The sequence below is a fragment of the Sprattus sprattus genome (assembly GCF_963457725.1).
Source record: "Sprattus sprattus genome assembly, chromosome: 17".
In the NCBI taxonomy this organism is placed as follows: domain Eukaryota; kingdom Metazoa; phylum Chordata; class Actinopteri; order Clupeiformes; family Clupeidae; genus Sprattus; species Sprattus sprattus.
The window spans coordinates 11,056,567-11,128,330 of NC_137915.1; the positions used below are offsets into that span (position 1 = coordinate 11,056,567).

At 44.4% G+C, this 71,764-nt stretch overlaps 3 protein-coding genes across 7 annotated transcripts; 2 read left to right on the forward strand and 1 right to left on the reverse strand.

Moving 5' to 3' along the window:
* Positions 1-209: 209 nt before the first annotated feature.
* smarcd3b (SWI/SNF related BAF chromatin remodeling complex subunit D3b) lies at positions 210-28,019 on the forward strand. Of its 5 annotated transcripts, XM_080855245.1 has the most exons (16): positions 210-473; positions 8,552-8,742; positions 11,189-11,278; positions 13,779-13,821; positions 15,228-15,350; positions 16,143-16,265; positions 17,613-17,708; positions 17,853-17,897; positions 21,485-21,586; positions 22,221-22,382; positions 22,836-22,933; positions 23,074-23,178; positions 23,957-24,092; positions 24,390-24,512; positions 25,222-25,323; positions 25,682-28,019. In XM_080855245.1, the coding sequence occupies exons 1-16, from the start codon at positions 396-398 to the stop codon at positions 25,733-25,735; spliced, it is 1,671 nt and encodes a 556-aa protein (XP_080711371.1). In that variant the 5' UTR covers positions 210-395; the 3' UTR covers positions 25,736-28,019. The 5 variants fall into 5 exon arrangements, 4 of the variants coding, with proteins under 4 accessions (XP_080711371.1, XP_080711373.1, XP_080711372.1 ...); XM_080855247.1 differs by lacking the exon at positions 23,074-23,178; XM_080855246.1 differs by lacking the exon at positions 17,853-17,897.
* A 3,918-nt stretch (positions 28,020-31,937) lies between these two features.
* Positions 31,938-42,986, reverse strand: chpf2 (chondroitin polymerizing factor 2; the record flags this gene model as incomplete). Its single annotated transcript, XM_080855553.1, has 4 exons — positions 42,486-42,986; positions 39,987-40,551; positions 35,692-35,874; positions 31,938-33,218 (listed from the first exon to the last, which is right to left on the reverse strand). The coding sequence occupies exons 1-4, from the start codon at positions 42,761-42,763 to the stop codon at positions 31,938-31,940; spliced, it is 2,307 nt and encodes a 768-aa protein (XP_080711679.1). The 5' UTR covers positions 42,764-42,986.
* A 2,797-nt stretch (positions 42,987-45,783) lies between these two features.
* On the forward strand, positions 45,784-56,764 carry abcf2b (ATP-binding cassette, sub-family F (GCN20), member 2b). The gene is made up of 15 exons (XM_080854677.1): positions 45,784-45,870; positions 47,062-47,222; positions 47,490-47,702; positions 48,152-48,334; positions 48,645-48,816; positions 49,641-49,736; positions 49,936-50,038; positions 50,676-50,771; positions 51,105-51,224; positions 51,717-51,806; positions 51,914-52,024; positions 55,362-55,424; positions 55,537-55,665; positions 55,975-56,178; positions 56,428-56,764. Exons 2-15 carry the CDS (start codon positions 47,084-47,086, stop codon positions 56,542-56,544), a joined length of 1,836 nt encoding a protein of 611 aa, XP_080710803.1. The 5' UTR covers positions 45,784-45,870; positions 47,062-47,083; the 3' UTR covers positions 56,545-56,764.
* The last annotated feature ends 15,000 nt before the right edge of the window (positions 56,765-71,764 follow it).

Consider the following 71,764-nt stretch of genomic DNA (forward strand, 5'->3'; position numbering starts at 1 on the left):
CTCTCTCGCTCTCGTCCCCTCTGCCGGCTGCTTGAAAGCCAGCTCAACTACACGAGAGTGCGAGACTGAGTGAGGGACACAGCAGGGCAGCACGCTGAAAACAGAGAGAGGGGGAGAGAGAGAGAGAGAGAGAACAGGGAAGGGAGAAGGAGAGAGAGAAGGAGAGGCAGAGAGAGGGAAGGGGAGAGAAAGCGGGGACAACAGTCAGAGGAAAACACAAAGGGAAGGGAAGTGGAACAGGGGAGGGGGGCTGGGGAGTTGAACAGAGGGTGAAAAGGAGAGAGAGAGAGACAGAGAGAGAGAGGCGAGGAAGAGGGAAAGACAAAAGAGAGAGGGAGAGAGGGAGAGAGAGAGAGAGGACAGCGAGAGCGGGGCGTGCAGGGGGGACAAGGGAAATGGCCACTGAGGAGTCGGCTGGAGGAGCTCGCAAAGCCACCAAGAGCAAACTGTTTGAGTTCCTCGTCCATGGAGTGGTGAGTGTGTGTGTGTGTGTGTGTGTGTGTGTGTGTGTGTGTGTGTGTGTGAATTTGAATGTGAGAGAGAGAGAGACTGTGTGTATTAGAGAGAGAGAGGGAGCATTGCCGCCGCCACTGCCGTCTGTGTGCACGCGATAGCAGGCAGAGCTGTCCATGTGAAGGTTATTTCCAGTCTCCCGCACGCTGCCTTTCTTTTTAAAGCGACGCGAGAGAAAAGGACGAAGGGGTAGTGGTGGTGGTAGTGATGTGGGGCGGGGGGGGGGCGGGGAGAGAGGGAGCCAGTCAGGCAGGCGTGCGTTTGTGTATGACAGAGAGCGATAGAAAAAGAGGGAGAGAGATAGAGAGAGAAAAGAAAGACAGCAGACAAACCTCCTGGCTACAGGATCTCTCTAGGAGCATGGATAGGCAAAGCCGGACAATTCTGTTCCATTCAGAGCACCGGTGTCACTAGCAGAGGAGAGCGCACTGGCAGCTAAGAAGCAGCACAAGTGAATGAGATATGGAGCACCACTGCGTTAATGTTGTGACAGACTTTGTGCAAATGTTGACGGTTCCTCAGACATATTCCTTTTTTGCGCTGAGGACGCAACTCACCAAAATAGCTTCAAAAGAGTGAATGCACGTCTTCACAGGTAGTGATAGAATGAGTGCGAGAGGAACGGAGAGCTGAGGAGAGTGTGCTTACAGCAGCAGCATTGTTTTTGCAATCTCGAATCAGGGAGAATATGATCTTTTATTAATGATCACCACTGCTTTGTCAAGCAGGAACAGCTGCAAGCGTTTTTATAATCTCTCTCTTCATTTCAGGTCTATGTGGTATCTCCAGAAAAAAGTGCAACTTTGTAATTTTGTGTTGTCCGTAAAAGGTCAGGTGCCTTTTCTTGGCACTGATTGTAGCGCTCTGCAATGCTCTGCTTCGAGATCCATTTGTGTTTACAGTGTTGTTAACTGAAGACTAAAGAGATTCTGTGGTCATTCACTTCAAAACTAATCAGCCCAGTTTAGAGGTTCTTAAAGGGCCACCACATCAGGAGCCTCAGCCACAGAGCAGACTCGGTGTCTCGTCTCATTTGTTCACTGTGTTTCGTGGCTGGAGTTTGAGCCAACACCGTAATGCCTTTTTTGGTTTGATTGGGAGAAAGGTTCGTGCCAGTATTATGACTTAATTGGCTGAGTGGAGTGAGTTATTTTCTATGCTTCGCTGACACAGTTATGTGGCCCCCACAGTAGATGGCCACTTTACAAGAAAACGACAAAAACAGAAGTTGTTTAATGCGGCATTTCTGCGGGCTTCCGCATTGACATGCTGCAGACATTTGGAATTGCAAACATCTGACATCTCTTTTAGAAGGCTGCTGTCTGTGTATAAATCACGCCGTGCTAGGTTTGAGCGCTACGCGTCCCCCCCCCCCCCCCCCCCCCCCCCCCCACCGCCGCTTGGTTGGGTTGGGTGGGGAGTCAAGCTGTGGCGGCACGCATCAGTGATGAACGAGTCAAGTGAGCGGCATGCGTCCCAGCGGTCTAATTAACCTTGACGAAGCTCCCTGTATTCCTAGCTAAATGTTTCCCACCGTTTGATTTGAGACTCCCCTCGCCACCACAGCCAGCAACAGGATGTGACAGAGACCTGAACGGGCCCTTCAGACGATGCTCTCCTGCACTGCGTGTGTGTTTACAGAGCTCAGACTAAAGTAGGCTGTGTATGGTATGAAGATATTTTTCTTTTTGTAGGAAATACAGATTTATTTGTGTGAGAGAGAGGGATGGTGACACACTTTTGTTTCAATTGGGTTTTTTTTAGGTGAGAAATAGTGACTTAGACCATGCATTGTTACAGTGTTGAGATAAGTGATTTTGGCATCTATGGGGTGACGTGGGTGGATTGAACTGAATGTTTCAATCATTTTTTTCCTCTCATGTAGTTCTCTTGGCAGAGTGTTTTTCCCATAATTGGTGGTGAGCGCCGTATGTAAGGTTAGGAGAGCACAGAGTTATTGTGTGTGTTTTTGAATGTTCTTTGAATGTTTTCAGTTTCCCTCACAGAAAAACTCTCTCTCTCTCTCTCTCTCTCTCTCTCCCTCTTTCTCTCTCTGTCTTCCCATTCTCTCTCGCTCTTTAATCACATACTCGCACACACATACCCCCTCCCCACCCACACTCCACTCCTCTACTTGCATTGTACTGGTTAATGAGAGACAGATCCTTTTCGTTTTTTTTCTACACTGCGTACGTCTGTGTATAAATAATGCTGACCTTGGGGTCAGGTGGTTTGATGACTGCTGGTTTGTGGTATTTTTACTGGGTTGAAAGACCTTAGGTCCCATTCAGTGGCTAACTACACACAGCACTTTTCACCGACTTAGACTACTAAAAGCTGTACATCTTTTTTGCCTCATGCAGTTGCTTTTAGAAAAGACCATGAAAGATGCTTTAATATATTGATTCATCCATATGTTTGTAATATGATATGTAAACCATTCATGTTAAACATCAAGATGATCGTGCTGATTGTTGGTGACATAAGAAATGTTTTATACACAGGAAAAGATGTTGAACAATTGTGCTATTGGTTGGGCACTTTCCACAGCAGCCAATCATCACACTGTCACATGCAAGTTCTCCTAGTCAGCAACCCAACTTAACCAATATAACAACTGCCCCTCCTGTGCAGCAGGATACAACAACGCACAACTGGCTGGAGACAGCTGCAACACGCGCCTGTTGTACCCAGGATCTGTAAAGGCCCTCCCACACAGTACAACACGTGCTGTCTGTAACCCACAAGTGTTTAACACAGCAACATTACTATTTACCAGAGTTTCACTCCGGCGATATGAAGTTTTGTCAAATAACCAGAGAAAGATAACCTCTCTGCACCCAAAGGCCTGATCTCACAACTGTTTCCTCCTCTGCTGTTAAAAAAAGCAACATGATGCCAAACGCAAGACAAAGTCAACTTTGACCCTTGTGAAACATCAGGGGTGTTCTTCTGAGAGCACTTCCACAAAGACCCCTCTCTCCCCACACTGCTTTTTCAGCTGCCCTCAGACGTTAGCGCTGCGGCGGACGAGTCGTGTTTACAATTCATAACACAGCCCAGTCCGTCCGACTGGCAAGCTTCCTCCCCTCCGCAGTCGCTGAACCATCATAAGGCTGGACAGAAAAGGAGGGTGACCTCATCTCGCGTCCTCCTTTTGGCATTATTCGAATGTCTCCCAAGATTTATGCGAACTTGATTTCAGTCGTCCCAGCAGCGCCCCTTTAATACGGTGGCTCAGTAATGATTTCTCTTGTGCAATCGGCCGGCGCCTTTCGGCCTCGTTGATGCTCCCGCCGGCGCCACGCACTCTTTCTTCTCCTTGACCTTCCCTGAAAGGCCCGGCTGTCTGCCACCTCTGCCAAGAGCCATCTGCATGTTAACGCTCTCAGTCGTTGTGCCACTGTTCCCTCCAGACCAGCTCGTCTCTGCTCGGAAGGTAGCATTTGTTTGTGACATCACATGCTATTTCATTGCACAGTGTTGTGAGTGTGCTTATGTTCCGGAGCCCTTTAAAAGGACAAGTGGTTAGCATTAAGCGAGTTCACAGGTTGAGGAAAGCCATTACAGGTAGACTTGGCTTATAATGGGTGTCAGTTATGAGTGAGCCAGCAGGTCCTGTTGTGTTAAAGCTAGTTCTTGATCGATTTCGTGTTTCCCTTGTGGCGGTTCGACCAAGCATGAGTGTTGAGCAGGAGGGATTGAGAAATCCCTGTTTTTATCCAGTTGAAGGTTCAGCATTGCTTTCCAAAGACTCATCATATCTTAAGAATAAGAGAGATGACCTGGAACTCTACGCACATGCATTCACACACACACACACACACACACACACACAGGCACACACACACGCACACACTCACACTCACACACACACCTTCAAACACACACTTAGCCATGCTGTGTGCTGTGAAGGTCATGATGTTCCTCGCCTACCTACCACAGAGCTCTCTCCCTCTCCCTCTCCCCTCTCTCTTTAATCTGTTCTGTCTTTGTCTCGTTCCATCTGTCTGTATGGCTGTCTGACCTGGGAGATGGGGAATGTCAAATGAACACCTAAAGCAAACTCAAGGTGGGCAGTAGCACAAGTATCAGAAAGATCAGGTTTTATTAACAGGCATAAGTGATGCAATGGATTCTGTTCTGTGTGAGTGTGTGTGTGTGTGTGTGTGTGTGTGTGTGTGTGTGGTAGTGCACAAAGGCACTTGGATGTGTGCACTTCTACCCCGACAGTGTTGTTATGCCTTTAAATATGCCCATCAGTATGTTCCCGTTCTGGTTCACCCAAAGCGTTTGACCCCTCACACCACACACACACACACACACACACACACACACACACACACACACACACACACACACACCGCACACATTCACTCACACAGAGCGTTTGTGCTTCTTCTCACTCCCTCTTTTTCATGCCAGAAGACCTCCAACACACTCGCCAGAGAGGTCTGGCCCCACGCCTACATATGTGTACATGTAATGCCCTCCTGTATGTATGTGTGTAGTGTGTGAGGGAGAGAAAGAAAGAAACACAAAAAGAAAGAGAGAGAGGGAGCAGTAGAGGCTGAGGGAGGTGGGTGTCCTCTTGTTCTGATAGTGGAGTGAAACCAGAGGAAGAGACAGGGAGAGCGGCTCAAGGAGAGGTGAATAAGGTGCTGGCCAGCAGCCCAGAAAGCCTGCAGCCACACGCAGACAGAGTTGATGTGTGTGTGTATGTGTGTGTGTGTGTGTGTGTGTGTGTGTGTGTGTGTGTGTGTGTGTGTGTGTGTGTGTGTGTGTGTGTGTGTGTGTGTGTGTGTGTGTGTGTGTGTGTGTGTGTGTGTAAGACAAAGTGACTGTGTTTGTGGGTATGGGGGTGAGACCACGAGTGTAGGTATGTTTGTGCATATGTGTGTGTGTTCATACGTGTATGTATATGGAGAGTCTGTGTATTTGTGTGTATGAGTCTCTCTTTTAAAGACATTCTGTGTGTGTGTGTGTGTGTGTGTGTGTGTGTGCGTGCTAAAAACACGATGCCCAGATTGGAGCGATCACACAGCTGCTAGAGCCCCCCACCCCACCCCTCCAGAGTGACAGCACCACCTGTACCCGCCGGCAGCCTTGCGCCAGAACCCCGCCCCCAGGACAGGCTCCATTTTAACCTCCGGCACCCCTCACACCGGTGCTACAGGCAGCGCTCCAAACGGCCCAGACAAAGCCACTCTCTGTGTCCTCAGTTTGACAGTTGGACTTTAATGAATATTTACACACATAAGTTAGACACCGTCCAGGGCATCTGATATCCAGTGGGCCGCCTCATGCGTGTCTGTGGTGCAGTCGGTGGTGAAGTAATCCGTCTGGGCAGCTCAGGAAAGTGGCACAGAGTTTACATGCCAGGTTGCCAGCAGACTGAAATTACGTGTCAGGTTTCGGAAAACAGACAAGGCAATGTATCGCCTGGAAGTGGACACTTCTGGCTGTGTTGGGTCTATTTCACAAAAATATTCACACCTCGTCATTTAAAGAATGTTCTTATTGAGTACATTTAGAGGCCTGTCCGACTTTATTAGGTTCTGGAGCTTGAATCAGGAAATGAAAACTTAACTAAGCTCCTATCACAGTTAGTTACAGTAGTGATTTGAAATTCCTCTGTGAGGATATGGTCATCTTTTTTTGCATGGTCACTGTTTGCTCAACTAAGCCCTTCCTTTTTACTCTTTTAACATTTTGCCCATCTTGATAATTCACCTCAGCCCCCACACACAAACACGTCTCTGCCAGGACCTCTGGAGTTTGTTTTCAATTCGCTCCCTGTGTGTGTCCGTGCCGAGCTGCGTGGCACAGAGGTGCACTGATGGCCGACGTGCCGCGGGTGTGTTTGACTGGGAGGGCCGGTGGCCCCCCGGCGGGTCACTGGGTTCAGAGGCGCTGCCGGAGCGGAGAGGTTGACAGAGATCTGCCTGAGATCTGAGCCCCGGTTATCTGCCTCCATACCGCCTAGATCCAGGCCTGGGGAGATAAGATTATAACAACCCCATACCAGCCAGTGACTGTCTGTGTGAGTGTGTGCGTGTGTGTGTGTGTATTTCACGTGAGAGTGTATTGGTATTTGTGTGTGTGTGTGTGTGTGTGTGTGTGTGTGTGTTTGTGTGTGTGTGTGTGTGTATTCATGTGAAGGCATATAAGGGGCATATAAGGGTTGAGTGTATGTTTGAAAAGAACAAACTGACTGTGTGTGTGTGTGTGTGTTTGAGTGGGGCGAGTATCGATATAATGCTTGTGTGTCTAACCTAGAGGGCAGGTCTGGCCCTTGCCCATGTATTGGTGTGTTACTGTGGCTGATCTTGTGATCGTGCTACACTGAGCAGTTGCTACAAATTTTGCAACATGACTAAATGCCTCCAGCAGAGTCTCATTTCACAAGAGTGTAGAGTCCAGACAGTAGTGTGTGTGTGTGTGTGTCTCCCATCCCCACCCCACCCCCAATGAGCACAGTTGCTAAGGGGAATATCGGTCATTACCCTCGGAACAGGGGTGTGTTTACACACTCCTCTTCACCTCCTAGTCGCCACAGGAAGCAGACAGTGATTGAAATCCTCCCGTCCAGGTGCTACATCTCACAGCCACGAGGATGCCATGGTAACACTTTCTTAGTGGTTAAAAGAAACCCATTTTTCAACAGTCCCCGTATCAAGACTGCCTCATTACGGCTAACGGCGTATTACCTCATAAAAGAGATTGCCTGCAGAAGCGTAGAAAAAAAGTGAGACAAGGGTTTCGGGGGAGTTGAATTTGATACTTTTAACTGCAAAAGTTCCTCTGTTTCTGAGAAGGTGGAGATTCTAATTAAAGGCAGTCGACTCATGTGGAGTGCCAAAGACAGAGACACCTCTGCCGCGCTCCCCAGGGAAATTTTCCCCACAGTGGGTTGAAGAGTGTACTGGAGTCTCTGATCAGTTCAGGCCAGGCCTGTGTACAGACTTCCTCGTGCTCAGAGACTTCCTCATGTTCTGACAGCGCTCAGCATGCCATCTGCGCTCCTGTTCGTTTTCTCCTCAGGAAGTTTGTTCCCGATTGGTTAAAAGTCCCGCTGCAGAAACAAACGCGACGGGTTGCATAAGCCGTCATATCCTGCCAGTGATGGAAGCACAAAGTAATCAGGACAGATATCTGTCATGGAACAGCTTGGGCATTCATTTCTGTGTGACTGCAGACAGTTGATACTGAAATAGGCTACTTCATGATCACCCCAGTTTTTCAGAGCCGAGAGAAAACCCCAGAGACAAAGCTGTACAGTACAACACTGCACTCATATACTACACAGGAATTGGTTACAGACAGTGTCTTCCTGTCTTGATTGTGTGCATTACACAATACAATCTGCACATTATTGAGTTGATTTTGGGGTGTCAGCAGTGTGTGAGGTTAGGTGATGGAGGAGCTCTGTACAGCTGTTACTGAGTACTGACCACACCAGGTGTGTGTATGGAGGGGGGTGGTTCCTAGTGCTTGGGAGCTGAAGTGTGATTGGTCAGAGGGGTTCCAGTGCCTGCAAACAAACTGCTCCTTTGTTTTGGAAAGCATGACTTAATACTGATCTTGCTTGTGTGTCTGAGTGGTTCCACATATGTCTTGGTGTGCGTGGTGAATTTACATGGCACTTAGTGTTTTAGATACCTTACTGCTACTCGTTTGTACATATTCGTTTGCTGATGTCTGTAATTGGCAAAGGGTCGTTGTTTGCAGTATCGGCGTGTCTTAAGCTAAAGGCATTCAAGAGGAAATGTCCAGTCTCAGGGCTGGTCCTGGCCTCGGATTGATTTTATATAATTAGTCAAAACCATTGACTTCTTGGGTGTGACCAGGTTTTGTCATCAATAAGACAGTGATAATACAGTAAAACAGTAAAATGCAGTAAAGCATCAAACCACCCATAGTGCAAACCATGGAAATATATCTGTAGTAATGGAGTGGATGAGGAAGAGACTGCATCCTTGCCAAACATGACCTTTCATAGATTTGAACCCTGATTCCCTGTTCCTTTTATCTACAGCGTCCTGGAATGCCGTCTGGAGCACGGATGCCCCACCAGGGGGCACCGATGGGGCCTCCAGGCCCTCCGTATGGGGGCAGCCCTACGGTGCGACCCGGTCTGCCCAGCCCGGGGATGGAACCCAGCCGTAAGCGGCCTGCCGCATCTCAGCAGGTCTCACAGCAACCTGCTGTCCAGAACAGAGCCAGGAAGTGAGTGAAGATCACTATGTCACCTGTGTGCATGTGTGTGTGTGTGTGTGTGTGTGTGTTTGTGTGTGTGTGTGTGTGTGTGTGTGTGTGTGTGTGTGTGTGTGTGTGTGTGTGTGTGTGTGTGTGTATGTGTGTGTGTGTGTGTGTGTGTGTGAGAGAGAGAGTGAATGTTTTTCTTTGAATGTACTGTATGTCTGTGGTCACATGTACACTTGTGGATCTATTATTCTCATTAGTCTTGATGTTCTTTTGCCTTTCACATGCTCACACACTCACACACACACACACAAACTACACCTCAGTTCTTTATTTGTCCTATTTATCAACGGCATGTACAGTGTTTTACTGACGTCAGTCGTCTGTTTGGTGTGTGTGTGTGTGTGTGTGTCTGTGTGTGTGTGTGACTGTATACTGTTAGACTCTGGTATCTCTGATGAATACTGCCTCTCTGTCTGCTTTTTATTTGCTTATTGTGGGTGGCCTGTCCACGGTCCAGCCAGGAGAGAAACCCGTCTCTCTGTCTTTATACACCCCTGTCCAGCCCCTAAATTCAGCGCTGACAAAAACATTCCAGAAATCTGCGAGAGCCACGCACTCACCAGGGCTGCTCCATATCGTCACACTTAACTAAATGTGGTCGAATGCTTCCACGCTTATCTGGCATATTTTTTTACACGCCGTAATGTGAGTCTGTGCACTTAACCTAGTATCCCAGGCGATCTAAGCTACAGAGAGAGCATTGTGCCTTGGTATGCTGGAGGAAACAGGACCCAACTGCTCCCTAACTAAGAGCATAAATCTGCACGTCAGGTACACAAGTTAGATTTAGTGTTGATAATGTGACAGACCCACTCTCTTTAATAATTTGTGTTTATTAAGCCTTAGTATGCGTCATCTCTCAGCTTGGTCACTAAACATATAGCAGCACCACTGCCGTACACGGCCAATGTGTAGTGGCTTTATCTCGCCACTCTGTAGAGCCGTCTGCATCTGTGCGTATCCTTGTGTGAACTCCTCTCAGGAGTGCCGTCTCTGCCGCCCGTAACAGCGTAACTAAATGTCCCTCATTTGCCGCTCCCCGGCAGCCGGTGACCCCTTCGGCCCCCGAGACGGCGCGTTAATAGACTGCAGAGTGACTCGCTGAGCGCGCAGTCTCTCACTCTCATCCGCTCCGCTCCGCTCCCCGCTGAGACGGGCAAGGAGCGCAATTAAAACCTGCTGATCAATGGAGCAGCCAGCCGAGGGAGACGGGACATGTGCTCGCTCTGTCGCTTTTTTCCCCCTACGACTCCCACGCTAACACTTACTCTGCTGTGCACTGTGTAGACACACACACACACACACACACACACACATGCAAACGCACACACTCACACATACACACACTCATACATTCTCTCACCCTTCCTCTCCCTTGCTTTAATTTTCCCTCTCTTGCTGAGACTCACCCCTTTATACATACATCTTTTTTTCTGTCCTCTCTCTTTTTTTTCTGTCCCTCTCTCTCATTTTCTCATTATTCCTGTCCCTCTCTCTCATTCTCTCTTTTTTGTATGTCCCTCTCTCGTTCTCTCATTATTTCTGTCCCTCTCTCTCATTCTCTCTTTTTTGTATGTCCCTCTCTCTCTCATCCTCTCATTATTTCTGTCCGACTCTCATTCTCTCTTTGTGCCTCTCCCTCTCCCCACAACCTCCATCCTCACAACCGTGCAGCTGATCCATGCGCGGGCGCCCGACCTTGTCAGACATGGCAGGGAAATGTTCTCCCTCGTGCCCCCCCCCCCCCCCCCCCCCCTCTCCCAGCCCCACCACCGCCTCCCCCCATGGGCACCTCTGTCAGCAGCTGATCGATGGCGCCGGTGAGCCAGGTGCTCCCAGCGTGAGGGAGCGGAGCAGACCAGCTGTCCTCCATCAGAGCGAACATCACCTCCCGACCCACACTAACTGGGGCTGCACCACCCCTTAACTCCCCCTGCCAAATACGGGCTACTGGGCCACTGAACACAGTCACTGAACAGAGCTCGTTTGACATAGAAAGAACTAGAGGAAATGTGAAATTATATATTAAATGTTTTTATTCCCTGGTTTATTTCCCAAAGGTATCAATTTGTGTTGTTTGTCTGTGTCACAGTGGACTCTTTTGTCTGGATGTGACCGTGTTGTTGTCAGACTTCAGTGCGGTCAGACCAGAACACCAGAAGGCCTCTGAGCTACTCTAACAACCAGCTGCCGGTTCATCTATGTGTGCATGCGTGGACAAACGAATGACGAAACTATCCTTCTCACATTTCTCACACACACTCACACACAGTCATACACACACACACACACACACACACACACACACGCAGATACATGCACAATCAGTCTGGCTGTCTTCAGACCTCATGCTCTCTGTCACAAACACCCTCTAATCAGAGAACCTTCAAATCCCGTCAACTCCTAGGAAGCCAGTGGGATTCCCCGGAGCCAATGAGATGCCAGCGAGGCAGATGGACATGAGAGATGCCCAATCAGATCCCACGCTCGGATCAAAGTAGGAGTTCATTCTGCTGCATGATGAGTTTTTTTCTCCTCCCCCCAAGCGTTTTCCCTTCTCCTCACCTTTTTCCCAGCACTCCAAACCAGTATCATTAAGAGATTCTGAACCCCCCCACAACAATGCTTGCCTTTTGCCAGGAGAGTCTTAGTAGTATTACACCCCCATGCCTCTGAAGCACTGAAAAAAACACTTTTTTCTCAGTTTTTTGTCATTGTATAACCAGCCATCAATCTAGATTTGCGTGAGATAATTGATATTTGTTTTTCATATTTAAGTTTAGTTTTGTCTAAGGGCATTTATTTCACTGCACTGTCAGATTAGCGTTAGATTAGCGTTGTTCAATTGCAAATGCAAATTTGGCGTTTATTTTTTTGTGGCCATTTTCGCCACGAGCTAAATAAAAAAAAACAATCACAAATCATATTCATACAAATACAAACGATTTGTACATAGTTTTTTGCCTGACTTACACAAAAGTGCAGTATTTTCTCTGAATTTGTAACATCAGACGCCCCCGTTTTTTCTTGAGCTTTTTGGACCATATTGGTCCCAGAGAATCATGTCCCCCGAGAGGTTGACCTTCACTCTAACCCTCCCCTCCTCCCCAGAGAAGCTACGTGCGGCTGCATGCTTTAAGCCGCTTGCATGGCATGATGGGATATGCCGTTTGAGGACACACTCTCCACCGTGAGCGTCTGGCTTGATTTTTGTCTGTCTGTTGAATGTCTGACTGCTTCACCGTGCATAACACACAGTGTCATCCCCAGGATTCTCCATTTGGTCCACAAAATGCTGTAACTGATAGGAACTAGCCACAGCATGCTACCCAGGTCACTAATGGGACCCTGCTAAGTTTCCTCTCGGTGCCAGAAGGTCTTTTTAAAAAGTGGAATGTTATTCAGGCTCCAACTGTCAAAAAGCAGTTGACAAAACGGCAGGAACCAATAGCTGTTGGTGTCCCTTTGTGCGGGACGGGTTGGACACCATAGCCTCAAAGACCATTGGAGAGGTCATCCAGCTCAGTTGGTGCTGCAAGCAGTACGGCAAATCGTTATGGCCCGATCATCAATCAGCAGCCTCATTTGGGCAACAGTCTCCTATTCCTCTATTCCTTGCCTTTAAGAGCACTGATCCACAAGGAAACATTTATCAGTGGACAAAGAGCCATTTGTTGCTTCCGCATTCAAGCAGGTGTTTATTAAACAAATGTTCATGTCAGGAGACCACAGAAGTATGAGAACAAGAACAGCCCCTAGTTCACACCTTGCCATTTTCTACAGCTGTCAGTTCCTGTAGAGCAGATGCTCCTGGCCGAGGCTTTGATTTGGCTTTGATCTGTAGGTAGTTTGTGTGGCATTCTTCACACCATCTGCACTCGGCGAGAGGTCTGTTCAAACAGTCAGCATGACCATGTGAAAAAACATAGACCTCAGACGCAAACTCTGTAGACGTGTGCAGGAATGGAGGTGTCTCTCTGACCCCAACACACTTATATCCCCATACCCCTCAAAAGCATGTCTTTCCCATGATGCACTCTGGGATGTTACGGTGACAAAAACATAAAAAGTGCATGAGTGTCACAGTTCTGTCTGGAGTATGCTGTTTGTCCTGGGTCAAGCCAAGTCCACTGCAGGGACATTGTGCATTAGATCATCCAGAGGATTAAACATGTTTTGTCATCTCTGTGAGTAACCAGTCTGTGTATCAGCAGTGTTTGAAGAATAGTGCCCACAGGTTCATCATGTGAACACAATATAAACACAGTTCCTGTTGTTACTGCTCTTAGAAATAACTCCATTATTATAACCCTTCTAAGGGAATCTCAATATCACCACCCATGATTTTGCCAACAAATTAAGAGTTTGTGCTTTTCAGTGTCACTACGGTTAAATTCTCCAAGTGTCTGGTCATGATTGAAGTGCAAACAGAGATTAAAATAATCAGTGTTTATTTGGGTCCCCAGTAGAGATGCTAATATGGTTAAAGCATGTAGAGTGTGCATGTGGAAATGTCTGAGTGTGAAATTGATAGCAATTGGTCCTGGAAATACATACACACACACACACAACACACACACACACACACAGACACACACATACTGTAAACACACTCATAAAAAGACCACATCCAAGTCAGTGATCTGTTGAGTTGAGAGAGTCCCATGCCAAATCTTATCATGTTGCAGTGCCATGGGTGCCTGAGCTCACAATCCCTGTGCCCGTCTGGACTGGCGCACACACGCACGCCCACACACACCCACACACACACACACACACACACACACCACTGGGATGCCAGGGTGCTGGATGGCTCCCAGATTTTTAGCAGATGTCCCGTATACTACGCTGCTATCAGTCACCATAGTAACACCTCTTTTCTCCCTCTTTCTGTCTGTTTTTTTTCTATCTTTCTCTCTCTCTCTCTCCCCTCTCTCTGTCTCTGTCTTTCTCTCTTTCCCTCTCCCCCCTCTCTCTCTGGCTCTCCATCTTTGCAGCGCCAAGAGGAGGAAAATGGCTGACAAGATTCTTCCACAAAGGGTAAGCAGGACCAAGCATCCATCTCTTATTTCCCGTCGCTGAATGTTATTCTATCCCAATGTGCATGTTTCAGTGGGGGAAGATGGATGTGTTGTGCTCTAGTGGTGAGGGTTTTTCCTTGAGTGTTGCCTCTCAAAGCAACCAGGTTTAGCCAAGGGTTATTCACAGAGCGGTTTGTACAGACAGACAGAGGTAGAGGGGCTAGAGTGTGTTTTCTGAGGGTGACCGTTAGATGAGTCAGCCTCTCCTCACGAAGGGCACGATCGGGGACGATTTGGGGTTTGAATTGGCTCCTTTAAAATCAGGGTGGGGGGAGGGGGGGTACACCTCTTAGAATGAGATTTCCTTTTTGTATTCACGCCAGGGCACCATGCAGCCACAGGTGGGTGCGGAGGCGTCGGCTGAAAGGCTCAGGGTGATGGAGCCGTTGCCGGGAGGCAGCTAACAGCGCTAGCGTCAGCGTTCGGGGACGTTTGCCACGGGTGTCTTTGGCACGTGTCGGAGATCCCATCTTTTCATTTAGCTCCAGGACAGCCGTTCACAGTGCTCAAAGTTCAACCGTTCTGTATTTTGTGTGTATGTGTGTGTGTGTGTGTGAAACAAAGAAAGGACGAAAGCCAGTGCGAGAAACGAAGCAGACGGTACACAGCGTTTTATCTGAGTGGCGAGAGCCAGACACCGTGATAGGAGCGGGGCCCTGGCGCCAAACCGGTTACTCAGCGGTGGAACTCGCGCTCGTCTGTGTCGCATCTGAGTCCGCGTCTGCTCCGCACCCCGCCCCGCCCCGCCGAAGGCTAAAGCAGATATAGAAGCAAGAGGACTGGCACGAAAAGAAGGATAGAGAGAGTAAAAGAAAGAGAGAAAGAGATCAAATGAGTTGTAGGAATTGAATGAGAGGGAGATATGGAGGTATGAGCAGACTGGGGGCAGGTGTAGTGTAGGAATCTGTGGGCGAGTGCTGGGTTTGGATAGCGTCCTGTTGGCACGCCAGATGGAACCGAAGTGTGGCCCTGGGAATGGCATGAGATGGTGCCACTGCGGAACACTGCAGAGGTAGCCATGTTGTTTCTTCGGTATTGCCATTTTGGATGCTTTTGGTTGTTGTCACCTAATCTAGCCGCCAGAGGAGAGCGGGTGGGGAGTTTATGGGGCGAGGTGTCGGCCAAACAAGTCTGGTTAAATGGACTTGTGGACTACTGGACTAAATTGGACAAAATTAATTAAAATGACAATAAGTGTCAGATCAATAAGTTGCAAACGTTTTTGTATTGTCGTTTTATTTTCATATTGTTTGATGTTTCAAGTGTTGATATTATCCAGGTTTAGTCCACTGATATTGGATGTGAGGTAAATATCCCCCTCGTGACTTTCCTGCTGTTGCGCCTTGTATGGTTGTTATTTACCAGATCCGGGAGCTGGTTCCTGAGTCCCAGGCTTATATGGATCTGTTGGCCTTTGAACGCAAACTGGATCAAACCATTATGCGCAAACGGGTGGATATCCAGGAGGCCCTGAAAAGACCCATGAAGGTAACCTTAATGATGTCTGATCTGAATTAGCCTTTTTATAATAATAATAATACCTTTATTTTATAATGCGCTTTTCAAGGACCCAAAGTCGCAAATGAGGCCAGTACATTCTGGTCAGTCCAGCAGCCTCCAAGGCACCATTGTGTAACTGGACTACTGTGGGGCAGCATCACTCAGGGAGCAATTGTGTGACACCTATACCATGAGTCCCTGAGATAAATCCATCCTGTCTAAATGCGCAGCTTAGATTTCTGCAGGCTACAAGCCCAGGTAAATGAGGCTAACTAAAAATAAAGAGATGCCGAACAGGGTCAGCACTTGGTGGGGTTTTGAGTTTCAGTGGAAGAGCCAAATAGAAGAAAAAACTCCAAATCCTCGTCTCTGTACGAATGTGCATTTACACTTACTGCACATCAACTCATGCGGCAGACATTTCTGTCGGTGCGACTCACAAGGCTGAGGTGAGGCTCCATATAACTCAAACGTAAGGACATTTGTAGAGACTTTGTTATGCAACTGCCGGGAAGTCATCGCCATTCGTTTTGACAGGATTGAGGAGTAATGCAGAAAGTAATGAGATTAATCCATGATCCAGAGCTGAAGCAGTTGCCATTATGCTACAATCTAAACAGTAACTGGACTGTGTAAGTGCTTCATTAGGAGGGAGTTCCCCCTCTAGGCCTTCTATAGCATATGAGAGCAAATCCAAGGCTGTTCATTAGTGTTTGCAATATGGAATGATGGAAGGTGCTCGAATGTGCTTTGACAACTTTGATTTGCTTTCCCTCGCAGCAAAAGAGGAAACTGCGACTTTATATCTCGAACACCTTCAACCCCGCCAAGCCTGATGCCGAAGATTCTGACGGGAGTATTGCATCATGGGAGCTGAGGGTGGAGGGCAAGCTGCTAGATGACGTAAGTATCTCAACCTCTGAATATTTCTACAAACACTGTGGAATCCAAAAACTCTGAGTGACAGCATAGTATGACCCTTTTAAGATAGTTTCCTTTGATCGGGTGGGGATGTTTTGGACTCTTGCTAAAGTGCAGAATTGAGATGCAGCATGCGCATACAAGTCATATTTCATCGCTGGTTAATGGCAGTGTGCTGCACAGACGGCCACTCGTTCTCTGTGGCGTTTAAGATTTGTGGACGTTGTCCTTTCTTGTAATTTACGAACAAATCGATCCTCCCGCGTCCAACTCGTCAGACTGCCATCGTAAAAAATGCCTTACCTTGAACTCTCCTAGTGGAGGGAGACTTCACTGAAGCACTCTTGTGTTGATATAAGGCTCATATAAGTCTCTGTGTGCATGTCTCCTGTTGCAGACACACATACACTCCACTCACACATATGATCTCATATCCTGCCAATGGCAAGTATCTGGCACCCCATTTAAATGTACCCCTTTTGACTCTCGCCCACAACCCTTTTGCATCCCCCCTCCCTCCCTCTGTGGAGGCGGTGATTATATTCCCCCTGCCGTTCAAATATGAAAATTGGTAGCTCTTTGAACAGTGCAGTCGGAACCATGCTGAGCCACGCTCCCTGTTTCTCTCATTTCGTATGAGAGGCATAAACACTGGTAATGATTAGTTCTAGTGTGTGTTTATACTCGGCCCGCAGTTTCTTGGCCAGCGCCGAGGAAGAAGGGGAGGTGGGTGATAGATTGTTTTAATAGACCCATGCAGCTCGAGAGCACTTCAAAAAGAGGCAGCGGCGTAATGTCACTCCCTGTCACGCCCGACTTGACTCTGCGGACGGATTCAGCCGCCACCACAGAGCCTGTGCACGTCGGCCGGTTGAGGTTTCCATAATAGTTGAGGCTGTTTGAAGATGCCTCTGGAGGAAGTGGACCCTGCGAGGGAGCACTGTTAGTGTCTCATGTGGTTTCCTCTGGCCAGACCCAAGTGAAGGCTGTGGTTCCTGGTGGCACTTTTGTAGTGATGGAGAGAATCGTCCTAGCAACAGAGCAACAGAGTTTTGTGATTTTTTTTTTGTCCTTTTTTGCTTTTCATATATTTTCTCAAATTAGTGTTTTTACAGTAGTGCTGGAGGTTTCAGAATGTTTGTTAAGTCTGGAATGGAGTTATGTGGACTTTATGTGGTCAGTTGTGTAAGAAAACCTGCACATAAATGAATATGCAATAACACTGAACATCTTTGCTTAGGTATTGAACTTATTTATTTATATAAGTTCAAATTGGTGTATAGTTTGGCATGGCTTGTTTAACCATCCTTATCTCTTTTCAAACCATAGCCTGGGAAACAGAAGAGGAAGTTCTCGTCGTTCTTTAAAAGCCTGGTCATTGAGCTGGACAAAGACCTGTATGGTCCAGACAACCACCTGGTGGAGGTGAGTCAAGGTTCTTCTTCATGTCTTAAAAAAAAACTGTCTACGTCTCCCATTCCCCCTATTCTTCCCTAGGAAAATTGGCCTCTGTAGTGATCAGTCTATTCCCATTCTCACCCATGCTGCTCTGTAACACCCTGAGGCCAGGCAGCCTTCAGCAAATCAGCTATCCAGTCCCTGCAGGATCTCCAGGTTTGTTGTGATTATTGCAGCCAAAAGTGACTGAATTTGCTGTGGGAATTCTCAAAAATTGCTGTTCAAATTGCAGTGATTGTGAGTTTTTCTGTTCAATTTCCTGCGGGAATTCCTAAAAAAATTGTGATCCCACCAGGATCTTGCAGGGGGTTTGTTGTGATTGTTGCGGCCAAAAGTAACTGATGTTGCTGCGGGGATTCTCAAACATTGCAGTTGAAATTACAGTTATTCTAAGTTAAATAAAATTAATCGCAAGTAATGCAGAAATTCCATGACTTTGCGTTGTTTTGAGGAAGTATTGCGGTAATAAGAGAAAATTGCAATTCGCAATTGCGTAAAATCCTTGAATTTGCATGAACGTCTGTAAACGCAAGGATGCTAAATCCCGGAGGGACTGCCTATCTAAAGGTGATTGACTTGCAGGAACAGTTTCCAACTAATGTAGGCCAGCTGGAGTCTTACCAACCACAAGATAGAGCAATAAACCCAAATACTCTGAAGGTCTGCGCTTGTCACTTTGTGTCGGGCTCCAGGGAGAGCAGGCCTTAACAGCCGTGTTGACTATGCCCCACTGTGGCCCACTGACCTCTCCGCAACCCCTCTCTCCCGTCATCCCAGTGGAGTGTGTTTGACTCACATGCTGTCTCTGCTGCTGAGTCCAATATGTCTTAGTCATGACTCACAGGGGCAGATGCACTTTACACGTGCGCACGTTAGCGCCCGTTTTAGGCGTACTTTCGTTGCAAAGGCGACTTAAAAAATGGCATGGTATGCATATACAGTCGTGAGAGGGTAAAGGGAAAAGCCAGAGTTTTTACCCATTCCATTGTATGGAGGAAAACTGCAGGGGGCAGCACACCTCTGGTGTAATCCAAATTGCGAGTTAGATGCATGATTAGGAGAAAATTCCAGAAACAATGTAATCAGTATTTTAGTACTTTTGTTTGCCTTTCCTTGCCATGTCTTGCTTTTTCACTCCATCCACTTCCCTGCCTGCTACACTGTTGAATTTGTTATAGCTGCACAAATAGTCTAAGTATTGGTTTTTTTTTTCTTCTTTTTTGAGTGGTGTATAATTACTGCCCTGTATTATCTCTCTGTTCCATGACACATCATTAGCATGTGTATCTATTTCCCGATCGCTAAACTGTTGATTCCTTTTAATGTCGACCGGCGGCTCCATGATTCCATTTAATTGCACTGCTGATTGAATGATACTATTCAGTTGCGGGCGTTGCAAATTATGGTCATAGGGCGGTGATTTACATGAATGCGTTGATTACACGATCAGCTGCCGTTTTAGAACATTCAACATGTAATGACAAGGCACGAGCGCATTCTGCAGAGTGGCCAAGTTTTTGTTTACACTGCGCTCTCAAATGTACATACATCTGCCCCATAGTCTCTCAGTGCCTTGCCCTGTGAATGTTTGTGAGCTCTTTCACTTAAAGTGTAAAGAGTGCATCACATGTGTTTAATGCATGGACAACTGTCCATGCATTAAACACATAAAAGTGGACCAGTATGACCAGTAATTATTAAAGTGATAAATGACAAAATATTGGAATACAGTTTAAGCTGTTGGTGTAGAAGAGCCATATTGCTTGCACTTTGTCTTTTCATAGATGAGAAAGTGTGTTTGAGTTCTTGCTAAATGTTTTCATTGTGTTAGGGGGAGGCTTAAATTCACATGCAGGCACAATATACATTAGTAAATGTTTCTCCATAAGAATTATTGTAAACCGTTTTTGAGGAGAGGTACCAAATTAAACAAGTTTATTTAATTTAAAATCAACTTCAGTGAAATTATTATTCAATCACAGATTGTTAAATAAGAAAGGAAAGCTAGAGTTACAGCATGAAAGACTATTCTTTCATACAAGAATACCCGTCGTTGATGCATGAGCACAAATATACAGTATGTCCTGCAGTAACATAAATACACAGCCCACACAGAGAGACGTATAAATACACACCCACCCACACACACTCCCTCTACCTCTCTCTAAACACACACACGCACATACTGTATACTCTCATTAACCCATTGGCACTGAGGTACTGTCTCAGTTTCCCAATTGGCACTGACCAACTGCTTCAGAACATGTGAAGGAAGTTCTTTACCATTTTCAGTTTGTTTGCGTAATTCTAATACACAGCACTGCAGTGGTCAAGCTCGGATTTTTGTTCATTATATAAGCATTCTTTAAATTCAAAATGGTCGAAGTTGTTGTAACTTCACTTTCTGTCACCATCACATAGATTTCATTATATTTTATGTGAGGGATTCAGTGTGTCTGGGTTTGTTTGTCAGTGAACAGCATGCCCCTTATATCTTTAAGTGCACCTATTGTTTCTTAGTGTAACATTTGCAGTCAATCTAGGAGAATATCTCTATAAGTTTTTCACTTAAGGCTCATTTTTCAAAGGATGCGAATGATTTAGACAGAGAGGATTGTGTACATGGCAAGTGAGTGAATGCATTTACAGTAAACTGATAGCCTTGAGTGTGTGTGTGTCAGTGTCCATCCCACAAAGCTGCTGTAAGTGCTGTGTCGGTAGAGCCAGTAAAGGTGTTTGAATGCGTAGTGCTAAAATGCTCAGCTAGAGAACCTCAAGTGTTTCTCTTTTCAGCTGTTGGGCAGCCATGCAGAGGTAAGATGGAGGCTTCAATACCATTTTTACACTGATAAGCTTTTAGAAAATATAGGGGCTGGGGTGGTGTGTTAGGGGGGGAGGACACATTTTGAAACCATTTATTTAAACCTCAATCCGTCTTTAGAACATTTCTGCATATAATCAGATGCCACGCTTGCCTCTGAAGAGCTTGTTTCCACTACTATGGTGCTCTCTGTAATTTATTTTCCATTTTATGGATACCCATGTCATTTTCAGTCACTTTCATTCATCATCTTTCCATAGGGTTATGGTTTGTCATCGCATTTGTAAGGCAGCAGCATTACAGTCCAGCATGCAGAGCATCAGCTACGTGCCCATATGAGCTTCATATGAGCTAGCAGTTAGCATCAGAGGACAAGTGCAATTCCCCAGCCCCCTGTGCCCAGGGCTAATGACTGGCCTAGGAGCATACTGGCCCATGAGGAGTATCCTCCCTGTGTTTGGGCACTTTCATGTGTAGGTCAAAGGTCAAATCAACCCACATCCCCCACAGTCCTTATCCTGTTCTCTGCCTTTGTTGTTGTTTTTTTCATCCTTATGGCCCATCTCATTAGTTGGGAATGGAGAGTCTGTTGCCAGGAGAGAGTGGGCTTTGTGACAACATGGAATCAAAGTGTGTCTGTGTCTCTGTCTGTGTGTGTGTGTGTGTGTGTGTGTGTGTGTGTGTGTGTGTGTGTGTGTGTGTGTGTGTGTGTGTGTGTGTGTGTGTGTGTGTGTGTGTGTGTGTGTGAGTGTGTGTGAGAGAAAGAGAGAGAGAGAGAGTGCAGTATATCAGCTATAATAATACAATGTGTTTAAGGATGTTTTTGAGGGCCAAATGCACATATGCACTAACACAGCCTTGTCTATGATTGTATTCCTGTGTCTCTGCCTTTTGCTGAGCATGTACCTTGGTTTGTCCACAGTGGCATCGCACTCCCACCACTCAGGAGACGGACGGCTTCCAGGTGAAGAGGCCGGGGGACGTCAGCGTACGCTGCACCCTGCTGCTCATGCTGGACTACCAGGTAAGGACACCAGAGACGGGATGCCCAGCGTCATGTCCAACAGTCACCGTAGAAAACACTCCTAAAAAAGGAGTTTCTAAGCCTTCAAAGCTAAATTATTTTTACAACATGTCCTTAGCATTTTACAGATTACAAAATACAGCCTAAAAAAATCTTTAGAAATTCTTGGTCTGATGGCAAGGAAGCTTGTCAAACTACACTGCAATGTTGCTTGGTTTAGGCTAGTGGTTAACAGACCATTTTTATGGCTGGCCCCCATTTGACAATGAGAAAATAATTGAGCCTTTCCCTCTTCCCATCACCACAGTGCAAAGATTGAGACTCATAAAGTCTATTACCTGTTTTTAATTTTTTTAAATACAGATGCCTACCAGCTATTGCATAGCTTCTCTTAAACATTGCTGTTACTCTAAGCCCCCCTGCCTTGAGGGGCCCGTCCCAAACTTTGAGAACCACTGGCTTATGCACCAGGAAGGCCCAAAGACAAGACCTCTTAGGAAGTTGTCATGTAATGCATATGACTCAACACTGCCTGTCGTTTTATTCAGGCATGTCGCCAGGCAGTGCTTTAATAGATAGTTTCAACTGTGTGGTTGTTTTTGTGATTGATCCGTTCGTTTGCTTGCCCACATAGCCTCCCCAGTTTAAGCTGGACCCGCGGCTTGCCCGTCTGCTGGGCATCCACACGCAGACCCGCTCCTGCATCATCCAGGCCCTCTGGCAGTACGTCAAGACAAACAAGCTCCAGGACTCCCATGACAAGGAGTACATCAACTGTGACAAGTACTTTCAGCAGGTGTGCACAATCACGTTGTGGGTTTCGGTATCTTTCCAAGATATCTTTCCGATCTTAGCTTTCGGAGAGCAAGTCACCTTAGTTCCGACAAAAAGTCAAACTTCTCGTTTACCCTGTTAGCCTACTGCCAACGAAATGAGCAGATACTCTGTCAATATGAAATTTCTTAATAGACTTAATATACCTTAGAACGTTATACATACTGTAGATATGAAGTGAGATGTGTTTAGCGAATTAGGCAGAACCTTGTATGTTCAGCAGGTTCACTCATTGCAGTGGTGTAACTTCTAAAGCATTTGATATTTCTGACTCAAAAGAACATGACAAAATGACCTTGACTCCTGTGTGCCATTAGTTACTCCTATATGTTGTAATTAAACAGTGTTGAATGAATGCTAATCTTACTCTGTGAGGGTGCTAACCTGAATGCTAACCTGTCTTCTGTGCGGTCAGATATTTGACTGCCCTCGACTCAAGTTCTCAGAGATTCCCCAGCGCCTTACTAACCTGCTGCTGCCCCCTGACCCCATCGTCATCAACCACGTCATCAGGTTAGTCAGATAAGTCTTTACTTACACCCTTAATTGATATATCCTCAAATTCTGTGTAGAGCTATTGTAATTTACATTTGGTACAATTTCCATTCAGAACTACAGCCCCTTCTAAGTTATTAGGCGCTCTTCCACTACAGGAACTCGGTTGCCGGCACCTTTAGGCAGTTTTCCACGGCAGGAGCCGCCCCTGTGGGACCTCTTTCGGGGCCGTGTTCAGGGGCGAAATACGTACCTAGTCCTGGGTAGGTTCTTCATTACGGCCCTGAAACTGCTGGGTGGCGCTTGCAGTGATGGTTGATGCTTATTGGTTAAACATGACGTGAGTGGATGATACAAACGCGTTTTTTATAACCAGCTAGATTTACCAGAGGTAAACAGGTAAGCTGTAAATGCAGCAAAATAAATTAAAACTTATATAGTTAGCTTGTTGAGGTTACAATCACTGAATGAACATATGCAAAACACCATCTGAAATACAGGCTTTAATCAATAATAGTGGTGCTGGTATATTAATTTACCAAGTAATTACAGCTGCCATGAAGCTCTTTAATCGAGTGTTTAATCAACTGTCAACTCAACCTTGAGGTTATTGTAACGTTATCTAGAAAATACGGTGTAGTATTGTTAATGCCACTGGTGAAATATATCATATTGAACCGCAATGGAAACAGAAAAGGCTGAAAGGGCCGATTAGGGGGCCATTCCTGTAAACGTTTGCGCCACCTGGGAAGCGCCCCAAGTTCCTGCAGTGGGAAAGCGCCTATTAACACTTTAGTAAGGTCTCTCAACTGGGATTCTCCATGTTACCTCATAACTGCGTGGAGAATTTGCTCAGGTCTTACTCTCTGTTGACTCAGATTTCCACAGTTATCAAACATATCTGTCTTCATAGCTTTAGCAATAATCAGAATTTTAAAAATTGCAGTAGCAGGACAACAGGCAGCTTAATTTTTATCAGTTGCGCATCCCTGCAACCACCACTGGTATTCATCTGAAATATGACAATCTCGTTTTTTGCAGTGTGGACCCTAATGACCAGAAGAAGACGGCGTGTTACGACATTGATGTGGAGGTGGAGGACCCCCTGAAGGCCCAGATGAGCAGCTTCCTCCTCTCCACAGCCAATCAGCAGGAGATCGCCTCCCTTGACAACAAGGTAGGAGTCAGGTCATCTGGAGACACCCAATAATCATCAGCCCTGTTATTTTCCACAAAATCACTTTGTGAAATCGTTGGAGGTTCATGGCTATTCAAAACAACACAGTATTTTTGCTAAATGCAATTTTCTACATTTAGATTTCAGCGCAGATCATGTTGCTGTATTTGCATGTCCATGTAGAACTATAGAAAAATCCCACAACCCACATCACAGTATGATATACAATTATTGACTATAATTTTCAGTCATTATGCTTCAGAAGACGGAGCCTGAGTAATGTGTTGAATATTTCAGATCCATGAGACCATTGAGTCCATCAACCAGCTGAAGATCCAGAGGGACTTCATGCTGAGCTTCTCCAGGGACCCCAAAGGCTACATCCAGGACTGGCTCAAGTCCCAGAGCAGAGACCTCAAGGTAGGACCCACACTGGGCATATGCACAGCAACATACTTCACTCTGCCTTTCCCCAGTTTGACTACATGCAAATACCTCTCTACTTCAACTAGAACTACTTGAACTTTACTTGAACGTCGGTCCAGAACGTCAATATCTCAACTTTTCTGTTTCTGAGTGACTACAGTAACACACATTTAATATATTTCAGAAAACAATTCAAGTTAGTCTAGACTAGAGCACAGAAGCGGTCTACATTGCATGATCTTACGAACATTTAAGCTCCGGAGCCATGGGGAATATTATCATAGCTAGTTGGGTCTGGAGTGCAGGAGATGTACTTTTCTTCAGAGCGTCCAAAACGGTTCTTCTCACAGGTTCTTCGTCTCAAAATGAAAAAGGTTCCGTGTACATCTGATTCAGCTGGGATGAGACTGATTTGCTGGCTGCTGTTAAATGCCCATTGGCTCTAGGAAAGGAGGGTTCTATTAACTGATGAATGCCCATTGGCTCTGGGAAAGGAGGGTTCTATTAACTGATGAATGCCCATTGGCTCTGGGAAAGGAGGGTTCTATTAACTGGTGAATGCCCATTGCTCTGGGAAAGGAGGGTTCTATTAACTGATGAATGCCCATTGGCTCTGGGAAAGGAGGGTTCTATTAACTGATGAATGCCCATTGGCTCTGGGAAAGGAGGGCTCTATTAACTGATGGTCTACCTTTGGTTGCAGCTTATGACTGATGTGGTGGGCAACCCAGAGGAGGAGAGGAGGGCGGAGTTCTACCAGGAGCCGTGGACACAGGAGGCTGTGAGCCGTTACTTTTACTCTAAGGTGAGACGTGCTTCACTGCAGCCTCCACGCTCAGATGGGGTTACACACAAACAACAAGGGATCCTGCTGGGCAACCCTCATGAACCTCTGATGTAAACTTGTCAAACATAATAAACATATGACTTTCCTTTTAACCCAGTGTAGTATGGTCCAAATGAAACAAATGTACAATAGTGATTGATAAGGTGATTTTAAATTGTAATAAAACATGCTGCCCTATAAGAAATGTATTTGGTGCATTGTGGCTGTATAGATTCAGTAATATTGAAAAATGTGTGAACACTGGTAGTTAATGCAGATTTATCAGAGGGAAAAAATGTGATATCTAAAATTTGTTTTGGTCTTCCTTCGTGAACAGATTCAACAGCGGAGACAGGAGCTGGAACAGGCACTGGCCATAAGGAACACCTAAAACTGACCCTCAACCTTTCACCTTACACCTTACACCTTTCACCCCTCACCCGATGGCATCCACGGGCCTCCCCCATGTCTACCATCTGTTCCGCCTGCTGCCTGGATCTATTGTCTAATGTTATAATGTGTGTGAGAGGGAACGTCACCAGCTGGTGCATACACCTGTGATCACCTTTGACCTGTGGCTGGTACCCACACAAGGCCTGCGACTGTAACCTTTACCACAGCAGGCCCATCTGAGAACACTGCACCCTTTCCCTCCCCACCCCAACCAATTAAGCCCAAACTGGTATCAGTGCCATGCCTCTAGTTCAAGTCTTTAGGTGTGGCTCAAGCCAACAGCATGCTTTTGCCAGCTGGTCGCAAATGCTTGAGGACAGATCAAAACAGATGCCTACAAAGAAACTGAACGTGGAGCCATCTGTTCAGTTGGCTGTACTGGATCCTCATCTTCTAGAAAGCATCTCTTCATGTTTATAGCTGTGGGGTGTTCAAATGAGGCCTCTTATTTCAAGTGTTTGGGCTTGAGCCATTGCAGTGTGGGTTTTTTTTTACATTGTGAGCAATAAGCTCTGTGTGTTTGTATTCAAGTATTTTTAACACCAAGAAGCATGGTACTATGGTCATGGTTCTTTTAAAATGACAAGTCTGACGTGAATATCCTTCTTGAAATTTGAAGTCACTAAAGGAAGTATTTTAAGTCAGGCAGCTTTATTCGAAGGAATATTCCTTGGTTCTCCTGAAACTCAATTAGCTCCACAATGAGTAGAGAAGACAATTCTTGTTGAAGTATTATGATTGTAATTTTTTTAAATTTGACTTATGTAAATCATGAAGGCGCATTACTAATGTTTAATATATTGAGATAAGGTGCAGTATTGATTGATAACCAGAGATTCAGAATTGAGGTGTTGAAGGACGTCCTACCTTCTGTTTCAGCTTGTTCTTTTCTGTGCCAAATATAGTGCACAAAAGCCCCTTTCTGTGTGTCTGCGGGATATAAATAAGGATTACAACTCCAACTGTGGTCAACACACTCAAAATGCAAACCACATAGGTGGAGTAAGTGTTAGTTACGTTTTGTAAATAGTCTCTTTTTCTTTACGTTAGACGTTCTTCACATGGCGTTTTACTGATGTGTGTTGCGTGGAGAAGGAAGATTGTTGCTGTGTGAAGTAAATATAGCTGTTACTTTGAATGGAACTATGATGGGGAACAATCAGGTTAAACAGGGTGAAACCAAGAAGAACGCCACGCAACCGTTATGGTGTTCTGTACATACTCCGTAGGTTCACTCCCACCAGTGAGTGAAAACCTTGTCAGAGAACACAAGTAACACAACTGAATGAAAAGTAGATGTGCTCCTAAGAATAATGACTAAGTCAGTGACTCAACGCAATGGAACAGTAATGTAATATGTCCTATCGTAGGGCACTATGTGCATGGCCCATTTCAGAGGCACCGCAATGACTGGCAATTTGGGATTTTTTTTTTTTTTTCAAAGCAAGTTTGTGTTTGCCTTTTAGTTTTACTTGACATCAGATTGCTTTTTGTCACAAGAAACAGCCTGCACCAGAATTTCCTCGTTCTGTAACACAGAGGAGTCGCCAAAGGGAACAGACATCAGAAGTGGAATCCTGACAGGAGCCGGCGTAGTTACAAAACAATCATGAGCCACTGTTACACCGAGTGTTGGATGAAACCACGAAGGATGTTTCTTTCTTTTTCTTTTCTTAAAAAAAAAAAAATTTAAATGAAAAAATATGTAATATGTAAATATAGACATTTGACACTGTAGGATGACAACTGTGCAGTTTTTGTGTGTGAAGGGGTGGGAGGTAGGCGGGGCAGGGTTGGGAAGTAGTTTGGGTTCAAAAGGACCGTTTGGGGTGTTTTGGGTTGTATATTAGAGGGGAGAGGTCACTCTTTGCTGACATACAACAACAATATCATCCATGTTAAATCCCTTATTGATCTGGTGGGTTTTCTTTTGGGTTGTTTCTGGCATGCCCTGACCTGGCCCTCATATGCTTGCTTGTATGGCAGAAAAGGCCTATGACTGGACACCAGCTTGGCATCTGATTGGATGTTTTAGCTGTGCCCATGTCTTCTACTGTTGCCTGAGTTGTATATGTTGGCACTTTCCTCAACTTTGATCATCCTTTTTGTAAGATAACTGATGGAAACTGAAACCCTCCTGCTGGGGAAGATTGAGGAGAGTTTTTTTAAGAGATTTTTTTAAAGACTTATGCATGCTGCATGGACAAACCATCCCCCCCACCCCCACTCACTGATAAGAAAAAAAAACACAGATTTCATCCAGAATATGACACTGGTCAGCTGCCCATAAAGATAAGGTTTGAGGCGGTTGCTATGCTAACCAATCCTACAAGGACAGTGGAAAACGAACACCAACTTACTTGGTAACACAGCTCCAAAGAGGAGTCTCTCCCACCACTAGATTGAAACCCCATCGCCTACCGTTTTAATACAGGTGCTTCAGCTCAACTGGCCTGTTCAGTGGGCTGTACTGGACCCTGCATCAGCTGTCACACAGATGTCTGGTCTATGTGTTGGACTCTCACCATTTGAAACTTTTTTCTTCTTGACGAGCATCAAGTGACCCATTGTTCCTGATGTAGGGGTACGTCAAAGCAGGAAGCCTATAGATGTGGGTTTACGGTCCCTACAGACCTATACAGGTGCAATTATATTTTCAAGTCGAATGTCTCACCGAAAACATTGTTTTAAATAAAATGTCACCTTTATCCACTGTCAGCAAAAAGAAAACCAAGTGAAGGAACAGCTGTTACTTTTGTCAGACAGCTTGGATGTCAATAAATAAGCGCTTGCCAAAGTTTGTAAATGCAAGAAAGCTGGAAAGAAGTGTGGTCTAATGTCTTTATTTATATTTGTGTGTATGTTGTGTACATTAGGATAAGCTAATTGCTAATTTTAAAAGATGTGGGGTGTGTGTGCTATATTGCACTGCTAGTCCAAAATAACAGTCAGTCAAATGTTTCAAAATTGTCAATACGGACTGTAATGGTATTACATGGTTCTTAAAATAGAAATATTTAGTTATTCGTCAAAGCAACGCAAACCTTTAACATAATTTGGTGTCGCTTCAATTCAGGGACACCAAACCACTCAACCAATTCATTCTTGTTGTGTGGTGCCCTCTTGTGGCAAGACATTTCATCAACAGTTGAAAAGCTCTGTAAAGGCGGTCAGCCAAGTTAGATTGGGAAGGAGTTATTTGGGTTAATGGTAAACTTCACAACGAGTACACTGAAAGAATGTCCAAAGATATATTTTAAGACCCTGAGTTAAATCACAGTATACATATATATAAATAATAAACCAATGTTACGGGTGCCATTGGCCTGTTGCCATGAAGTTGCTTTAAAGTGACATACTGATTACAATTTTAAAATGATCAGAATATCTTTTTATTCACATATAAACATTTCATAAATTATTGAAACTATGTATTGGTCTCGTAATGTAGTAATGTCCTAATACAATCACAGTTTATTTGATTTAGTTAAGAACTGTTAAATTTAACCGCCCATTTTTTTATTGGAATATATATGTCTTGACACAACAGTCACGCATGCTAATTACCTGGGCTGTCATTAGGGTCTTTCATTCATTTTCCCCAGATGTGTATGAGCAGCACCTACACTGGAGGGTAAGAGAAGGCTCCACTTCTCTCTGGCAAGACTCTCCACTCACGCCATCCACTCGTGCTCAGACAGGCTCTGTATTGTATGCTGCTCTTGCCGTCAGGAGGCAGGTGAAAGTCTTCTCTCTGGTGGGCAGCATGTCAGTCCAACACTTCCCCCCGCCTCTCACACAGAGACCCTTTCAATCACCGTACTCCCTGCCTGCCAGACTCACGTCCAAATCCACCAGCCACAACAAAGGCCTAGTAGCAAGGAGGTGAGGAATGCGTTTCTTACAGAGGGGTGCGTGCTCTGGCTCTTTCTGTGCTCTCTACTTTTCATCGCTCCTTCTCCAAAAGTCTTGAGAGGAGAACGAAAGGAATGGGGGGTTGCGGGATGTGTGAAGGGAGTCATTTGAGAAGCGCAGCAGTAGGGAAGAAGGTTTGCTTTTCCCTACGCTGGAACCTAGCCAGCCAGCAGGCTGCTTTGGCTATATGCTAGACATTCTGAGCTAACTCTGTTCCTCTAACCCCCCCCCCCTCCCACACACACACACACACACACACAGACACATATGCACTGACGTTCAGCCTGGTGCTGGGAGGCCCTGCTACCTTGGAGTGAGTGGGAGTGAGAGCAAAAAAATAAAAAAGATGAAGGGGGAAGGGGGAGGGAGTCTGGGAACTCAGAGAAGAGAGGGGGCGTCAGAGGAAAAGGGAATTACAAGAGATACATTCAGAGCGAGGGAGAAACAGAGAGCACGGGTAGAAATTAGATGACAGGAAAGAGAAAGACAGATAAACAGGCAGCATGTGAAAAAGGACTGTGTGTGATATAACAGTGGGGGACCACCAGTCACTGCCAGGCCTGGTAAGATACTCACTGACTGTACCGCATACTGTACAGACGGCGCTTCAAAGCTTCACTCACACAGCTCTGCAGAACCACTCGGCCTGAGGAATGCACTCTGTGAAAACCACACAAGTTCACACCTCTCTGCTCCCATCAGTTAACCCATGCCGACAGCGCTCAGTGAGGGGTGCAATGCAGCTAACCACAACGGTGTGCCATGAAGCCCTGTAATGTGAAGCGTAGCTTTGAGGTAAACTGATTCTGAAAGCGAGGATGTCCTGAAAAGTTAATAAATGAATCATCATGATCAAGTTATTAACCCTCAGTGAGGTTCACACAGTGTTACTATGGGTTACATAAACATCATGCCACCGAATTCGATTCCCTTTTCAGTGAATTAGTCCTGGCATTAAAACTAGAGAGAAATTTATAAAAATGTTTTTTCAATTATGTGCTGTATTTACTTCAGCGCGTGTTTTGCTGTGAGTCTGCACCCCTGGGGGTTGCAAAGCAAGGCTGAGGGGTGGGGGGGGGGGGGGGGCGGGGGCAGACTCACAGCAAAACTCTATTTTACTAAAAACTCTAAAAACTCCAAAAAGTGAACCCCATCTGTGCAAACACAGGAAATTGAATCGGCCTCCGGCGCAAGCCGAGGATTACGGCTGAGGAGGAAGACAGCGGGTGTCCAGTCGCAGTGTGACAGCAGAGAGGCTAGAGCCACTCATCACAGCCCTCTGGCGTCACGTATCACACCAGCACTCCAGACAAGACCCAGACAAGGCTGAGTGATTTCCTAGATGCCAAATCCCCAAAGGTATGTCACTTTGCAATATGTACAATTGACTCATCCATGTCATGTCTTCCAATAGGCATATAATGTCCTTCAGCAAGAAAATATATAACTGTTTGGTCAATTTGGGTCAAAATGTCTGAATAGATGAATAGATGCAATTGTTGGCGTACATGAGGTAAATGTTAATTAAATATTACCTGAAGTAAGACATCCTGCTGAGCTAATACAGAATGCATACAAGGGTAATAGAAAATGAAAAGAGTTAAGAATGTTCAGAATATTATATAATCACATGGAAATCTCTGAAGATAAAACGTGTTATGTGACATTTGGTGAAAGATGTTAATATCAGTCACACAAAGCACAGATTCAGATTAATTAATTTCTTTTATTACACTTAAGACATGGCTTCATTCAAACTTCATACAATCAGGTACACGAATGACAGATCCAAAGGCTCAGGGCTGTCTCACAGCTTTAAGGAAGATCAGATAAACACAGCTGACCTTTGCCAACAATCCCTCACCCAGCCTCATGTACAGCAGGAAGAGGCAGCTCCTTTACTGGCACAGTGAGCATACATTTTAACCATGAAACGCTTTGTTTTGGCCGTCCCTGTTCATTTTAAACATTGAAATATGTGCTGTAGTACAGCAGAAAAAGTTGGCTTTTCTGTTGGCAAGTTCCAAATCACCCGGCACATAGTGTGCATGGCATCATGTGACTCATCCCAGCATTGAAAGGTTCACAGTTCTCCAGGCCGGAATTAGGTTGGATTGACTGTCTTTAAGCAAGGCAAGTCTGGGAAAGGCAAAGCAAGTCATTTTGACCCTGTTCCCAGGCTCACCGGGGAGGGGGGAGGGGGGGGTCCTTTCGCCCTGGTGGGCTCAGGTGCTGTTGGCTTGCTCCTGCTCGAACAGCGCCATGGCCAGGTGGGAGCGTGAGGCCAGCCCCTCCAGGTTGCTCAGCACACAGCGGTGGTAGATGTCCTCGCTGAAGCGCGGGTTGCAGGTGCGGCGCACGTACTTCTGCACCAGAGCCGGCTCCACGGCACGGAACACGTGCAGGCCCGAGTAGCGCACAAACACGTCGTACACGTCCATGCTCTCCAGCAGCTCGTCGTTGTCCAGGATGTCGGCGGCCATCTTGCTGCGCGCCGCCATGTAGTCGGCGTTGTAGAAGCAGGCCTCCTCGAACACGTGCCGGTCGAAGTGGCCGTCGCGAAGCGCATCCGGGCCCAGCGAGGAGGAGGACGAGGAGGCCGAGGGCTGCTGGTCGCGGTAGACCAGCGCTGGGCTGTACTCCTGGAAGTGGATGGGGAAGAACACCTGCCAGTTGCTGATGGCGTTCATGCGGCACCGGTTGAGGAAGTCAGCATTGACTTCTGTCCACACTCCGGCCAGGTAGAAGAGCGTGTCCACCGGATGCTTCTTGGAGATGATGTCCATGAGCTTGACCTGCGAGGGCACCTCCGTCTTCACGCTGATCCAGGGGATCTTCACGTCGGCGTAGCGCTTCTCCACCTCGCTGATCATGGCCTTGGCGCCGGCAAACACGTCCGTCTGGCTGACGCGCTGCGCGTCGAACGGGTCGTAGACGAACAGGAAGGTCAGCAGCACATTGTCGTGCGTGTCCAGCGCGTTCATCACGTACATGTCCAGGAAGTTGCCCACGTAGTCCTGCTCGCGGGCTGTCACGGGCAGGATGACCTGCACGCGCGTGGCCTCCGTCACGTAGGGCATGGGGATGATCTCCACGGCGCTCAGCGGGCGCAGTAGCCCCACACGCTTGGCGATCACCTGGCTGTGGCCCTTCTGAGTGTAGGCCTCCAGGGCCAGGTCCAGCTGGTACTCCATGCCACGCGTGGGGTCGAAGCGGCGGTAGCCGTTGAGCAGGCGGCGCTTGCGGAAGCGCAGCTGCGGCTGGTAGCGCTCGTTCAGGCGTTCCACGGCCGTCTCTAGGACGGCAATCACGTCGGCACGGTCGGCCCCGCGCAGCTCGCACTTGGGAGCGCTATCGGCGCACGAGTAGATGTGGTCCTCTGTGAAGTACTCCCAGTTGATGACTTCAAAGCGAGTCTTGGGGCGGAAGGGAGGGTTGATCCCTACGGGCCACACGGCCCCAGCTTTGCCATCAGGGGTCAGTTCACTCAGATTACTGATCTGGGCCTGTACAGCAGAGACAAAAGACAGGCACTCAGTTTCAAGATATCTCAGGTGCCAAAATTAACACATTACTATTGCATGAGCATCCAATTATAAAAAAACACCAACACAGGACAGTATGTCACATCTTTAGCAGAGTTCAACAAAATTACATTATTTTTGCACAGGTATATTGCAGTATAAGAGTTTACAGAGGCAATGGGATTTTCTGGGAAGTAGTGCTGACCCTATAAAGCTTTTTAATTCATTACTTGATAACCCATAGTATGCGATCAATCATTCGACCAACCCACAGAGTCTCGAGTATGCAAAAAAGGAATATTAACACCTTGTCCTACATAACAGATCTGTTGAATATTATACCAGAAAAACACAAATGAAACCACCCTGAGTTTGCACATGTGGGCCACTGATTAATGCACTATTTACTGAGTGTAAATACTGGACTATACTGTAACCTCTATGTAGGTAGATACACTGTAGGCACATGTTGCTGCTAAATATGACTAATCCATAGCAGCAGAGCTGCTGTAAACTAGATAAACAGCATGGGATGAAAGAGTGCGCTGTGGCACTATTTAAATCTGTTTGTGTAGTAACTACATAAGTACACGTATCAAAATGCATAAAATGGCACAGAAATCAAGAGGCATAACTCAAGAAAAACAGCCTGTGGAAGAGCTGTCGGCGGGCTGTTCCTTGCCTCACTGTGAAATTAACTTCGAACAATTGCCCCATTTTATGACCTTTTTATTGAGCATAATTTTGTTGGTCTTGAGTCATGAGTCACAAACACACACACACACACACACACACACACACACACACACACACACACAGACACACACACACACACACACACACACACACACACACACACACACACACACACACGCACACACACACGCACACACAGACACACACACACACACACACACACACTCAGGGCTGTGGCAGCCAGTCCCTTGCTCATGACTGGCGCTGACCGGTTTGACACACTGTCTGGCTGGCTGGCTAGCTGGCTCAACAAAACCAGGGGGCAGACATGATGTTCAATGTCATTCATTCTTCTGGAGACATCCGCTCATTTCCTGTTGCCAACGAGACAAAACAAACATGGGCGCGAGAGCAGGAGCAGTATGTGTGTGAGGGAGTGTGGGAGTGTGTGTGTGAGGGAGTGTGGGAGTGTGTGTGTGAGGGAGTGAGGGGGTGTGTGCGTGAGGGAGTGTGTGAGTGTGGGAGTGTATGTGTGAGGGAGTGTAGGAGTGTGTGTGTGAGGGAGTGAGGGGGTGTGTGCGTGAGGGAGTGTGTGAGTGAGGGAGTGTGTAATTGAGGGAGTGTGTAATTGAGGGAGTGTGTGAGTGAGGGAGTGTGTGATTGAGGGAGTGTGTGAATGAGGGAGTGTGTGAGTGAGGGAATGTGTGTGTGAAGGAGTGTGTGCGCGAGGGAGTGTGTTAGCGAGGGAGTGTGTGTGAGTAAGTGTGTGCGCGGGGGAGTGTGTGTCTTTCTCTCTGTGGGCTGAGCCAATAAACTCTGGCATGAACTTCACTGACTGCTGGCCCCCAGAACTGCCTCCATCATGAAGAGGAAGACACTGTGGAGTGTCTGCTTAAGCCAATGAGCTCACAGTATGGTTTACATTAGAATGTTTTCACTATTCAGTATGAATGTGGAGTGCTGAGTATGATAGAGACACTGAATCAAGTCCCTGTTGTCCCACAATATGACCAGCCATTCTTTCTACTTAACCTACTGTATATGTAAAAAGTGTGATGCATTGGAGATGATGCAGTTCTGTGGACAGCCCTGTTAGCAGCAGCAGCATAAAGATATCCAATCCCCCTTTAAATAAAATGTCTGCAATAACTGCAATCCTTAATTGGAAGGCTTTTGATTCTGGAAAGGTGCACATACCTACAGGGACCTTACAGTTACCTGCAATCCAACATGTGCACTCATTTTCTCTACATGAATTCCATTCAAACACTAGAACACGCTCATACTCAATTCAGGGAAGCAGACAAGAGAAAGAGCGGGCTTTTAACACACTATCACAGATCTCAGCTCAGGGCAAACATTCCAAAGTCTAATGGAATGTCATGGCTGACTGAACAAAAAAATGAACCGGCTATCAACAAGATTTTGCTACGTTTCTTTAGCTTCAGCAAACCAGTCCTTATCTACAAGGCCAATGTGTTTCCTGAATCAGCAAGTAAAATAAAGTCTTGTGTATTATATTCACAAATATTCATATTATATTTAAGCTACTGAACCCAGAACATTGGGCTGAATACCTATGAAACTGTCCAGCTTTAGCTGCTCTTTTCATTTGATCTTAGATGTATTCTTGACGAGGAACTGAAAGAAGAGGCTGGAGGAGGCTTCAGGTAGACCATGGGGGCACAGATCACTGAGAGAGACCCCTCTTGGTCTCCTGACATTGGGGAGATGATCCTGGGACTCCTGGTGAACTCACCTGCAGCTGCTGGATCTGAGCGTACGTCCAGTCCAGCTCAATCTGGCTGAAGCGCTTGTGCAGGCGGTACATCAGGCCGGGCTCAGCCACTGGGTGAACAGTGAAGGCATTCTTGAACTGTGGGCTGTCCTCGCGCTCCGGGTCTGCGTTCTTACGCAGCTCAAAGTAGCGGTATGTCATCTCCTACAGAACATAAGAGAAGCGTGTGCTTAGGGTGCTTAGTGTGTTACAGCGAATAAATTCATTGCCCATATTATAAAATAATATAAAAATAACACAAGCTTCAGATTATTTTGCTATGAAATGAAGTCAGTTGCTATATATATCGAATTGTCAAACACGGAATAAACTGTGAATGAACTTGGCATGAATACACTGATTTCAAAGTGGGGCTGTTGCAGCAGGCGATCAATACATCTCAAATAAGGGACAAAAATCTGCCTGTATCCCGCTGATTACGTCAAGAGAGACATCAGCTTCAGATGAAGCATGGGAGAGAGAGAGAGCAAGCAGGAGAAGGGGGGGAAAGCACTCTCAGTGAAGGATGAGTGCCCCCACCCTACCCCACCCCACCCCGCCCTTGAAATATGGTCTGTGTCAGCTCTGCCTGGGGTTTGCACCTTTCCATTCCAGCTCCGCATGGATTTATCACACAAGCGAAGCCCCGGGCGAGAGCTCAGGAGGAACAGCCATGAATCAGACGGAATGCAGACAGAGCAAACACTGCAGCGCCTCTTCTTACTGGCGCAGCACGGAAAGCAGAGGCTAATGTTAGTCCGTTCATTTCATCATCTCAGGGAAAATGGGCAGCTACCACATACGTGAACACCATAATGACAGAGTACTCAAGCTTCAACTGATAACAACAGTTTATCACAAAATAAGTACAGTGTAAGTGAGAGATACTGTATTTAAGTTACAAAAAAGGCGGTGCTACACCACCATCTGTGTCAAAATCTGTATGCATTTTCTGTGAAGAAAATAAAAAGCCACACTATAAGTCTATCTTCACTAATCTTTTTTGCTCCTTTACCTCGTCTCTCCTCTAAATGTCGCTCTACAGGGTAGTCCAGAGAGAAGTAATCCACAGGGAAAACAACGAGGACTGTGTGACTCTACAGCCCTGGAATGGTGACACACTGGAAAGTGGAGGTGGTGGAACAACCCCACGCCTCGTGTAAGATGTGTGTTACTTTATTTTCCAGCCCCAAACCCTGAAGTGGCTGATGTTATGAAGACTGTTTTTATGATGCTGTCTTAACAGGGGGAGCCTTATGAAAAAAAGTAAATTAACGTTTCACCACAGTGGAAAAGTAGGTACAAACACCCATGAGTTTTACTGTCAGAGAAGGCTCATAATGAATCTCAGGTGCACGGGCGTAGTGGTTTTGAGTCTGTCAGCATGAGTCGGGAGGTCACTGTGGACCCTCTAATCAGGCTAACGTCAAGTCCCATCCCAGCTTTACAGAGCATAAGTCACTAAAGACAGGAAGTCATAACTTAGGCTAAAGTACCATAAGGGTCTTTCATTAGGATAAAATAAGAACTAAAGAGCACTTGATGAAATGTAGTACAGCCTTGTATACCAGCATATTCTGAAAGGGCATCCAGCTGGCTAATTTCACTGTAGCCATTTCATTCCAACAACTGTGGAAAAATCCCTATACACACTAGGCTATACTGGTGAGTAAAAGTGTTTCAAAAACAATATTTCTAAGGTTACTTTGCAAAATGATGCCAGAAGACAACTGGTCATATGAGAAGACAGAACCATGCACATCAAAGTGCACTGCGTGTGAAATTAACCAATTTGCCTAGACCTCTAGCTCTCTTCAGTATTATCTCGGACATCTATTTCCTCTAAGGTGAAGAGTACAATCTTGAAAGAGGACACAGAGGTACATTTAAGTACATTTTTCTAGATGTTAGGCTATTATAATACAACAGAACCACCCATAGATTGAATTCTGTAGAATAACTAGATGCATGTTGTTGTGGTGTTCTCTGAACACAGTGCATTTAGTCTGTCATGTTAGAGTTGTGTATATTCCTCGTCTCTCCTGCTTCCAGCTACAGTTGCCATCAAAGTCACCTTGAAATCACCAGATAGTTGAGATAGAAACCAGATCAATCTCACCATGATAAATGGACTCAAGGGCCCAGAAACAACCTAGAAATTCACCTTGACCCTACAGAATAAACTCCAAGCACTCTGTAACATCGGCAGTGGCATGGAAGCAGAGGTGGAAACAATCTAGAGAACTGTCAAGGGAAGCTTTTAACATGCATGTGCAATCATGCTAAGCACAAAGAAATGAAAAGACAAGTTCTAGATCCCTGGAGAATCGTGAACACTGGTAGAAATAAAGGAAGAGGCTGAATGAAATGAAAATGAATCATAATCTGAAAGACTCAAAGAAAGAAATTCACTGGAATACTCTGAGGTCAACAAACAAGCGAAGAAGAGTAAAGACAATAAGGGTATACCATGAAAACCTAGCTATGGAAACAGGACAAACTACAGAAAGACGAGAAATAAGTCAAGTCTACCGAACCACCAGACAACTTGTGGACAAAAAAGATGGATGTTGGACAGAACATTTTAAAGAAGTCTTCAACAGACCAGAGACTGCAGAGCTGGCCCCAACAGACCAGCCACCTACAGATGAACTGGATGTTGACTGCACTCTCTCAAAGAAGAAGAGATCCTAAAAGCACTACATAAGATGATGTGCACCAAAGCACCAGGACAGGACATCATCAGCACTGATGCGCTTAAAGCGGACACTAAGTTTGCAACAGAATGGCTCCATAAACTATTCATCTGGAATGCAGAATACCAGAAGATTGCAGCCTGATTGGAGGCTAACTGAATGCTAAAACTGGAGAAGCATCAGTCTTACTATCAGTACCAAGTAAAATCTTCTGCAAAAGACTTCACATGAGGCTGAGCGATGCTATCAACACCAACGTCAGAAAAGAGCAAACTGAATTTAGACCAGGAATGAGCTGCATCCATCACATCTTCAAAACATCATTGAACAGAGCATTGACAGCAACAACAAGGTACATCCTTCTGGATGCCCAAGCAAATTTGTAAACCTCCTCATAACATTCTACAACAACTTCTCATGTATCATCAGTTCCAAAAACAAGCTGACAGACTGGTTTACCATCACAAGTGGTGTTCAATAAGGCTGCAAATTGCTCTTTCTAGTGACAACAGACTGGGAAATGTACAAGACTGTTGATAACAAAAAGAAGGATAAGGTGGACACTGACATCGATACTTGATGATTTGGACTTTGCAGATGACATAGCATTTCTGTCCAGCACAAAACAACAACTGCAATGAAAATCTGAAAACCATACGTATGCCAGACGGTTAGGTTTGAACATAATAAAGAAATTCATCTCTCAAAAACAAAGAAGTATATCAGTTCCCCTACCTGGGCCATGTAGTAAGCAAAACCAGTGCCACAGAATAGGACATCACCAACAGATAACAAAAAGCTACAAAAGATACTACAAAAGACACAAAAGATATGAACATCAATGAAAAGACAAAAGTAAATGTCTTCAAGAGCAGTGTCTACTATACGGAGCAGAATGTGAGCGAGAGTCAGTCTTTTAAACCTGCAAAAATAACCTTTATTTATATTCTCTACTATATATTCTGGCCAGCAAGAATATTAAAAGAAGACCTCCTGGAAAGAGCATAACAGACAGCAGTCACAACACAGATCAAACAAAGAAGATGGAAATGGTTAGCCCTCAGATGGACATCAGATAGAGGGAAAAGGAAAAGGGACAGACATGGAGACATGGAGGAGACAATGGAGAGTGAGGCAGAAGAGACTGGTTAGACCTGGGCAGAACTGCCATAGAAAGAGAAAGATGATGCTGCTGTCAGCCTTCAGGTGTACCACCCATTTCAAACGTTTCCAGGACTTTTTAAGGACCTTTAATTAAATTTAAATAAAATACACAAAACTGCATACTTTACTCCAAATGCTAGGCCTAATTATACATGATTCAAGGAAGAGTGTGGCATTCATTAGATCTCCATATGACAAAATCTAATTTCATGACTATTCAAAAACCTAAAAAGAATTTACTGAATTTCATGACTTCTCCAGGCCTGGAAAATGGGATTTTAAAATTCCATGACTTTTCCAGGATTTCCATGACTGTGTGGATCATGTATCACATAGGCAGGAAGAGGATAAGTAAGTAAGTAAGTAAGTAAGTAAGATCTAGATGCATCAAATTGCCACGAATCCCCCAATCCTCACCTGGTGCACCTCCACACAGCTCAGACCCAGGTAGTCGATGATGCAGCGGCCCAGCCACTCATCAGGCCTGACGCTGAGGATGTCGTTGCGGCAGGAGTCAAGGTGCGGCTGCAGGCGGGCCAGCAGGCTGCGCGAGAGCAGGTAGCCGTAGCCGCCGTGGCAGTAGCGTGACCGCTCGTCGCCGCCGATGAACTCCTCGGCACGGCCCATGTACAGGTCCTGGCCGGCACTCAGGTGTCCCACCAGCTCCATGATACGCTCGGCTTGCGTGTACGTGTCGTCCTGCGCCAGGTAGAACCAATCGTAGTCGTTGCCATGGTGCTGGTGCAGGTGACGCACCGTCTCGTACATCAGCCACACGGGCCGGTCATCGCCATGGGTGACCACCGACATGCCGTGCGGCGCCTTGGCACTGCGCAGGCCCGTGAAGAAGAAAGTCCGGTGGAAGTGGTGCGCCACTGTGCGGTTCACTGCTACGCCCAGCGTGTTCAGAGTGGCACGGGACGTCAGGATGCCCACAAGAAGGCGCTCTCTGATGCCCAGCTCCGTGTGGATGTAGCGCGTCCTGTTCCGAAAAGGGAGACACAAACACAAGCAAGATGGATTAATATCCATGTTTACATAATCAAGAAGACCACAAAGACTTCCATGTCAGGCCTAAGGCAGCTTCACTTCACTTTGGACGCACAGTTTTTGCCTATTAAGACCCTCTTGTGAGCTCCTTCACTTATAAAGACACTGAATGAGTCACCCATTAATTTGTCGTACGCATTTTTACAGTGAGTGCAGCAGCAACACAGTGCAGCTGGCCCACATTTTCGGCCCCTGAACAAATCTTTTAAAGATAATGGCTGACACCAAACACCCTGGAGGTTCTGTTACTGTCTAGCATCCGGCCTATAAATTCGACCTGGAACACATTAAAATTCCCATCGCTCGAATCCACATAAAAGGAGTGTTTGTAAACGATCAATTGCTGTAAATGAATGCAGCAGACAGTCCTTAAGCAATGTGGCAGCACAACATGCCCTTACTTGGCCTGTCAAAGGCTACTCATCCACAAGTGCACAGATGGCTCTGTTTGAAAGGATGTCAGTGGGTTTGATGTTCCATCTCAGTGCTTAACAGGCCATCTAAGGATTTCTGTCTAAATACACCTCACAAAAATCAATCTTGTATGTGTTGATAATGTTTTTTTAAATGTAGTACTGAATAATATAAGGCAGTGTTCATGTATATGGTAATGTTTCTTTTAACTTGTAAGACTATCACAACAACAAAGATACTAAAAGGGGGCTTATCATGCCCATTTGACTTGTTAATCAGATTAAAATCTGGGTCTAGACAAAGTTAAGAGGACATTAGGCTAGATTCTTTGTAACTCAAAGCTTAAGATAATTTGACTTTATCAACCATTTCTATTGGGAAATTGCAGCGCCCTGGGTTTTGGTAATATTGCAACACAGGCTAACGGCTGTTTAGTGGTGAGGGATCCTCCCTGAAAACTTTTTTAGGTTTCTTTGAACTTCTTTTAATTATAACTAGTCTGAGCAGAAGGCAATGTTTTAAGGAAGTCTTACCAAATAATGAGATTAAGGTGTACTCTTCTTAAAAGCTTTAACAAGTATAATAAAATACACATGTGACAATGGCCTGGCTCACTAATTTTGAGTTCCAATTATTGTGTTCCAGTCCTATATGACAAAGGACCAAACAAACTTCCTCTAAAGAAATTCCAAAAACCTCAATCAACTTTGATCCACTTTGGTTTCAAATCACCCATGTTTGGATATATGTTGAGACTTTATGTGCGGGTAGTCAGTGAAGAAATGGCTAAATTGGTAATGGGAAATAATTAGGTTAGAGTCAGAGTTCTGACTAACATACATGTTTAAAAGCCTGAGCGTGGAACAGTGCAATTTGGTCCATGTGTCCCAAATGTATACGTGTAAACATTTCACAGTTAACATAACTCATTTAACTCCACCATTCCAATACCTATCAGAAATACATTTGGCCATTTTTTGAAAGAGCTGCAACTAGATGGAACTTTCCAAACATACTGTTTATATAAATCATTGGTAATGTTTATAGTAACCAGGAGCTCTTGATCACTCATAGCAGGATTGGGTCTAATGTGTTCATAAGAGTAGAGTATTACAGAGCAGTATGTGAGAGAATGTAGAAATAATGTTCAAAACTGTATGGAAACTACATACAATTTCAGCAACAAGGAGTATGTTGAATGCCACGAAATCTAAGACTGTAGCCTAATGAATACTGTAGTGCCTCTCTGTGGGCCTTCAAACCTTAGACCTCTGTCCTCATAAAGTAGGCTACTGACACTGCAGCATTCTTTCTGAAAGGTAGCTTATACAGTCTCTAGCTGAGTCCATTAATGTTGTACTGTTGTGATTTCCACTGGCGCTCAGGGGCTAATATAACGCGTTAATGTTTCAATTATTTGTGTTTATTATGGTCTACAACCAGATAACTCACCTGAGAACTTTCTTGTGTGGTTTGTTTGGGTCCTTGTGATAGGGTACAATACGCGGCTGAAAGTCTTCGTTTCCATCTCCACCTGCCGGTTTGTCCTGAGGTTCTCCCAAATGATCGCGACCAAATAGGCCCCCATTCCCAGGCTCATCACCACAAGTCTCGTCTGTGTCCCCCTGAGTCCATGACACCATCAGCAGACTCAGGCTGCAGCCCAAAGAAAGTCCCAGGATGAGGGGGAGGGCAGGCCGGAATACGGCGAGGAAAGATGAGAGACGCATGGCTCACCTGGGTGAGCTTCGCCACGCTCTGTGAAAAACCTTGTATCAGCCTGCTTTGAAGTCCTTTTTGAGGAGAGAAAACTACGCCTTTAAACTAGCTCCCTGCGCCATTCGTTTCACTGGTATTCGACATTTGTTTGGACTCTGACCAGGTAAACAATGGGGGTGACACACAGGCACCCCTAAACCCTGTGATGATGTGCCGCATCAAATGCAATCGTTCCCAAAAGTATTAACCCTTAGTGTTTTACGTTTGCGAAGCACAAAGAAAGCTGTTTTAAGAGAAGCGATCTTCCTATTATATGTAACTTACGTAGCTTGCTACAAGTTCATCATGGAGAAATACTTCACGATATTAAATTGAGCTAGTATGCCACAGACGTGGTCACATAGCCGTCACTCAATTCAAAGCAGACATTCAAACATCGCAATAGTTACCGGATGTTGAGAGGTCAATCAGAGCAATAGAACGAAAGAGCGATTTGTTTTAAATATCTCAGTCCCATAAAACACTTGCTTGCTGGATCCACCATACGGGTTCCTTTGGAAGACATCACCTCCCGAATACAGTTATCCAGACATAAACAGTTAAAAAACGTTACCGAATTGATAGGGCTAATGTGAAGTTAACGTTAGCTAGGGACAGTTCCCATCAGTTCCTTGTAGTCCGATTTTCATGGCGATGTTTTCCGCTTTTAATGTCGATCAGTTTGATGATATACATCACACGATATTACATCGTTATAACATGTAACGTTTACATGTTTTGTTCCAAACACATATCCCAACCTGAAGTTACTGGTTCCCATTGTCCTCGTAGAACTGCCATACAAGCCTCCTAACGGTACCGTGCACGACACTGAAAGAGAAGAGGAAGAAAAAGTGTTGTTCCCCTAACCCTCCGTAGAAACAACATACGACCAAATAGGCTACGTTCCACTGATCAATCTGTCCTGACCAAATGTGACCAAACCATCCGTCTACAGCTCGTAGTCAGTAATGCTGGACCTGGTGATGTTTTCGATCTATGATCCTCAAGGCAGACACGTCATCAACTGTGAGGGAGGAAAAGAAAACCCATAGCATTTTCAAAACAGGCTCCTATTCAGTACTATCCCCGATGCACAGGTTTAACATTTAAAAAAGGTTAGTCTTGGAGGAACGTGCCTGTTTCTGGTTGATTTTAATGTACCTGAACACATTTTAAACTTATATATCCTAGTTTGTCTTGAATGGAATTGGGAGGACACAGCTGGGAGTGAGTGAATCAATTACGAGAATCCAAACTCCAATTTTTTTTCACACTACATCACAGGACATTTTCCACACTATATCACAGGAAAGGTGATAGTAAATAAACCTACTGTTTTTCAAACGACAATAACATTTTCTGTCCCCCCCTCAAGTTTCACTTTTGAGATGATTTAGATGTATAGCCCAGGTGTGTGAATCGGACCTTTGCAATATGTGCGTTCCTTTCCATTTCATATCTCAGTTAAACTGACTTGCTATGTCTGTGAAAAGCTTATGTTTAACCTTTTGATAAAATGTTAATGCACAATCAATATCGGCAGGTATTTCCCGTAAATTGTGCCCCAAGATCTGTTGTAGTGATGTGTCGTTCGTGAACGATTCGTTCATTTTGAACGAATCCTTACAACGACTCGAGAGTAACGAGTCCTCTCAAAAAAAGATTCGTTCTTTTTCTCGTTCATGACCGCGCATCGGGACAACTGGGACTGTTGCATTGGCTAAGCCAAGGAAACAGAAATGATTTGTTGAATGCAGGTCACGTAAAAATGATCCAAAGACCCGTATCCAAGAGACCCAGTCGGAAAAAGAACGAATCATTTCTGTTTCCTCTAGCTGACTGTACTGAGCCTATGCAGGTCACGTGGAAAAGGATCCAACGATCCATATCCGGCAGATGAACGAATCATAGATCCAAAGACACGGTTGTCAAAAGAACGAATCATTGAACGAAACAGACACGTTTGGCAAAAGAACGAAACATTGAACGATCCGGCAAAAGAACGAATCATTGAACGATCCGGCAAAAGAACGAATCATTGAACGAAATACCCATATCCGGCAGATGAACGAATCATAGATCCAAAGACACGGTTGGCGAAAGAACGAATCATTGAACGAAAGACTGATATCCGGCAAAAGAACGAATCATTGAACGATATCCGGCAGATGAACGAAACGTTGATCCAAAGACGGTCGGGAGGTGAACGATTAGGTCATCTGCCGGATACAAGTATTTGGATCATTTTTCACGTGATCTGCATAGGCTCAGCATGGGAAGCTAGAGAAAACCGAAATGTTTCGTTCATTTTGACTGGGCTCTGGATATTTTTTCACGTAACCTGCATAGGCTCAGAAGAGGAAACAGAAAGGACTTATTAACCTAGTTCACTTCCGAGTGTCTATGGTTAGTAAGACGTGAATGATATTCGTTCACAAGAAATAATTACAGGTTTAGTTATTTTAACTTTTTAAAACTTTACTTACAGTTCAGTGCAGCGTAATTGTTTGCCGTGATCATTAAATGCTTATGTGATAATAAATGACCATTTCATCCAAACTTTCATATAATATTATTTGAATGCAGGAATTAGTATCTGCTGGTTTACATGTAGTAACCTCCATGAAAATATGATACGTATTTGTAGTGGACGTATTTACGCCAGTGAATTGGCTATAAAATTTAAAAATGTTGAGTAGCACCCCCCCCCCCCCCCCCCCCCCCCCCCCCCCCCCCGTTAAAATGAACGAGTGACTCGAAAAAAGATTCGTTCATTTTACTGAACGAGATTCAAAGATTCGAGTCGGTAAAATGATCCGAACTTCCCATCACTAATCTGTTGATTTCGTGTGAAACAATTGATTATAAAGGGTAACTAAATTACAGTATTTTGTGCTTAGATGAAGCCTATGGTTGCAAGAACTATTTCTAGGCCCTCCCTAAGGGGCGGAGACAAAATCTCACCGCCCTTGACCAAATATGGTATGACGATTCATCGTCTAGCCAGTGAGGAAGAGTGAAACGGGCGATTGTCACACTTGGTAGGTACAGAGTGTCCAAGATCTCAGTGACCAAGGTAAGAAACCTCCTAGGCCATGTGTAAATACATTTACAATTCATTCCATTAGCATTCCTATTAATATTATTTATCATACACAAGGGTTGAATACGGGAAATGTGACAGTGTCAGATATGTTATGTCTCCCTGGCTGTGTAGAAAAGAAAACTTAACTGGCTTGCTTGCTTGGACACAACGTGGATGTCAGTGTTGGGTGACATTCGAATGCATTTTAGCGAAGTTAAATGACCATGCTACCGACAGATGACTGAACGCTACCGAACTCGAATTATACTCCTAGCTACCACGACTGGTTAATATTGTATTGGGTAAACTGAGATTATATATGTCTGACATCTGTCAGATATAACGGAAAATACGTGACTCATAACGATTGAGAATTGGCATACTGCAAGCCATGCCAGCTAACGCTAGTGTTACCAGTTACAGGTAGCTGGCTGAGATACTTTCTATACGGGGCTCTGACGTTGGCTTGTTAGCAATTCGCTAATATTAACTGTGTTAGCAAATGACCGGTGTTTGGTGAAATCAGCTAATTATATATAGATAGAAGACTAGCTGGGACCAAAATGTGCATTTTAAAAGTAACGTAGTCCCCTACTCAGAGACCTTTTTCTCGAGGCTGTTAATGTTAGCCCGGGTGATACTTAACGGTTGCTTGATAACTATCCACCATAGCTCCCGTAACGCGAGTGCTCGCTAGCTAGCAATTCAACCAGGCCTATTCCTAGTTGTCGCAGGACTTGGCACGCATTTCGACTGCCCTGCGCAATGTAGCGGTGTGTTATTTCTCCGAATAATCTCTTTGCACCCAATGCATTACATAACATCTCGCCGGCCGTGTATTAACAGTACAGCTAATTAACTTTGTCCAGGACTACAAGATAAACAGCTATCTGACACAAATAACTTTTTTTTTAAACGTTTTTTGAAAAATTGGCATTAAAGGTTGATGCGCATTATACTGATTCTGTGTGCAGAGACTCCGCACTTGTTATATGCTCTCTGCCCTGTGCGCTCTGTTGGTCGGCATTTGGACGTAAATACAGTCGAGTGTATAGTATTGCAAAGACTCGTGTACATTTAATCAATGTACTGTAATAATGGGAGGGCAAATACTGCAAAGTAAGCGCTGTACAATACATCCCGCATCCACAGGGTCACCCACAGTGCGATATTTTGTCTTAGGTTGCTGTCCTTAACTGCAGCCATGCCCTCTGACCTGGCCAAGAAGAAAGCTGCAAAAAAGAAGGAAGCAGCCAAGTCCCGCCAACGTGTCAAAAAGACAGACGAGGTGAACGGCGTGGAAGAACATCAAGAGAACCAGCAAAATGCAACTGTCAACGGAGGTGGGTAGGGTGCCACCAGTATGCTGTAGCATAATGATATAGAAACATAAAGAGGCTTGTTTATATCAGTTTCATCTATTCTCTTTTTCCCCCTGAGTTCTAAGGACTTCCCAAACAAGCAGGATTTTGCAATACAAATAAATTATTTTATTTTATTCTTCATTTTACTATGAATACCCTAACATTGTGACTTCCAGGCCATATTTTTGCTTTCGGAAGCTGCTCATCTGACATTCAACTCTGTTTTCAATCTCTCTTTTCCATCAGACGTGGCGTCACTCACAAAGGAGCTGGATGAGTTTGAGCTGCAGAAGATTGAGGCACGAGCAGTGACTGGGGTGCTGGCGTCTCACCCCAACAGCACAGATGTGCACATCAGCAGCCTGTCGCTCACTTTCCACGGCCAGGAACTCCTTAGTGACACCAGCCTGGAGCTCAACTCAGGGCGTCGCTACGGCCTCATCGGCCTTAACGGCACAGGTACAGACAGCCCTGGGGGGTCCAACGCACACTCGTAACCAAATCATAACCATATAAGATAAGCAACAGGATGTCAATTTAGGTCATTTGGTTTGGACCATTTTAGGATACAGGCACATTCAGACGTTTATGTGGCATAGAGATAAATGTGGTGATGTTGGGATTATGACAAGACATCATTTTTATTACACAGTGATCCATGGTTTTGCCCTGTAGTTGCAGATCTTGAGATTAATTCATGTTTGTACTCAGCTGATGAGCTATACCTGCATTTGTAAAGACAAAGCGTCCTTGAGTGTCTAGAAAAGCGCTATATAAAAATAAGGTATTATTATTATTATAATCCATTGACCATTGAATCCGGTGCTTCCTCATCATGTAACACGATTGCTGTATTTGTCAGTTCTTTACCCTTGATGGATAAATTCACAGTGGCCTTTTCCCAACAGGCAAGTCCATGCTGTTGTCAGCCATTGGTCATCGCGAGATCCCCATTCCTGAGCACATTGACATCTACCACTTGACACGTGAGATGGACCCCAGTGAAAAGACAGCCCTACAGTGTGTCATGGAAGTGGATGAGGAGAGGCTCAAGCTGGAAAAGGAAGCAGAACGACTAGCACATGAGGATGGTAAGTGGGAGCCTGCACATTTTTTCTCTCTCTTTCTTTCTTTCTCTCTCTCTCTCTCTCTCTCACACACACACACACAAACACACACATCTTAATGCATATGTCAATTTAGTTTTTTCTCAGACCTTTCCATACTTGTATCATTTATAACTAAACACTAAAGCACTATTCAGTACAGTAAACAATCTGGTCTCTTTTTTGTTTAATTCACAAACTACCCTGTCCATTCTTCGAAATGTATGTACACATTTAGATGATGTATGTATGTATAGGAGGTTCTGGCTTAACATGCTGTGTGGTTCTGGCACAGCTGAGTGTGAGAAGCTGATGGAGCTGTACGAGCGTTTGGAGGAGCTGGATGCAGACAAGGCGGCGGTGCGCGCCTCCCGCCTCCTGTACGGCCTGGGCTTCACCCCAGCCATGCAGCGCAAGAAGCTCAAGGACTTCAGTGGAGGCTGGAGGATGCGTGTCTCACTGGCCAGGTGGGAGAGAGCTGAAGACTGGGCTGTGCAATTAATCGAAATTCAATTACAATTATGGTGTCCACGACTATGATAACAACGTAAAATGATAACGTGATAATTATGCAGCATTTCCATTTGCAACGACACTCTCATTGTGCCTTGTGTGAGTAATCCAGCGCACTCATTTGCTTTGCATTGGGGCGCTTTCGCCCTTCCATAAAGGCCCAAACTCACTCTTACTGAATTTAATCTGGTTTGTGTGACCACATATTCGGCAAAACTGTGTGAAAACAAACTGTTGTAGAGCCTGGCAACTGACAGTGAAATGTGCGTATTCATTGATTTTCAGTTTTTAAGCTTAGAACTGCCACAGGGAAATATCAAACATTGACTTTGATAGCGATTTGTTTTCACTGAGTTGCCTTCACAATCATGCAACTTTATTTCCAGTTATTCACCGACCAGACGAATAAGTAGCACCACTGCTGAAATTTCACTCAGTTTATTCAAGTTTATTTACTATTTCTAATAAGTTAAGAAGGCAAAATATAGGTTAACATATTAAAATGATAATAATAATGTAATATTTATAGTAAGAATGTAACTTGATGTGACTTGAAGATAAGGTAACAACATATCACATTTTTAAGACTACACAAGAGTACCTCTCTGCATATCAGCAAGTGGAAAGTTTTGCCATTTTATCACTCAAGAATGCTGGACCACTGATAGGTTAGCGTGCGTGTGTGTGTGTGGTTAAGCTGACCATTAAGTGTGCAACCAAAATGTCTTGCATTCTTGCCTTGTAATTTTCTGTTTTCCCCTTTGTTTATCTCTATCAGAGCTCTGTTCATCAAGCCCTTCATGTTGCTGCTGGATGAGCCCACTAACCATCTAGACCTGGATGCCTGTGTGTGGCTGGAGGAAGAGCTGAAGTCGTGAGTACTTGCCCATCCCTACTTAAATAACCTGACTCATATACTCCATGATCATGTAACACTTTGTTGCTCTTGGAAAGCAGTTGGCAATTATTTTGAACAGAGTGGTAGTGGAAATATTTACTACAAATAAGTACATCAGATAAAGTTACCGTTTCTAAATACTCTAGTTTACCAAGTCATGCTTTTCATCTGTCAGGTTCAAGCGAATCCTTGTCCTCATATCACACTCACAAGACTTCCTGAACGGTGTGTGCACTAACATCACCCACCTGCATCAAAGGAAACTTAAGAATTACACGGTAAGAAAGAGCATCCAACTCTTCTTGAGTTGGGTCACAATAGCACCCCAGTTTAAAAAAGTGAATTGCACCCAATACACTTGGTACACTCAGTGTTTGCTTCATACATACAGACTGTAGTAGTCTGGTATTTATAATATTTTTGAGTGGCCATGCAAAATGTACGCTATATTGTTTGAACGTATTGCAACTGGAGAAAGTTTGCCTCTGTAATGCATTTTGGTGCTCCATGATCCTGGTCCTGAAAGGGAAGAGGGTGTGCTGTATTAGTGAGAGACGAGGTAGCACGCTCTTGTCAAATCTCCTGGACATATACCAGGAGCAGATGTGAGGGCCTGAAGCCAGTTGGAAGCTAATCACGGCCATAGAAGGAGGGATCTGGTGTCTTTATAGCTGTTTCTAATTATGTCCCCTTGCTGGTCTCTTTGAAGTGCAAGGTGGTAGACGCAGGCCAGGATTAACAGTCAGAATGCCACCAGCCATTTTAATGGCAACCTCTATATTTCCGTATGATTGCTAACTCCATATGCTTTTTATACTAAGGCAGCACCCAAGCATGTTGGCTCTGTGAGTGATATCTGTGCTGAGTGCTGTGTCAGCTGGTGTCTCACGAAGGCCTGTGCTGGGCTGATCTCAGGGCAACTTTGACCAGTATGTGAAGACCAGGGAGGAGCTGGAGGAGAATCAGATGAAGCGCTACAACTGGGAGCAGGACCAGATTACACATATGAAGGTGAGCTTACAGCCGGCAGAGAAACCTCTGTCTCCCTTTCTTGCCTGTCTCGTCTGCACCCTGGGCCTGGTTCCCAGTCGGGGATTAAGACCAGCCCTGGTCTCATCGGCAGGCTGTCCCACGACTCATTGTATGCCAAGTAGACCACTTGGCCATCTTGCACAGCTGTTTCGCCAAGGCACTTGACACTTAACTTAACACTTTTAATGTGTTTTTGCTTAGTCATTGCTAATATATTGTCACACGTTTCTTTTATTGCACAGTAAATTGCACCATTTCATCATCCACTAATTTTAATCTGAATCTTTTTTCTTCTCTGTGTGTCCTGAGTAGAACTACATAGCACGGTTTGGTCATGGCTCTGCTAAGCTTGCCAAGCAGGCTCAGAGCAAAGAGAAGACCCTGCAGAAGATGGTCTCCTCAGGCCTGACTGAGCGAGTCGCCAATGACAAGGTGAGGCTCTGTCCACTTTCAAGCATGTGGAATTCTATTACCCAATGGCTGTACATTCCCATCATCCTTCCCTGCAATTTGGAGCTGAATAAGTTACCTATGAGTTGTCTCAGCTGAGTAAAATACAAAAAAATAAAGTAAGTCAGAACGATGATAATAAGCCATTTCGTTGAAATGCAGTAGATACATGGCCGACTTACCCTCCACTCTCATAAAAGTGGCTTTGTGATGAGGTAACATTCGGCAGTCAGATCGTGACTCAGGGAGACACATTACACATGCTCTTGCTGTGCTCATGTGTGTTCAAGCTTAGGGGAACGTGCTGACTACATTCACTGATTAATACTTTACATCATCTCTAGTTGGCCTTAGCAGTACAAAAATGTTGGTATGGTTGCTCGCCCGAGAAATTCATTCAGTGACCCCAGAACATGAATAGTCATCGGTCACGGATAGCAGCTGCAGAATGCTGAATGTGGTTTTCCCCCACAGACGCTGTCATTTTGCTTTCCTCCCTGTGGGAACATCCCCCCTCCGGTCATCATGGTTCAGAATGTCAGTTTCGCGTACTCAGATGACACGGTGAGTTCACCACCTCATCCAGATGTCCTCTCACCAATAATATGTTCTCCTTGGAAAATCCTTTGTGACTCGAATACATATTCATTATTTTTCCATTTTTCCTTTAGCCTTGCATATACAAAACCCTAGAGTTTGGGATTGACCTGGACACCAGGGTGGCACTGGTGGGTCCAAATGGCGCTGGCAAATCCACTTTGCTGAAACTACTGATGGGAGAGGTAGGTATGCGCTAATGTGATTGGATGTTACTTGTGGCTGCATGACGTGCATTGTGATATAATAATAAAAAAAATTGTGTGTGGCGATTGTGACATAATAAACAAATGGCATCATGAGTCTACTTCCCCTTCAACTGTACAGAAAACAAGCATGTGAACTACTTTTTTTTTTTTTACTGGGCAATCCAAACAATTGGTATGACATGACCCTGTACATAAAGGGTGCACATTGAGCTGCCACCAGGGTCAGACCTCACATCCCCCTGGGCCCCTCTCCATTAAGGGCCTTCCTGTGTTTGCAGAGGTGACCCTTTCACAAAATGAGCCTTTTTTCTGATGGCTGAGAAGACATGAATAGGCTACTATAAGTGTAGGCAACACACCTCATCTATAACTACATTAAGGAGACGTGTTAATGCATAGCCTAATACTATGTTCTATTCAGTCTATTAAATATTCGTATTAATGCATGGCCTGCTACTATATTCTACTCACTTTATTAAATATTCTATGCAAGCTCGCTTTCCACTGGGGTTGCGGCTGAAATTATTGATAAATTGAAGTTATTCATAACACAATAGCATTATTTTCTTACATTTAGCCTAAGAAGTAGATCTTACTACATTAATACTGAGTAAAGGGTAGGGTTGCAGAACATTTCCATGGGAAGTTAAGCTCTGGAATTGGGGGGGGGGGGAGGAAATTGTGCAAAAGTTAGCCTATAACAGGGAACTTAAATGTAGTTGAAAGCAAGACTAGGTAAGCCTAGCTCAGCTGGACCCTGGACGCAGCTAGTTGGGAACATTGTCTGCTAGAAACGTAAACCTATGACTTTCTGTTGTTTTTGGACGTCTTTACCTAGCATATTGATTACTTCTTACACTAAAAGCCATGTTCATTTTAATACCAAGTTTATTTGTATACAGTGGGCTAACTTTTTAATGCAGTGAGAGTAGGAGCGTATTGTACACCGTCAACTCGTTTACTCGCGGCTGTTGGGACCATCAAAAAGCGCGAGTTGAGCAACTTATCGAAAATAAAAGTAATTACTGCAAATTGAAGGCTTAGCAATAAAAACTTCATTCAAAACAATATTTCAAAGATCTATGTAATGCAGCACACGCCGTGTTTCTTTTGATGTAGCTAGCTATTGTAAACCAAATTGGCAGAAGTAATGGATTCGTGTTTTATTTTTCTCTCAACCAGACTTGATCAGATACGTCAAATGAAAGTCCGAAGTCCTCTTGTCCGAGAAAGCACGCTGTATTTATAGTCCACAGGAACAAAATAGTCTAGCTGGAGAGTGGCTAACGTTAGTATTTTTTAGATCTTGGTTAAAACAACCCGATTGAATGCAAAATCAGTTGAATTTCAACCCTGCACTGGGCATTCCTCCATCACATGTGCAGTGCATTCCCAGCATCCTGCACGCCACATGATGCTGGGAATTGTTATACATTGTGGTGTATGACAAGGTAAATACGGTTAGTATAAATTCCTCCAAAATGTCCAGTTTATTCCCGTATATTCCCATAGAACAGGGGTGCCCAAATTCTTTCTTGTCAGGGGCCAAATATTAATCGGAGTGGAGGGCCGCGGGCCAAAACCAGAGTTTCATGTTAGGTCAGGTCCCATTATATTGAAATGTAGTGCATATGTGTACCCAATTAACATTACCATTAATATTCTTACCTGCAAACTAAGAAGGGCTAAAAAAGGTGACAAACCCAGCCCCTGTAGGTGGGTCCGGGGGTATCCCCCCCAGATTTTTTTGTTATTTTAACATGTAAATTAAGCATTCTGGTATACTCCAAGACGAAAATAATGGGGAAAGATAACATTTGCTTCAGGTTAAAAAAAGAAACATTTATTAACATATCATACTAATTTAATGTAATCTATTAGTATACACAGGGAAGATAGGTAGGAGACTTATATAATGGCCAATCAACTAACAGCAAGTTAAAGGCTAATAAACATGATTGCAGGCAACAAGAGTGACTACTGATGTTTCGATGGAAATACTCCATTCTATTTGTATCCGTCAAAAGAGAAAGATATAACAGTTACGTGTAAGCTGTGCCGTGGAAACAAGCGCCGTGACAGCACTTGACTCCAAAGGCTACCTCCACAAACATTTGTTAAGCCAACACGAACAGGTGAAACTTGTAGCAAGAGAGCATCATGCCTTGACCTCAACTGAAGGACAGACTGCCCCAACTCAGATAGAGAGAGAGAGAGCTTGCACATTGACTACTGGTTGATTTCATATTTCATTTCAACATTCTTTACACAAACATAAGTAAGGTAGGCCTACTTACAGTTGGCAGTTGCTAAACTCGTGTTGACATGTGTGAATTTGAACACATGAATGAACTTGTTCTACCTTTTCCCATTATACATGTAAGTTGAGAAGACTAAAACATCAGCTAGATACCTAGCTATCATTTCATGCAAACGGAGCTCTTCCATTTAAATCGTTTAAGGTTAAGGTAAAAGCTAGCTAGTTAGCTAGCATAGCAACAAGATAACCATAGATATGGATCTGTATTGACAAAAGGTCAATAGCGCCCCCCTTGACCCATCTGAAACCATGTTAAAACTGTGGCCAAGCAGTGAACTGCAACCAGTCTTAGTTAAATATGACGTTGAAACAGAGACCCTGTTAAAAATGGGTTAAAATGCTGTCTAACAAATGACGTTCTAACTATAATTCTGACCGGAGCGCGGGCCAAAATAAATCCAGCGCGGGCCACATTTGGCCCGCGGGCCCCAAATTGGGCAGCCCTGCCATAGAAGGTTTCCGACTTTAAATATTCCCGGACTTTTGCAATCCTAGTAAACTGGGTCAATTTCAGAATCGTGTAGCTAATAATTAAACTATCCTAATTGTTTTCGCATATTTATCTAGACTGTTGTATGTGTGATTACATCTCAATCGTATTGAATATGGACAAAAGAGACAACATAGTCTAGGAAATAAAACTATATCAAATTACGAGTGTGTTGGCACCATGGTGTTAAGGTTCATTTAAACTTATTAGCCACAAATTATCATAGTGCATTTCACAAGTGCATGAAGTGCACAAACCATTGGTCATATGCACGGCGTTGTCACGTCCACACGCACATTTTGTATGTAATTAAATTGCATCCTTTTGCGGTTATGTAATTGCACTGCTTGATATTGTGATTGTGTTTACAATTAGATTGATCGTGCAGCACTGATGTGACTGTAAACTAGACATCTTGTTGGTGTATTTTTTTGTCTGTCACACACTCTGCCCTTTTTTTATCATTTCTTTCTCATATGTGTTTTTTTCCCTCTCCTCCTCAGTTGCTTCCCACAGATGGTATGATCAGGAAGCATTCTCACGTGAAGATCGGCAGGTATCACCAGGTATGGTATTTCTGGGTCTCTTGCTGTCCTACCATTTACGAAAAAAATCAACCTCACATGCTCAGTGAAGTTGAACAGGTTAGTGAGACTTCTGCCCTTGTGTTCCCTGCAGCACCTGACAGAGCAGCTGGAGCTGGACCTGTCTCCGCTGGAGTACATGATGAAGTGCTACCCCGATATCAAAGAGAAAGAGGAGATGAGGAGGATCATTGGTCGGTACGGTCTGACAGGAAAACAGCAGGTGAGCAGACAGGTCCACCACCACTCCACATCCATATAGTCTATTTATAAACAGGTTTAGGGTTCGAATACACATAAGCGTTTTGTTTTTTGTTTTTTTAAACGGGACGCTAGAAAATGCATTGATTCCTATGGTACGGTGCGCTTTGCGTGTGCGCCTATGCAAAGCGCGCCAAACCATAGGAATGAATGCATTTGGTTAGCGTCCCGTTTTAAAAAAAAACGCTTATGTGTATTCGAACCCTTAGAGTGTTTTCCTATTTTTTAAGCTTACGATCCTCCAAAATCATTTCTACCTCTTGCTCCGCAGGTGAGCCCCATCAGAAACTTATCAGACGGGCAAAAGTGTCGGGTGTGCTTCGCCTGGTTGGCCTGGCAGAACCCTCACATGCTGTTTCTGGATGAGCCCACCAACCATCTGGACATCGAGACCATCGACGCACTGGCGGAGGCCATCAATGAATTTGATGGAGGCATGATGCTGGTCAGCCACGACTTCCGGCTCATTCAGCAGGTAAAGCTGCCTGTTTGGATATCTATTAGCAGGTTACATTTTTTTTAATTCTTAATGATAATTTTGGACAAGATGAAATCTTAATTGTGGATGAGTGCTGTTTATCTGTGTCAAAGTGCCTGAATTCTGAACACTGTCAATGTGGTGTAGGTGAAGCTGTATTCCTGATGAGATGAGCTTCACACGACTCACACAAAACACTGATGAGTTCGCTGGTTTGGGTAATTGATTTACATGCTCTTCTTCTAGGTGGCTCAAGAGATCTGGGTGTGTGAGAAGCAGACTATCACCAAATGGAACGGAGACATCTTGGCATACAAGGAGCACTTAAAATCTAAAATTGACAAACAGACTCACGATGTCTGAAGCACTGGGGGGCCTCCCCCCCAACTCTTATCTCCTTGATGGATTTGCACATTTTCCCCTCTCCATACCCAAATCTTTCCCCCCCACAAAAGCGCATGAGTGAGGGAGCCGTTTGTAGTGGATGTACCTGACAAATTTCAAAGAACGTTGTGGACTGTATTCCATTGTACCGTCATAACAAGGTGTTCTCTCCAAATAAACCACAATTTCAGTCATACAATGTATAGAGCAACTCGTTCATTAATCAAAACAACACTTTCAAGGTTTTTTAATTTAGCCTCTTGGGTCATAACGAGTGATGTCTTGTGTGTCTTATTTAATATTTTAATGGCAATAAGGGTCACTGAATAAATAAGTTAATTTGTAAGTGGACACTTAGTGGTAAATTATCAGGTATTAGTTTTGGTGAAAGTAGTCTTGTGTTCAAAATATCCATCATAAACTCTGAGAAGCTCATAGCCAAGCCCTAGAACAAGCAAGTTTGAGTGGGATGAAGACCACTGTGAGCCTAAACTTCAGTTCTTGTCAGGAGATTCCATGAGTACCGACAGCTAAGGAATTCAACCATTGCAAATACCTGTGATCAATAATGCAATAAGTGAGCAGGGTTCAGGTCAGTTTTGTTTATTATTACCAGAAATCAAAGGATGTCCAGTACACAGCCTGAGGGATGTCACAAGCGATCAAAGGTCAAATTCTTCTGTCAAAGAAACAATTGAAAAATTATGTTAAAGTAAGCAAAGGGAAGGAAGTTGAACTATTAGAAGTAGAGTACGTTACCTTCTGTAACTATTCTGACGGGTTTCCGTCACTGTGGACCTGTAACCTCAGCGTTTTACCACCAGATGGAATGGCCATTTCTGTTGGGTCATTGCTGCCGTGGGATTGGAAGAGCCTGCCCTGCTCATAATGGTTAAAGGCTCTCACAAGATAACGTTTCTTGGGTCGGAGTTGGATTAACTGCTTGCCGTCAGTCGTAGCGCTTTGCCTGGTCTTAAAAGACTGCAAGTCAGTTCCTCCCTGGGCACTGCCACTTGATGCATCTCCATTTTTAGATGGAAGGGGAAGGTTGACAACTACAGGTGGTTCTTGCTGGGAGTTCTGTGACGGAATATCTTCCGTTATTGGATGAAGCTCCCGGACGTGCCCTTCATCAGCTGCTGGCCAGTTTTCCCAGGAGTCCAGCGCGCCACCAAATTGATTGGGAGCAGGTCTTACTTCAGCAGGTTGACTGAATATCTGTCCATTTCTTACTTGGTCCCTCTGGGGAAAGTAAGACGTTTCAAATTCACTTCCACCATGCTGAACAGGTGGCATTTCACTTAAACCAAGCCTCTCGTTGTTTGTCCTCTGCCCTCCATCATGCCAAGAACTTGCACTTTGAACTGGCACACGGTTACTGGACACAAGCCTTTGACGAGCCCATTCATCACCAACTTGGTCATCTGGCCTGTGATCAATCTTTGAAGAATCACGCTCATAATATCCAGTATGTGGGAATGTGTGAGTGTTGGTGTCTTGTGGAGAGGAGTCATGGGGCATGCTCTGCATATTGTCTTTAAGTCCAGACAAACTTGGTGATAGATGTCGGAGGTTAGTGATGGGATCAACAGGGAATTGTCTTCCAGGTTCAGGGAGATGTGTTGACTGATGAGACAACTGATTATTTTCAAGCGGTTTATAACCAGGATAGTTTCTATTGATTGAATAGTAAGGGACCGTATACACAGTAGGAACTCTGACTCTGTTCTTTACAGGATGGCTGGGATACAGACTGCCTGGTGCATTTTGGGTAAAGCCACCAGCTGCATTTCGAAACCGAGCATATTCAGAACGTTCAGGTGTATAGATATTGTTCATTACTTGACTGGAATCCTGAGGAATCCTTTCTGCCCTGGTGGAGACAAGGGCAATTTGTGCAGTTTCAGGATTCCTGGATGGATGTTGAAATGTTGAGGGGCCATAGAAGCTTGTAGAACTGCTCACAGGGTTTTGATTGCTTTCAGGAAGTTCATTGCTCAGTGACATCCTGAATTGCACACTGTTGACACCTTCTGTGGAGGACTGTTGATTGCTAGCCAGATTGGGTTGACGGCTTTCGAATTCCTGGTCAAGTCCAGTAGATCTTCCAGGGTTATCTAGTTCAGAGCCACTACCATAAGCTGTAGACCCATCCTCATACTTTCCATATTCATGAAGGTATGGATTTGCTAGTGCTCCTAAAAAACAAACAAAATCATTGTACAACATTGGCATTACACCAACACTATGAAATTAAACTTTAGCTAAAAGTGTAGGAGAAGTCTGGATTACATTGAACTAAAAACTTGAAATAACAAATTGAATGGCAATATCACCATAATGAAGCAAATTCCATCTCTCAACCAAGAGTAGGAGACAAATCAACGAAACCCTGAAAATCAAATGTAAAAATGTTATGAACCAGATTAAGAGCACTTTCACATGCAACTGGAAAAACTGTTTTAACAATATTCACCTCATCTTGTTGAACACCATAACCACCCCATGCATATCCCGCTGAACCATTCAACCGCACTGAACCTTTTTAATTGGCACTGAGTGCCAGGTCTGCCTCTTTATAACCACTACTGCTGCTGATTGTGGGTTGATTGGCTGGAGGCAGCTGTTCGCACTTACAAGTGTGTAACTGCTCTGTGTCACTAGGCGGCACTATTCATCATGCATCAAGTTACATCATAATGTCCAAAAGCATTTTCATTTTGTCATTATTTACTGCCCCTTATTGTCCCAGTTGTGGTTTTGAGGAGATCTATTCCTATGTAATTGACAGCTCAAACTCAAAGAAGAGTATTCCTCCACCTGGTAATATGAAAATACTGGCTAGCTATTAGAAACTACTGCCTTTGCTAGGGCACCTTGGCTGCATAGCCAGCAGCTGAAAGAATGCTGTAGACATCAAATGGTAGAGGAACAGGATGAGACAACCTATGACCATAAGTGTAGAGCTGAATTTATACCACAATGCCTCAGTCCATTACGTTTCTTGATTAAAGTGCACTAGCAATACCTTTTAACTTCTGACTAATCTAGCCTTTCTAAAGACCTTTTGGATCTGTAATGTATTCAAGAGGAACCATTCAAGAACACTGCCCTTCTTGAGAACACAGATGGTTGAAAAGGTACTTTAAGTAAATGAGCACACCCTTTAGTTTAAAAATATAAAAGGGTTATTACAGTAACCAAGTTTTAATGGGCAACCATGACACCCATTTGCCAATTTCAAAACCTGGAACCTACTCCTGAACAGTTCAGAAACACAACACAGAAACTACCCTAATTGGATGAGTAACTCCCCCAGTATCTAATAATGACTGCCTCCAAGATTTTGCAATCCTGCATTTTCACAAAATTGAAGTATTACCTGCAACTGCACATTGTTTGCAGAGTTCCCCCTTAATTCTATTTATATAGGGCAGCTTGTGGCAGAAGGGTTGGTAGGAGATGCAATCGAAAACATGGCAGATGAAACCCTACACACAACAGGATGAGCATGCTAGGGTTCATTACCACAGAAAACCTTAACCCACACAAAGCCTTATCTGCAACTTGAGAAACCCAACATTAACTTAATCCCCATGCAAAAATTGGAACTCAGATTTGTGGATACACGCCATTTTTTTATTTCAGTTTCAAGAAAGAAAACAGCAAAGTAGGGGGAAAAGCAGCCTTTATTTAGCCAGAACACACTGCGTTAAGCCACATGCAGATCCAGAGGAGCCTACAAATAAATAAACACCCCATTAATATCAGTTACCAGGGCAAAGTTAACTTGATTGAGTTTAAAACACTCAAATAGGAAAACATACCTCCATGGCACAGAAATGTACTCCTCAAAACCTAAGCCTTCCTGTTAGGGAGAAGAAAGTTAAACCACTTAAAAAGCTCATGCCAACCCTTCACGAAAAAGAAAGGCACTTTGAAATACCTTCCGTAGTGGAGCTCTTCTGTTTGGGCTTGATGCGGAGAGGTAGGAACAGGAGCCGTATGAGCACCAGGGCTGCCTGGGGAAGGCACGTCCCAGGGGATGTATGTGGTCTGGGAAAACACCAACTTCCCAAGCTCAAAACGGTTAAAAGACTTTACTATATAGCGAGTTTGAAAACCTGACGGCGTAGTGACAGTGACAAAGCGTTCAGGGGTTGACCCTGATGAACCGTCAGCACCACCAGCAGGGGCGACTGGGTCCTCATAGGCACCATTTACAGAGACTGACTCTGGTTCAGTTCCCTGAGTGCTCCCAGCTGTACGGTGTTCATTTTAGGACATTGTCAGATCTCAGTCTCAGTTGTCATTCTCACTTGGTCAATTGTCATTCTCACTTGGTCAATTGTCATTCTCACTTGGTCAATTGTCATTCTCACTTGGTCAATTGTCATTCTCACGTGGAATTTTGTCAGTTCTCATTCTCACATGGCATTTGTCAATTCTCATCCTCACATGGCATTTTTGTCAGTTCTCATTCTCACATGGCAAATTTGTCAATTCTCATCCTCACATGCCATTTTTGTCAGTTCTCATTCTCACATGGCAAATTTGTCAATTCTCATCCTCACATGCCATTTTTGTCAGTTCTCATTCTCACATGGCAAATCTGTCAATTCTCATCCTCACATGCCATTTTTGTCAGTTCTCATTCTCACATGGCAAATTTGTCAATTCTCATCCTCACATGCCATTTTTGTCAGTTGTCTCGTTAAGTTGACTAGCTAGCGAAGTTAATTTAGCGCCAGGCTATCTAACTATCATAGAGCTTATTCTAGCTTGCTAACTTTGACTAGCTAGCGAAGTTAGTTTAGCGACATGGAGGCATTCATTTTAAATGTCCATTAACATGTCAAATGCAATACTTCACTTTCTTACAATTCCTTATTATTTTATTTGTATTATTAAGGATGCAAGGGTCAACTTACCACTGTACTGGCGGAACGGTTGTTCCTATCGTCGCGCCGTGTGTTGACGATACAGACTCCTCAGGAAAGTTTGTTTGTAGTATCCATGGCCACCGGTGGATTAAATATGGCTTTACTTTACACGAGTGAACTAGCGTGCAGAAAACAACTATTTCGTGTTGTATCAAAAGTTCTTGCTGTACCAGTTAACATAAACACCACAGCGGTATTCATTGTAAAAGCTGCAGAAAACTAGTCAACAACCCCCCCAGGTGGCTCTGACTGACAACTTTTTTTCTGACAGAATGCCATGCGAGGATGAGAATTGACAAATTTGCCATGTGAGAATGAGAACTGACAAAAATGTCATGTGAGGATGAGAATTGACAAATTTGCCATGTGAGAATGAGAACTGACAAAAATGCCATGTGAGGATGAGAATTGACAAATTTGCCATGTGAGAATGAGAACTGACAAAAATGGCATGTGAGGATGAGAATTGACAAATTTGCCATGTGAGAATGAGAACTGACAAAAATGTCATGTGAGGATGAGAATTGACAAATTTGCCATGTGAGAATGAGAACTGACAAAAATGCCATGTGAGGATGAGAATTGACAAATTTGCCATGTGAGAATGAGAACTGACAAAAATGGCATGTGAGGATGAGAATTGACAAATTTGCCATGTGAGAATGAGAACTGACAAAAATGGCATGTGAGGATGAGAATTGACAAATTTGCCATGTGAGAATGAGAACTGACAAAAATGCCATGTGAGGATGAGAATTGACAAATTTGCCATGTGAGAATGAGAACTGACAAAAATGCCATGTGAGGATGAGAATTGACAAATTTGCCATGTGAGAATGAGAACTGACAAAAATGCCATGTGAGGATGAGAATTGACAAATTTGCCATGTGAGAATGAGAACTGACAAAAATGCCATGTGAGGATGAGAATTGACAAATTTGCCATGTGAGAATGAGAACTGACAAAAATGCCATGTGAGGATGAGAATTGACAAATTTGCCATGTGAGAATGAGAACTGACAAAATTCCACGTGAGGATGAGAATTGACCAAGTGAGAATGACAATTGACCAAGTGAGAATGACAACTGAGACTGAGATCTGACAATGTCCTAAAATGAACACCGTACAGCTGGCATCACAGGGGAGTAGTTGGGAGTCACCTGGCTCAACTTGGCCGGCGCTTGAGGAGCCCACTCCTGGCTTGCCTCGGCAGGGATCGAGGGCTTCCCTTCATTCTCCCACACTGGAGCTGTTACCTTGTTTGTCTGTGCAGAGAGATAATCCTCAACAGGTGCATAATTACTTGGGACTTCCTCATGCTGGGTTGAGCTAAAGTCTTCTGTAGAAGAATCAGGGCCACCATATGACCTAACACCAGCTGAGACACCATAGTTATACCAGTATGGATGATAGACACCGGCATCTAGAAAATAAGTACAAGTTCCAGTTAACTTTTTTGCTTTGATCAAACTCATTACTTAAAGAAAGATACCAAACAGATACGTACAATAACTATATGGATAAGACTGACAGAAGACAGCAAACAGCAGCACAAGGCAAAGTGAAAACCTGCAGGAACAAAAAGAAAAGCTCATTCACTTGAAAACAAATATAATTGGGTTGATCACTTATTACCAACCAAAACCTACCCAAACATCTTGCCAAATGTCACAGCTTACAAAAAATCTTCAAAAACAACCAACTAAGGAGAAGCTGGAAATGCCAACAGTGCCAAAACAATTATGTGGTTTGAAGCTCCAAAAAGAACTGAGCTTTTATTGGCCCAAGGGGTTCACTGCTTAAATAACCAACGGGCTTCAGCTGAGGGTTGCTGGTGCTGATGTACAATGTAGATTCTCCTACACACAAAGGGCTCAGATACACATACGCGTTTTTGTAAAAATGCGACGCTAGGAAATACATTGATTCCTATGGTACGGCGCGCTTTCACGCAAAAACGCGTATGTGTATCTGAGCCCTAAGAAAGGGAGATGTATTCAGTTGGTTTCAACCTGCTGTCTCACCACTAGATGGCACTAAAACTTGCATACTGCACCTTTAAGCAAATATTAGCAACTCCATAGAGTCAGACAAAAAAAATATGAAAATGTATTTGGCAAAATATTTTTGTTCAGTTCCAAGGGCTGCACTCCAAAGTGGTTCAACATAATTGGCATCATGACATAGGATGTCAACTTTATTAACCCAGTCTCTGTAGGCATTTTCATTAAAGGGGGCATTTGACGTTTGACATAGGTTATGGATAATGTGTAGTCCAGCGGCCATTATAAGGGATAATGTATAGTCCGGTCATCATTATCGAAAAATAAATCCCAAAAGGACCCCAACCCGCAGCGGAGACATTTAAATATGTAGAACTTAATTCCGACAATTGTGAAAAGTCTACTGTGCAGCACTATTACAAAGCTTTATTATATGGCACCCCAGAATGTTCCAAAAAGTTCCGTTGATTTGAGTGGGCCATCCCAACGTTCGCAGGGCTGTAATTTCTTGATATTCACCGCTGCAAAAGATATTGACCGCTGTCATTGGCAACAGGTTTTGGGCTTTTAATTCACATCTTTCATATCATACCACAAGTAGTCTGGTCATTTAACGTAACAGACTCATTGTAATTAGGAGTCAGCGATGAAGTCTGCTGCGCATCGGGGTCCTGTTCGTCCTGTGGGATTTATTTTTGGATAATGACCTCCGGAAAATACATTATCCCTTACTTATTACATGGCTTCCCAAAATGTTCCATAAAGTTCAGTTGATTTGAATGGGCCAACCCAACATGATATTCTGAGGTCTGATATTTCTTTATATTGACCCCTGCAAAAAAAAAATCAATGACTGCTTTGGCAACTGGTTTTGTGCTTCTAATTTACATCTTTTAAATCACAGTAGTCCGGTCAATTAATGTAACGGTCCATGTGATACTTTCAGACAACCGTTCATGAGTTTGTCCAATAATGCTATGAATGACCCACAACAGTTTACATGAGCCAACATCCCACTCAATTCAAGTGAGCTCTAGAAAATTAATATTTTTAATAAAGGAAGCATTCAAAATTAGAGAAAAGTCTTTATTGTTTCATCTACAATATAAAGTCAAGCGTAGATATCCATCGAGGTTTGAGCCAAGGACCTGGAAAGAACACAGAATGAGGAACATAATTTCAAATAAAACAATACCTACATGGCACAGGAAGTCAACTTGGCAAACAAATCCTTTTTTCTGTAGAGAAAAGAGGCATTAGAATTTAAACACTCACTTCGTGACAAAGCACTCACAAAGTCACCCTTTGACATCTACAGTTTGGTCAGCCTCGGCTTCAGGTCCAGGAAAACTGGGGACAGGAGCAAGTGGAGCAGCAGCATCAGTTGGAAGGAAGTCCAGTGGAATGCATGGTTTCGGAAAGGACCCTTTTTCCACGCACGTAACGATTGAAGGATTTAACCACGTAGCGCGTTTGAAAACCTGATGGCTCTGTGATCACAAGGTAGCGCTCTTGCCCTGATGAGGGACCCTTAGCGCCACCATAGGTTGTTTCTACACCGACATCCATGGAGGAGCTGCCAAGACTACCCTCAGTAGGGTTTGATGCAGTCATTTGAGGAAGCGGCATCTGGGCCTGCACCTGGGGCATCTGGGCTGCCTGCTTCACTGGGGCTATCTTGGCCAATGCTTGGGGCATGTGGGCCTGCACCTGGGGCATTTGGGCTGCTTGGTTCACTGGGGCATCTTGGCTGCCTGGTTCACTGGGATTGGGGGCATCTTGGCCCATGCTTGGGGCATGTGGGCCTGCACCTGGGGCATTTTGGCTGCCTGGCTCACTGGGGCTTGGGGCATCTTGGCTGCCTGGCCTACTGGGGCCTGGGGCATCTGGGCTAGCTGGATCGCTGGAGCCTGGGGCATCTGGGCTGCCTGGTTCACTGGGGCCTGGGGCATCTTCGCCCATGCTGGGGTCATCTGCGCTTGCACCTGGGGCATCTTGGCTGCCTGGTTCACTGGGGCTGGGGGCATCTTGGCCCATGCTTGGGGCATCTGCACTTGCACCTGGGGCATCTTGGCTGCCTGGTTCACTGGGGCTGGGGGCATCTTGCCCCATGCTTGGGGCATCTGGGCTTGCACCTGGGGCATCTTGGCTGCCTGGTTCACTGGGGCTGGGGGCATCTTGGCCCATGCTTGGGGCATCTGGGCTTGCACCTGGGGCATCTTGGCTGCCTGGTTCACTGGGGCCTGGGGCATCTTGGCCCATGCTTGGGGCATATGGGCTTGCACCTGGGGCATCTTGGCTGCCTGGCTCACTGGGGCTGGGGGCATTTTCTTAGCAGGTTCATTATAACTTGGGACACCTTCACCTTTGATTGAGCTGAAGTCATTCTTGGACGGCACAGAGTCACTACCGGCGGGCCTAGGATTGTAGTTATAGTACCCAAATCTCTGGGGACCTTCCAGCCCTAGATCAAAACAAGGGCTTTAATTACAGAGACACTCCATATGGGATTTAACTAAAAAGTGAACCAACTCATACCTTGTTGAAGTTGCTGACAGCATATTTCACTTAGGAAAAGGCCTATCCAAAGCAACCTGTAGAAACATCTTGTTTAGACCAAGTAACTTATTGAAAAAGACAACCTAAAGACAAATAACCGACTGTGTACCTGAACATCACGCAAAGAGTCATAGTCAACATCAAGGGCTTGACTCAACGTCCCAAACACAGCACTCTCCTCACCACTGCTACAGCAAGACCCCAGCTTTGACTCCCAAACAACCAAGCTGGTCTTTTATAGGCACAGCTCCTCCGGCTGAATCCTAATTTACCAAACGGGCTTCAGCTGATTGCAATTGATGTGTGTGTGGTCAAGTGTGAATTTCCATGCAACGTTGTGAGAAGTGTTGACATTACTGACAATATTCACTCTTCACATATTCATTCATAATCAATCACTTTTTAATGGCCACTTTGCCATTACAAAACAACAAGGAAAAACAGCACCAGTTTTTGGCCTAAATGAATAGCATACATGTTGTATCAATAGATTAGACATGGCTGAAATACATTTCTTTACCCCCGTAAATTCCCTCATTGCAGGGGATTCAGTTACATTTTGCAGTAACACTTCCACTGAACCAGAGTAGGATGAAGCCTAATCGGTAGGATTGGTCACATTTGCAGCAAGCAGTTAAAAACTATTTAATATAGACAATCAAAACGCCCGATAGTCATCATGAAGTGCTTCGAGCGTCTGGTCAAATCATTCATCTGCTCCTCACTGCCACCCACCCTGGACCCTATGCAGTTCGCATATCGATCCAACAGGTCTACAGACGACGCCATCGCCCTGACAGTGCACACCGCCCTCTCCCACCTGGAAAAGGGGAACTCGTATGTGAGGATGCTGTTCATTGACTACAGTTCGGCATTCAACACCATCATCCCCTCCAGACTCGTCTCTAAGCTTGTGGACCTGGGACTAAACCCCTCCCTCTGCAAATGGATCTACAGCTTCCTGACTGGGAGGCCACAGGTGGTGAGACTCGGTGAATGCACGTCAGCCACAATGATCACAAACACTGGCGCCCCCCAGGGCTGTGTGCTTAGCCCTCTCCTGTTCTCCTTGTTCACCCATGACTGTGCGGCAATGCACAGCTCCAACCTCATCGTGAAGTTTGCTGATGACACAACCATCGTAGGCCTCATCACTAACAATGATGAGTCAGCCTACAGAGAGGAGGTTGACACCCTAACAACTTGGTGTCAGGAAAATAACCTCTCTCTCAACATCAGTAAAACTAAGGAGATGATTGTGGACTTTGGGAGACGGCAGGGGGTGGAGCATACACCCCTTCACATCAACGGATCTGAAGTGGAAAAGGTCAGCTGCTTCAAGTTCCTCGGGGTCAACTTCAGCAATGATCTCACCTGGTCTGCCCAAACTGATAAGGTGGTCAAAGCTGCCCGGAAACGACTCTTCTTCCTGAGGAGACTCAAGAAGTTTGGCATGAATCCAGACATCCTCACCAACTTCTATAGATGCACTATAGAAAGCATCTTGACTGGTAGCATCTCAGTGTGGTTTGGGAGCTGCACAGCCATGGACCGTAAGGCCCTACGCAGTGTGGTCAGATCCGTTGAGTTTATCATCGGCAGGAAACTCCCTTCCCTTCAGGACATCTACCTCACAAGATGCCTCCGAAGAGCTGGCAGGATCCTAAAAGACTGTCACCACCCATCCTTCAGACTGTTCACCCTGCTGCCTTCTGGTAGAAGGTTCCGAAGTATTCGGTCTCGCACCCGCAGACTGGAGAACAGTTTCTACCCTAAGGCCATCAGACTCCTAAATGATCAATAATGAACAATAATGCACTCTCATCACTTTACACTCGCCACTTTACTCTACACAGGCTCACTTTCACTGCTGTTTGCACTACATTTGCAATATTGCACCACCCACACACTTGAAGTGTCTTTGTCTCTGTGTTCAGGTTATTATGTGTGTAATATGTTCAGTATACCTAAAAATATCATGTAGGTATGTTTATCTGTTTAGTATCTGTTTAGTATGTGTATTTATGTTTAGTATGTGTATTTATGTTTAGTATCTATATTGTATATTTATTGTTTATCTAGTAGGTCTACTACTCTGTCTTTTCATATTTGTATCTAATGTTCAGTACTTATTGTTAAGTTATGTTATGTTATATCATGTTGGAGTACTTATATGTTTATAAGTTATGTCTTGTTATGTTAGGGTAGTGTGGTATGGTGTCCTGTCCTAAGAATTTCAGTGCCCAGTCCAACTCTGTTGTTCTGTGTATCTGACAATAAAAAGACTTGACTAATAAAGATTCTCCCTTTTGAAACTCAAGTTTTAACAATTCAGAAGTTCATTCCCCCCAACATATCAGCATTAGTTGTATTAGATTTAAATTATTTAAAGTTTTTTTTCAGTTTTATATTTTTTCAGATTACCATATACAAGGTTTTAAACCTGAAAAAAAAAACACTGAATAGACCAGTAGAACAGTGACACATTTTAAAAAAAGTGTTTAACCAAAAATGTGTTGCTGAAACACTGTCTTTACACTAAGTGCTGAAATTGTGAAGAAGGAAAATGAAGGAAATAATGTTAGCAGAGATATTTTTTTCAGCCTGTCAAAACATTATTCAAGCCTTCAAAAATTAATTTCAACCTTGCAAAACTCGATTTCAACCTTTCAAACAATGAGCTTCAATCTTTCAATGTTTTTAGTTTTGAAATGGATGACATTATTTAATCTATAATCAGCAATTCAATAATAAAAATCAAAACCTATAATATAATTCAATAATTTCCATAATCTATATTAAATAGAGCAGAGCATGTACTTTCTCAGGCTGCTCTACAAAATGATCAACTTCCCCCATTTCTGCCAGGTCATGATAGAGAGCATCCTCAATTTATCCCTGTCTCTGTGGTCACCTGCCTCCTCTCCCCACACCAAACATGTTGCACAGACTCTCAGCTTGCTCATAGGTGTCCAATGGCAGGTCTCCACAAAGCTGGCCAGGAGGACAGTGATGGATCCCATACACTATTCCCTCTGACACTCTTGTCTGGCCTCCGGCTCTGCTCCATCAGGACCAGGACACCTCAACAGCTTTAAGCAAACAGCACCACCTCACACAGACACAAACTGGGGAAATGTGCAATCTTCACTATTGATCCATCTTCCTAACTGGACCCTGTATGTGCCGTATGGAGCATAGGCAATTTTGTTAGTTCGAACAGTTCTATATTATTTTGCTGTGCTTACTCACCAAGTCAAATCCATGTGTGCACTGTTCATTCATACAATTAGAGTCGCTGTATATTAATACAATTATTCATTTTTTTGTTTCTCAATTAAAAGGAGCAGTCCTTCATTATAATGACACTTCACTTACACTATCAGTGAAATTCCTTTACATTCTATTCCTCTGGAAGTCTGTCTAGTCTATGTGCTCAAATGTTTTGAGAACAAAAAAAAAAAAACATTTCTAGTGTAAGGGGAGTCCGGGCTCTGTGACAGTAAGAGTGGCTTGGACTGAGCATTATTCCAGTCACTCAACAAGGCTTCAGAAGGGAGGGGTGCATTTTATTGGCCGTCACTCAAATATCAATTACCTGTCGAGGACTGCCTCTCTAAGTATTCCAGAAAACAGTCTCCAAGTTCCAAGGAACTATTATTTTAGTATCTTGTAACATTGTCAAAAGAAAATGTGGACCTGAAATTACCATACCATGAAATTAGCACTGAATGTTTGTTGTTGGATTGAAGTCCAGTGTTTGGTTACTGTTCCTCTCAACTTACCTAAATCATTTCTGAAAATACTCCCATTTTGTAACAGTCAGATGTCAGTTAAATTTAAATCAATTTACATTAAATTTCTTTGCTGGAGGTTCAGCGGTCATAAAGGGTCCAAAGGCCCTGCTCCACAACACAGTAAGCTTTAAAATTAATTTACACCAGGATCTGTACAGTTTCAGTGACAGGATCTGATGCAGCTACAGAACTTTACTGAAGAATACAACCTTACAAAGTCTAGACATGTTCATCAAAAGCAGTTTTTAAATTGCGCAGCACAAGACTCCCAAAATGTAGAAGTTCAAAAAGATGGAAGGCGTATTCTCAGATCCCATTACTCAAGTCAAGAAGCAGTCCTTGTGTTGCAGGGATTACATTTAGAGTAAACTCAGTTTGTTTAATGTCTATTGTGTAAATACAGGCCAACATATCTTATGACCTGGACCCCAAATCACACTTGCTACATTTATTGGTAAATGTGCAGTTTGAAAAAGTCATCAAATGTAAAAGCCAGTTCAACCTTTTGAGGTGAATTGTTTGAATAACCAGTGATATAACCATTGAAACAAATTGAATAAGTTGTATTCAAAGAGCAAATCAGTAAACGATCAGATTTATGCATTTATTTAAAATTCTGTCAAATATCCAGTGACAAGCATATCAAGATCAATCAGGATGGGATGAGCCCTACAGAAAAAAAAAAGAATAAAATTACATGCAGATAATGCAAAAACATTTTTTTTTAATGTTCTTAAATAATTCAGTCTTACCCTTCTTTTAAGTTTGTGGGCAGCCCCTTCACATTTTCCTGTAATGAAACAACCAAGTTACTGCCTGCTATGTATATCTGCAGTATGGAGTAAAAACCCCACCCTCCTCCCAAGAAAAAAACAGCAATACTCACCTATCAGGACCCAAAGGCTCAGATTCTGTGGGGAGCTTGGCCTGCAAAACCATTTTGGAGTAAGGAGAGTCCAATGGTGTATAATTGGTTTCTGAAAATACAAGTTTACCCAGCTCATAGCGATTGAGGGATTTTACAATATAACGAGCCTCAAACCCTGTAGGTCGTTTTGCGATTTTGTAGCTCTTGATGCTAGTCTTGGAGGCAATAGCACCAGGCTTCTGACGAACATTACCAATTCTTGTGCTTGAAAAACCATTTGCACTTTTCTGAGGCAGCAACTTTCTCACGGCAGACATTTTCCGATCGGAGAAGCTTTTTGCTGGAATTCTCCTCTGGGCAGGGATTTCTTTATGTGGCAAAGAGGCAGCGGAGATTTGCAAGGGTCCTTTAGGGGCTTCTTTAGTTGTTTGCTGGATGGTGGTCCCCTTCCTTGCGGAGCCATCATTGCCTCTGTGGGCTGACACAGCATTGGATAAGGCACTGCTTGATCCACTTCCATACAAGTTCACCAAAGGTGAGGGCGACATGACGCCACCATCAGATTTTCCAGATCCAACATTTTCAGGAGCATGCTGAGTGATGCTGCTCTGACTGCTGGAAGTTTCCCCTCGACTCACACTGGTGGACAAGTCATTTCCATCATCATCTCCAAAAGAACTTTGGTCTCTGGTTAAAGACGGGGAGCTCTCAGCACTACCCAGGAAATCCCCTCCTTCACCCATGTTCCAGGAGGGAGAAGTAGCTGGAATAAGCCTCTGCATAACAGAGTGAAACAGGTGACCTCTTGACGCATCGTGAAGAGCTTGCTTAAGCCGATTGAGTGCATCAACTCTTGAAGGCATGTTTTGCTCGCCACTGGGCTGTCGGCCCTCAACTCCACCTACGCTTTCGATAGGGCCATGACTTCCAGAAGGCACTGGATCTCCTTTATTAGCAAGTTGCCCGCTAGTTCCATAGCTGTAGCTAGAGCTGGTCTGAGCAGGTAGCTGGTGCTTTGGATCCTGTG

What these genes read in the sequence shown, in the direction of transcription:
- abcf2b (XM_080854677.1), top strand. Translation starts at nt 47,084, where the DNA reads ATGCCCTCTGACCTGGCCAAGAAGAAAGCTGCAAAAAAGAAGGAAGCA. An exon ending in CTGGAGGAAGAGCTGAAGTC is followed by an intron (nt 49,737 to 49,935) that starts GTGAGTACTTGC and finishes TTCATCTGTCAG; the next exon opens with GTTCAAGCGAATCCTTGTCC. An exon ending in GGAAACTTAAGAATTACACG is followed by an intron (nt 50,039 to 50,675) that starts GTAAGAAAGAGC and finishes GGCTGATCTCAG; the next exon opens with GGCAACTTTGACCAGTATGT.
- smarcd3b (XM_080855245.1), top strand. Translation starts at nt 396, where the DNA reads ATGGCCACTGAGGAGTCGGCTGGAGGAGCTCGCAAAGCCACCAAGAGC. An exon ending in ACAAGATTCTTCCACAAAGG is followed by an intron (nt 13,822 to 15,227) that starts GTAAGCAGGACC and finishes GTTATTTACCAG; the next exon opens with ATCCGGGAGCTGGTTCCTGA. An exon ending in CCCAGAGCAGAGACCTCAAG is followed by an intron (nt 24,513 to 25,221) that starts GTAGGACCCACA and finishes CTTTGGTTGCAG; the next exon opens with CTTATGACTGATGTGGTGGG.